The following is a 72,089-nucleotide window of genomic DNA, read 5'->3' as shown; positions in this document are numbered from 1 at the left end:
AGACTTGTGTTTCATTAGGTAGACATACCCATATCTACTTAAATCATCAGTGAGAGTGAGAACATAACGATATCCTCCGCGAGCCTCAACACTCATTGGACCGCACACATCGGTATGTATGATTTCCAATAAGTTGGTTGCTCGCTCCATTGTTCCGGAGAACGGAGTCTTGGTCATCTTACCCATGAGGCATGGTTCGCACGTGTCAAATGATTCGTAATCAAGAGACTCCAAAAGTCCATCTGCATGGAGCTTCTTCATGCGCTTGACACCAATGTGACCAAGGCGGCAGTGCCACAAGTATGTGGGACTATCGTTATCAACTTTACATCTTTTGGTATTCACACTATGAACATGTGTAACATCACGTTCGAGATTCATCAAAAATAAACCATTGACCAGCGGGGCATGACCATAAAACATATCTCTCAAATAAATAGAACAACCATTATTCTCAGATTTAAATGAGTAGCCATCTCGAATTAAACGAGATCCAGATACAATGTTCATGCTCAAAGCTGGCACTAAATAACAATTATTGAGGTTTAAAACTAATCCCGTGGGTAGATGCAGAGGTAGCGTGCCGACGGCGATCACATCGACCTTGGAACCATTCCCGACGCGCATCGTCACCTCGTCCTTCGCCAGTCTCCGTTTATTCCGTAGTTCCTGTTTTGAGTTACAAATATGAGCAACCGCACCGGTATCAAATACCCAGGAGCTACTACGAGTACTGGTAAGGTACACATCAATTACTTGTATATCACATATACCTTGGGTGTTGCCGGCCTTCTTCTTGTCCGCTAAGTATTTGGGGCAGTTCCGCTTCCAGTGACCACTTCCCTTGCAATAAAAGCACTCAGTCTCGGGCTTGGGTCCATTCTTTGACTTCTTCCCGGTAACTGGCTTACCGGGCGCGGCAACTCCCTTGCCGTCCTTCTTGAAGTTCTTCTTACCCTTGCCCTTCTTGAACTTAGTGGTTTTATTCACCATCAACACTTGATGTTCTTTTCTGATCTCTACCTCAGCTGATTTCAGCATTGAATATACCTCGGGAATGGTCTTTTCCATCCCCTGCATATTGTAGTTCATCACAAAGCTCTTGTAGCTTGGTGGAAGCGACTGGAGGATTCTGTCAATGACCGCGTCATCCGGGAGATTAACTCCCAGCTGAGACAAGCGGTTGTGCAACCCAGACATTCTGAGTATGTGCTCACTAACAGAACTGTTCTCCTCCATTTTACAGCTGAAGAACTTGTCGGAGACATCATATCTCTCGACCCGGGCATGAGCTTGAAAAACCAGTTTCAGCTCCTCGAACATCTCATATGCTCCATGTTTCTCAAAACGCTTTTGGAGACCCGGTTCTAAGCTGTAAAGCATGCCGCACTGAACGAGGGAGTAATCATCAGCACGCTGCTGCCAAGCGTTCATAACGTCTTGGTTCTCAGGGATTGGTGCTTCACCTAGCGGTGCTTCTAAGACATAATCTTTCTTGGCTGCTATGAGGATGATCCTCAGGTTCCGGACCCAGTCCGTATAGTTGCTGCCATCATCTTTCAGCTTGGTTTTCTCTAGGAACGCGTTGAAATTGAGGACAACGTGGGCCATTTGATCTACAATACATAGTGTAAAGATTTAGACTAAGTTCATGATAATTAAGTTCATATAATCAAATTATTTAATGAACTCCCACTCAGATAGACATCCCTCTAGTCATCTAAGTGAAACATGATCCGAATTCGACTAGGCCGTGTCCGATCATCACGTGAGACGGACTAGTCAAGATCGGTGAACATCTCCATGTTGATCGTATCTTCTATACGACTCATGCTCGACCTTTCGGTCCTCCGTGTTCCGAGGCCATGTCTGTACATGCTAGGCTCGTCAAGTGAACCTAAGTGTATTGCGTGTGTTCCGAGGCCATGTCTGTACATGCTAGGCTCGTCAACACCCGTTGTATTCGAACGTTAGAATCTATCACACCCGATCATCACGTGGTGCTTCGAAACAACGAACCTTCGCAACGGTGCACAGTTAGGGTGAACACTTTCTTGAAATTATTATAAGGGATCATCCTACTTGCTACCGTCGTTCTAAGCAAATAAGATGCAAAAACATGATAAACATCACATGCAATCAAATAGTGACATGATATGGCCAATATCATCATGCTCCTTTGATCTCCATCTTCGGGGCACCATGATCATCTTTGTCACCGGCATGACACCATGATCTCCATCATCATGATCTCCATCATTGTGTCTTCATGAAGTCGTCACGCCAACGATTACTTCTACTTCTATGGCTAACGCGTTTAGCAATAAAGTAAAGTAATTTACATGGCGTTTATTTAATGACACGCAGGTCATACAAAATAATAAAGACAACTCCTATGGCTCCTGCCGGTTGTCATACTCATCGACATGCAAGTCGTGATTCCTATTACAAGAATATGATCAATCTCATACATCACATATATCATTCATCACATCTTCTGGCCATATCACATCACATAGCACTTGCTGCAAAAACAAGTTAGACGTCCTCTAATTGTTGTTGCAAGTTTTTTACGTGGTTTGTAGGTTTCTAGCAAGAACGTTTCTTACCTACGTATGACCACAACGTGATTTGCCAATTTCTATTTACCCTTCATAAGGACCCTTTTCATCGAATCCGTTCCGACTAAAGTAGGAGAGACAGACACCCGCTAGCCACCTTATGCAACTAGTGCATGTCAGTCGGTGGAACCTGTCTCACGTAAGCGTACGTGTAAGGTCGGTCCGGGCCGCTTCATCCTACAATGCCGCCGAAACAAGAAACGACTAGTAGCGGCAAGAAGAATTGGCAAACTCAACGCCCACAACTGCTTTGTGTTCTACTCGTGCATAGTAACTACGCATAGGCCTGGCTCATGATGCCACTGTTGGTAATCGTAGCATAATTTTAAAATTTTCCTACGTTCACCAAGATGCATCTATGGAGTCTACTAGCAACGAGGGGAAGGGAGTGCATCTACATACCCTTGTAGATCGCGAGCGGAAGCGTTCCAATGAACGTGGATGACGGAGTCGTACTCGCCGTGATCCAAATCACCGATGACCGAGTGCCGAACGGACGGCACCTCCGCGTTCAACACACGTACGGTGCAGCGACGTCTCCTCCTTCTTGATCCAGCAAGGGGGAAGGAGAGGTTGATGGAGATCCAGCAGCACGACGGCGTGGTGGTGGATGTAGCGGGTCTCCGCAGGGCTACGCCGAGCTTCTACGAGAGAGAGAGAGGTGTTGCAGGGGAGGAGGGAGGCGCCCAAGGCTGTTGTGTGCTGCCCTCCCTCCCCCCCTTTATATAGGCCCCTGGGGGGGTGCGCCAGCCCCAAGAGATGGGATCTCAAGGGGGGCGGCGGCCACAAGGGGGGAAGGGGTTGCCTTGCCCCCCAAGGCAAGGGGGAACTCCCCCCCTAGGGTTCCCAACCCTAGGCGCATGGGGGGAGGCCCAAGGGGGGCGCCCCAGCCCACTAGGGGCTGGTTCCCTTCCACTTTCAGCCCACGGGGCCCTCCGGGACAGGTGGCCCCACCCGGTGGACCCCCGGGACCCTTCCCGTGGTCCCGGTACAATACCGGTAACCCCCGAAACTTTCCCGGTGGCCGAAACTGGACTTCCTATATATAATTCTTCACCTCCGGACCATTCCGGAACCTCTCGTGACGTCCGGGATCTCATCCGGGACTCCGAACAACTTTCGGGTTTCCGCATACATATATCTCTACAACCCTAGCGTCACCGGACCTTAAGTGTGTAGACCCTACGGGTTCGGGAGACATGCAGACATGACCGAGACGCCTCTCCGGTCAATAACCAACAGCGGGATCTGGATACCCATGTTGGCTCCCACATGTTCCACGATGATCTCATCGGATGAACCACGGTGTCGAGGATTCAATCAATCCCGTATACAATTCCCTTTGTCAATCGGTATGTTACTTGCCCGAGATTCGATCGTCGGTATCCCAATACCTTGTTCAATCTCGTTACCGGCAAGTCTCTTTACTCGTACCGCAATGCATGATCCCGTGACTAACGCCTTAGTCACATTGAGCTCATTATGATGATGCATTACCGAGTGGGCCCAGAGATACCTCTCCGTCACACGGAGTGACAAATCCCAGTCTCGATCCGTGCCAACCCAACAGACACTTTCGGAGATACCCGTAGTGCACCTTTATAGTCACCCAGTTACGTTGTGACGTTTGGCACACCCAAAGCACTCCTACGGTATCCGGGAGTTGCACGATCTCATGGTCTAAGGAAAAGATACTTGACATTGGAAAAGCTCTAGCAAACGAAACTACACGATCTTTTATGCTATGCTTAGGATTGGGTCTTGTCCATCACATCATTCTCCTAATGATGTGATCCCGTTATCAATGACATCCAATGTCCATAGTCAGGAAACCATGACTATCTGTTGATCAACGAGCTAGTCAACTAGAGGCTTACTAGGGACAGGTTGTGGTCTATGTATTCACACATGTATTACGATTTCCGGACAATACAATTATAGCATGAATAATAGACAATTACCATGAACAAAGAAATATAATAATAACCATTTATTATTGCCTCTAGGGCATATTTCCAACAGTCTCCCACTTGCACTAGAGTCAATAATCTAGTTACATTGTGATGAATCGAACACCCATTGCGTCCTGGTGTTGATCATGTTTTGCCCTAGGGAGAGGTTTAGTCAACGGATCTGCTACATTCAGGTCCGTATGTACTTTACAAATATCTATGTCTCCATTTTGAACACTTTCACGAATGGAGTTGAAGCGACGCTTGATATGCCTGGTCTTCCTGTGAAACCTGGGCTCCTTCGCAAGGGCAATAGCTCCAGTGTTGTCACAGAAGAGAGTCATTGGGCCCGACGCATTGGGAATCACCCCTAGGTCGGTAATGAACTCCTTCATCCAGACTGCTTCCTGTGCTGCCTCCGAGGCTGCCATGTACTCCGCTTCACATGTAGATCCCGCCACGACGCTTTGCTTGCAACTGCACCAGCTTACTGCTCCTCTATTCAAAATATACACGTATCCGGTCTGTGACTTCGAGTCATCCAGATCTGTGTCGAAGCTAGCGTCGACGTAACCCTTTACGACGAGCTCTTCGTCACCTCCATAAACGAGAAACATATCCTTAGTCCTCTTCAGGTACTTCAGGATATTCTTGACCGCTGTCCAGTGTTCCTTGCCGGGATTACTTTGGTACCTTCCTACCAAACTTACGGCAAGGTTTACATCAGGTCTGGTACACAGCATGGCATACATAATAGACCCTATGGCCGAGGCATAGGGGATGACACTCATCTCTTCTATATCTTCTGCCGTGGTCGGGCATTGAGCCGTGCTCAATTGCACACCTTGCAATACAGGCAAGAACCCCTTCTTGGACTGATCCATATTGAACTTCTTCAATATCTTGTCAAGGTATGTACTCTGTGAAAGACCAATGAGGCGTCTTGATCTATCTCTATAGATCTTGATGCCTAATATATAAGCAGCTTCTCCAAGGTCCTTCATTGAAAAACACTTATTCAAATAGGCCTTTATACTTTCCAAGAATTCTATATCATTTCCCATCAATAGTATGTCATCCACATATAATATGAGAAATGCTACAGAGCTCCCACTCACTTTCTTGTAAACACAGGCTTCTCCATAAGTCTGTGTAAACCCAAACGCTTTGATCATCTCATCAAAGCGAATGTTCCAACTCCGAGATGCTTGCACCAGCCCATAGATTGAGCGTTGGAGCTTGCATACTTTGTTAGCATTCTTAGGATCGACAAAACCTTCCGGCTGCATCATATACAACTCTTCCTTAAGGAAGCCGTTAAGGAATGCCGTTTTGACGTCCATCTGCCATATCTCATAATCATAGTATGCGGCAATTGCTAACATGATTCGGACGGACTTCAGCTTCGCTACGGGTGAGAAAGTCTCATCGTAGTCAACCCCTTGAACTTGTCGATAACCCTTAGCGACAAGTCGAGCTTTGTAGATGGTCACATTACCATCTGCGTCCGTCTTCTTCTTAAAGATCCATTTGTTTTCTATGGCTCGCCGCTCATCGGGCAAGTCAGTCAAAGTCCATACTTTGTTTTCATACATGGATTCTATCTCGGATTTCATGGCTTCTAGCCATTTGTCGGAATCCGGGCCCGCCATCGCTTCTTCATAGTTCGAAGGTTCACCGTTGTCTAACAACATGATTTCCAGGACAGGGTTGCCGTACCACTCTGGTGCGGAACGTGTCCTTGTGGACCTACGAAGTTCAGCAACTTGATCTGAAGCTTCATGATCATCATCATTAACTTCCTCCCCAGTCGGTGTAGGCACCACAGGAACATTTTCCCGCGCTGCGCTACTTTCCGGTTCGGAAGGGGTGACTATCACCTCATCAAGTTCCACTTTCCTCCCACTCAATTCTTTCGAGAGAAACTCCTTCTCTAGAAAGGACCCGTTCTTGGCAACGAAGATCTTGCCTTCGGATCTGAGGTAGAAGGTATACCCAATAGTTTCCTTAGGGTATCCTATGAAGACGCATTTTTCCGATTTGGGTTCGAGCTTTTCAGGTTGAAGTTTCTTGACATAAGCATCGCATCCCCAAACTTTTAGAAACGACAGCTTAGGTTTCTTCCCAAACCATAATTCATACGGTGTCGTCTCAACGGATTTAGACGGTGCCCTATTTAAAGTGAATGCGGCAGTCTCTAAAGCATAACCCCAAAATGAGAGCGGTAAATCGGTAAGAGACATCATAGATCGCACCATATCCAATAGAGTGCGATTACGACGTTCGGACACACCATTTCTCTGAGGTGTTCCAGGCGGCGTGAGTTGTGAAACTATTCCACATTTCCTTAAGTGTGTACCAAATTCGTGACTTAAATATTCTCCACCACGATCTGATCGTAAGAATTTTATTTTCCTGTCACGTTGATTCTCAACCTCACTCTGAAATTCCTTGAACTTTTCAAAGGTTTCAGACTTGTGTTTCATTAGGTAGACATACCCATATCTACTTAAATCATCAGTGAGAGTGAGAACATAACGATATCCTCCGCGAGCCTCAACACTCATTGGACCGCACACATCGGTATGTATGATTTCCAATAAGTTGGTTGCTCGCTCCATTGTTCCGGAGAACGGAGTCTTGGTCATCTTACCCATGAGGCATGGTTCGCACGTGTCAAATGATTCGTAATCAAGAGACTCCAAAAGTCCATCTGCATGGAGCTTCTTCATGCGCTTGACACCAATGTGACCAAGGCGGCAGTGCCACAAGTATGTGGGACTATCGTTATCAACTTTACATCTTTTGGTATTCACACTATGAACATGTGTAACATCACGTTCGAGATTCATCAAAAATAAACCATTGACCAGCGGGGCATGACCATAAAACATATCTCTCAAATAAATAGAACAACCATTATTCTCAGATTTAAATGAGTAGCCATCTCGAATTAAACGAGATCCAGATACAATGTTCATGCTCAAAGCTGGCACTAAATAACAATTATTGAGGTTTAAAACTAATCCCGTGGGTAGATGCAGAGGTAGCGTGCCGACGGCGATCACATCGACCTTGGAACCATTCCCGACGCGCATCGTCACCTCGTCCTTTGCCAGTCTCCGTTTATTCCGTAGTTCCTGTTTTGAGTTACAAATATGAGCAACCGCACCGGTATCAAATACCCAGGAGCTACTACGAGTACTGGTAAGGTACACATCAATTACTTGTATATCACATATACCTTGGGTGTTGCCGGCCTTCTTCTTGTCCGCTAAGTATTTGGGGCAGTTCCGCTTCCAGTGACCACTTCCCTTGCAATAAAAGCACTCAGTCTCGGGCTTGGGTCCATTCTTTGACTTCTTCCCGGTAACTGGCTTACCGGGCGCGGCAACTCCCTTGCCGTCCTTCTTGAAGTTCTTCTTACCCTTGCCCTTCTTGAACTTAGTGGTTTTATTCACCATCAACACTTGATGTTCTTTTCTGATCTCTACCTCAGCTGATTTCAGCATTGAATATACCTCGGGAATGGTCTTTTCCATCCCCTGCATATTGTAGTTCATCACAAAGCTCTTGTAGCTTGGTGGAAGCGACTGGAGGATTCTGTCAATGACCGCGTCATCCGGGAGATTAACTCCCAGCTGAGACAAGCGGTTGTGCAACCCAGACATTCTGAGTATGTGCTCACTAACAGAACTGTTCTCCTCCATTTTACAGCTGAAGAACTTGTCGGAGACATCATATCTCTCGACCCGGGCATGAGCTTGAAAAACCAGTTTCAGCTCCTCGAACATCTCATATGCTCCATGTTTCTCAAAACGCTTTTGGAGACCCGGTTCTAAGCTGTAAAGCATGCCGCACTGAACGAGGGAGTAATCATCAGCACGCTGCTGCCAAGCGTTCATAACGTCTTGGTTCTCAGGGATTGGTGCTTCACCTAGCGGTGCTTCTAAGACATAATCTTTCTTGGCTGCTATGAGGATGATCCTCAGGTTCCGGACCCAGTCCGTATAGTTGCTGCCATCATCTTTCAGCTTGGTTTTCTCTAGGAACGCGTTGAAATTGAGGACAACGTGGGCCATTTGATCTACAATACATAGTGTAAAGATTTAGACTAAGTTCATGATAATTAAGTTCATATAATCAAATTATTTAATGAACTCCCACTCAGATAGACATCCCTCTAGTCATCTAAGTGAAACATGATCCGAATTCGACTAGGCCGTGTCCGATCATCACGTGAGACGGACTAGTCAAGATCGGTGAACATCTCCATGTTGATCGTATCTTCTATACGACTCATGCTCGACCTTTCGGTCCTCCGTGTTCCGAGGCCATGTCTGTACATGCTAGGCTCGTCAAGTCAACCTAAGTGTATTGCGTGTGTTCCGAGGCCATGTCTGTACATGCTAGGCTCGTCAACACCCGTTGTATTCGAACGTTAGAATCTATCACACCCGATCATCACGTGGTGCTTCGAAACAACGAACCTTCGCAACGGTGCACAGTTAGGGTGAACACTTTCTTGAAATTATTATAAGGGATCATCCTACTTGCTACCGTCGTTCTAAGCAAATAAGATGCAAAAACATGATAAACATCACATGCAATCAAATAGTGACATGATATGGCCAATATCATCATGCTCCTTTGATCTCCATCTTCGGGGCACCATGATCATCTTTGTCACCGGCATGACACCATGATCTCCATCATTCCATTGTGTCTTCATGAAGTCGTCACGCCAACGATTACTTCTACTTCTATGGCTAACGCGTTTAGCAATAAAGTAAAGTAATTTACATGGCGTTTATTTAATGACACGCAGGTCATACAAAATAATAAAGACAACTCCTATGGCTCCTGCCGGTTGTCATACTCATCGACATGCAAGTCGTGATTCCTATTACAAGAATATGATCAATCTCATACATCACATATATCATTCATCACATCTTCTGGCCATATCACATCACATAGCACTTGCTGCAAAAACAAGTTAGACGTCCTCTAATTGTTGTTGCAAGTTTTTACGTGGTTTGTAGGTTTCTAGCAAGAACGTTTCTTACCTACGTATGACCACAACGTGATTTGCCAATTTCTATTTACCCTTCATAAGGACCCTTTTCATCGAATCCGTTCCGACTAAAGTAGGAGAGACAGACACCCGCTAGCCACCTTATGCAACTTGTGCATGTCAGTCGGTGGAACCAGTCTCACGTAAGCGTACGTGTAAGGTCGGTCCGGGCCGCTTCATCCTACAATGCCGCCGAAACAAGAAAAGACTAGTAGCGGCAAGAAGAATTGGCAAACTCAACGCCCACAACTGCTTTGTGTTCTACTCGTGCATAGTAACTACGCATAAACCTGGCTCTGATACCACTGTTGGGAATCGTAGCATAATTTAAAATTTTCCTACGCTCACCAAGATGCATCTATGGAGTCTAATAGCAACGAGGGGAAAGGAGTGCATCTACATACCCTTGTAGATCGCGAGCGGAAGCGTTCCAATGAACGTGGATGACGGAGTCGTACTCGCCGTGATCCAAATCACCGATGACCGAGTGCCGAACGGACGGCACCTCCGCGTTCAACACACGTACGGTGCAGCGACGTCTCCTCCTTCTTGATCCAACAAGGGGGAAGGAGAGGTTGATGGAGATCCAGCAGCACGACGGTGTGGTGGTGGATGTAGCGGGTCTCCGCAGGGCTACGCCGAGCTTCTACGAGAGAGAGAGAGGTGTTGCAGGGGAGGAGGGAGGCGCCCAAGGCTGTTGTATGCTGCCCTCCCTCCCCCCCTTTATATAGGCCCCTGGGGGGGTGCGCCAGCCCCAAGAGATGGGATCTCAAGGGGCGCGGCGGCCACAAGGGGGGAAGGGGTTGCCTTGCCCCCCAAGGCAAGGGGGAACTCCCCCCCCTAGGGTTCCCAACCCTAGGCGCATGGGGGGAGGCCCAAGGGGGGCGCCCCAGCCCACTAGGGGCTGGTTCCCTTCCACTTTCAGCCCACGGGGCCCTCCGGGACAGGTGGCCCCACCCGGTGGACCCCCGGGACCCTTCCGGTGGTCCCGGTACAATACCGATAACCCCCGAAACTTTCCCGGTGGCCGAAACTGGACTTCCTATATATAATTCTTCACCTCCGGACCATTTCGGAACCTCTCGTGACGTCCGGGATCTCATCCGGGACCCCGAACAACTTTCGGGTTTCCGCATACATATATCTCTACAACCCTAGCGTCACCGAACCTTAAGTGTGTAGACCCTACGGGTTCGGGAGACATGCAGACATGACCGAGACGCCTCTCCGGTCAATAACCAACAGCGGGATCTGGATACCCATGTTGGCTCCCACATGTTCCACGATGATCTCATCGGATGAACCACGGTGTCGAGGATTCAATCAATCCGTATGCAATTCCCTTTGTCAATCGGTATGTTACTTGCCCGAGATTCGATCGTCGGTATCCCAATACCTTGTTCAATCTCGTTACCGGCAAGTCTCTTTACTCGTACCGCAATGCATGATCCCGTGACTAACGCCTTAGTCACATTGAGCTCATTATGATGATGCATTACCGAGTGGGCCCAGAGATACCTCTCCGTCACACGGAGTGACAAATCCCAGTCTCGATCCGTGCCAACCCAACAGACACTTTCGGAGATACCCGTAGTGCACCTTTATAGTCACCCAGTTACGTTGTGACGTTTGGCACACCCAAAGCACTCCTACGGTATCCGGGAGTTGCACGATCTCATGGTCTAAGGAAAAGATACTTGACATTGGAAAAGCTCTAGCAAACGAAACTACACGATCTTTTATGCTATGCTTAGGATTGGGTCTTGTCCATCACATCATTCTCCTAATGATGTGATCCCGTTATGAATGACATCCAATGTCCATAGTCAGGAAACCGTGACTATCTGTTGATCAACGAGCTAGTCAACTAGAGGCTTACTAGGGACAGGTTGTGGTCTATGTATTCACACATGTATCACGATTTCCGGACAATACAATTATAGCATGAATAATAGACAATTACCATGAACAAAGAAATATAATAATAACCATTTATTATTGCCTCTAGGGCATATTTCCAACAGTCTGTACATGCTAGGCTCGTCAACACCCGTTGTATTCGAATGTTAGAATCTATCACACCCGATCATCACGTGGTGCTTCGAAACAACGAACCTTCGCAACGGTGCACAGTTAGGGGGAACACGTCTCTTGAAATTTTAGTGAGGGATCATCTTATTTATGCTACCGTCGTTCTAAGCAAATAAGATGTAAACATGACAAACATCACATGCAAATCATAAAGTGACGTGATATGGCCAATATCATCCTGCGCCTTTGATCTCCATCTTCGAGGCGCGGCATGATCACCTTCGTCACCGGCATGACACCATGATCTCCATCATCATGATCTCCATCATTGTGTCTTCATGAAGTTGTCTCGCCAACTATTACTTCTACTACTATGGCTAATGGTTAGCAATAAAGTAAAGGAATTACATGGCGTTTTCATTGACACGCAGGTCATACAATAAATTAAGACAACTCCTATGGCTCCTGCCGGTTGTCATACTCATCGACATGCAAGTCGTGATTCCTATTACAAGAACATGATCAATCTCATACATCACATATATCATTCATCACATCCTTTTGGCCATATCACATCACATAGCATACCCTGCAAAAACAAGTTAGACGTCTTCTAATTGTTGTTGCATGTTTTACGTGGCTGCTATGGGATTCTAGCAAGAACGTTTCTTACCTACGCAAAAGCGACAACGTCATATGCCAATTTCTATTTACCCTTCATAAGGACCCTTTTCATCGAATCTGATCCGACTAAAGTGGGAGAGACAGACACCCGCTAGCCACCTTATGCAACTAGTGCATGTCAGTCGGTGGGACCTGTCTCACGTAAGAGTACGTGTAAGGTCGGTCCGGGCCGCTTCATCCCACGATGCTGCCGAATCAAGATAAGACTAGTAACGGCAAGTAAATTGACAAAATCGACGCCCACAACTACTTTGTGTTCTACTCGTGCATAGAAACTACACATAGACCTAGCTCATGATGCCACTGTTGGGGAACGTAGCAGAAATTCAAAATTTTCTACGCATCACCAAGATCAATCTATGGAGTTTACTAGCAACGAGAGGGAAGGAGTGCATCTACATACCCTTGTAGATCGCGAGCGGAAGCGTTCAAGAGAACGGGGTTGATGGAGTCGTACTCGTCGTGATCCAAATCACCGATGATCCTAGCGCCGAACGGACGGCACCTCCGCGTTCAACACACGTACGGAGCAGCGACGTCTCCTCCTTATTGATCCAGCAAGGGGGGAGGAGAGGTTGATGGAGATCCAGCAGCACGACGGCGTGGTGGTGGAAGTAGCGGGATTCCAACAGGGCTTCGCCAAGCGCTGCGGGAGGAGGAGATGTGTCACGGGAGGGAGAGGGAGGCGCCAGGGCTTGGGTATTGCTGCCCTCCCTCCCCCCCACTATATATAGGGCCAAGGGAGAGGGGGGGCACAGCCTTGGCCCTTCCTCCAAGGAAGGGTGCGGCCAGGGAGGAGTCCATCCTCCCCAAGGCACCTCGGAGGTGCCTTCCCCCTTTAGGACTCTCCCTTTATCTTATCTCTTGGCGCATGGGCCTCTTGGGGCTGGTTCCCTTGGCCCATATAGGCCAAGGCGCACACCCCACAGCCCATGTGCCCCCCGGGGCATGTGGACCCCTTGGTGGACCCCCGGACCCCTTTCGGCACTCCCGGTACAATACCGATAATGCGCGAAACTTTTCCGGCGACCAAAATAAGACTTCCCATATATAAATCTTTACCTCTGGACCATTATGGAACTCCTCGTGACGTCCAGGATCTCATCCGGGACTCCGAACAACTTTCGGGTTACCGCATACTAATATCTCTACAACCCTAGCGTCACCGAACCTTAAGTGTGTAGACCCTACGGGTTCGGGAACCATGCAGACATGACCGAGACGACTCTCCGGTCAATAACCAACAACGGGATCTGGATACCCATGTTGGCTCCCGCATGCTCCTCGATGATCTCATCGGATGAACCACGATGTCGAGGATTCAATCAATCCCGTATACAATTCCCTTTGTCTATCGGTATGTTACTTGCCCGAGATTCGATCGTCGGTATCCCGATACCTTGTTCAATCTCGTTACCGGCAAGTCTCTTTACTCGTTCCATAACACATCATCCCGTGATCAACTCCTTGGTCACATTGTGCACATTATGATGATGTCCTACCGAGTGGGCCCAGAGATACCTCTCCGTTTACACGGAGTGACAAATCCCAGTCTCGATTCGTGCCAACCCAACAGACACTTTCGGAGATACGTGTAGTGCACCTTTATAGCCACCCAGTTACGTTGTGACGTTTGGTACACCCAAAGCATTCCTACGGTATCCGGGAGTTGCACAATCTCATGGTCTAAGGAAATGATACTTGACATTAGAAAAGCTCTTAGCAAACGAACTACACGATCTTGTGCTAGGCTTAGGATTGGGTCTTGTCCATCACATCATTCTCCTAATGATGTGATCCCGTTATCAACGACATCCAATGTCCATGGTCAGGAAACCGTAACCATCTATTGATCAACGAGCTAGTCAACTAGAGGCTTACTAGGGACATGGTGTTGTCTATGTATCCACACATGTATCTGAGTTTCCTATCAATACAATTCTAGCATGGATAATAAACGATTGTCATGAACAAGGAAATATAATAATAACCAATTTATTATTGCCTCTAGGGCATATTTCCAACACAGAGCTATTTTACCAACAGGATATGCCGATTTACCAGGCACCACACCATGGAACACCGTATTGGACGGTTTAAGATTTTTATCTGTTAACCCCATGCGACGGAAAGTTTCATAATAAAGGATATTGATACTACTCCCCCCATCCATGAGTACCTTAGTGAACTTATAACCTCCCACCTGAGGCGCCACCACCAGTGCCAGATGACCCGGATTGTCAACCCGGGGTGGATGATCCTCTCTACTCCACACGATCGGCTGCTCAGACCAGCGCAAGTAACGGGGCACCACCGGTTCAACGGAGTTCACTGCCCTCTTATGAAGCTTCTGATCGCGCTTGCACAAGCTAGTGGTGAAGACATGATACTGCCCACTATTCAACTGCTTTGGGTTGCTCTGATAACCCGACTGCTGCTGTTGCTGCTGATTGCCCAGATGATTATAACCACCTTGGTTGCCCTGATTGTTATGTCCACCCTGATTACCGTGGACGCCTGAACCGGAATTGCCTCCACCATAACCCGACCCATGAGATCCGGGGCCTGAACCGCCACCCGGTCCATGATCATACCGAAAGAGATCCGAATTTTTGAACTCCTGCATGATATAACAATCCTTCCAGAGGTGCGTGGACGGTGTCTCCTTCGTTCCGTGTTTCGGGCAAGGCTGGTTCAACAGATAAGACAGGCGGTCCGGGTTAGGACTTGGCCCTCCAGCACACTGGGGCGGTTTACCCTTACGTCGCTGGCCTTTGTCATGTGTGTTGGTATTAGCCACAAAATCTAAACTGTTGTTCACTTTACGTTTGCCGCCGTTTCCATGACCCGCCGGGTTATACTGCTGCCCCTTGGCGTTGCCGCTCCTCTTTCCCGTCCCTGTCTTATCATCGTCAGACTCGGGGTCCTTGGTACTATCAGAGTCGGCATACTTTACCAGAACTGCCATAAGTGTTCCCATGTCATTACAATGACGTTTGAGCCGTCCCAACTTCAACTTCAGGGGTTCAAACCGGCAGTTGCCTTCCAATGTTAAAACTGCGGTATCAGCATTGATGCGGTCCGATGAATACAAAATCTCCGAAACCCGACGCACCCAACGGTTTGTTGATTCTCCTTCCTCCTGGACACAGGCAGCTAAGTCCACAATTGACATGGGCTGCTTGCATGTATCCTTGAAATTCTGGATAAACCGGGCTCTCAACTCGGCCCATGACCTAATAGAATTAGCCGGTAAGCTCTTCAGCCAAGTGCGGGTTGTCCCCTCTAGCATCATGGTGAAGTATTTAGCACACGCCGCATCATCCACATCCAGCATCTCCATTGCCATCTCATAGCTTTCGACCCATGTCTCGGGGGATAAATCGACGGTTTAATCCGGCACTTTGCGCGGGCCTTTGAAATCCTTGGGCAGGCGCACGTTGCGCAGCGCTGGGACGAGACACGGTACTCCCAAAGAGCTGGAAGTAACTCCTGGTTCCACTGACGTGGTTGGACGAATCGGAGTAAGTTGACGGGCTTCATGCTGAGCCCGGTCCACCACATCCTGAGAATCACCAGTGCCACCCGCCGGGTTATGGCCACGGGGCGGATCACAGTTTCGTGCACTGCTTGACACAGCCGGTTCATCAATACACCTGCTGTAGCTCCGGCTTGGGCGGGGAGTAGAATGGATCCTCTCGCGACTATATGAATAAGCCTCCTGCTGAACCAAAGCTGTCTGAAGAAGCTCCCTAACCCGTCGCGTCTCGACTGCCACCGGAGACTCACCTTCGACGGGATGGCCGCCAGCCGTGAAGCGGCAGCGACAATGTTGTCCATCGGGTTAGAGTAATGACCCGGTGGTGTTGGGATATGCTGTGTCACAATGTTGTTCTGGTGAGGCGGATCCACCAAACGTGGCTGAACCGGCGCCCCCGCTCCAGGTGCCTCCGCCCGATTTACCACCGGCGGATTACTGGTCCCTGCTCCTGGGGTATTAAAGAGGTTCCTAGCTTCATAAACCGGCAGCAGGCGAGATCGGTACCTCCTCTTCAGGACATCGTTCGACGCACTCTGATCCAGCATAAGCCGGTAAGCCTGTGCATCCAATGCGGCCCGTTCCGCAGCCATCCTGGTATACTCAGCTGCCAAGTCGGCATTGGCCTGGGTGATCTGATCTTTCACCTTCGCGATTTCCGCATTATGTGCATCTTGATCCGCCGGGTTAACCTCCGCCATGAGCGTCGCCAAAGCGTCAAATAAATCAGATAGAACCTGAGCCGGCGGTCGCACATGGCCTCCTGCCCCGGCTGTTGTCCCTCCGTCTTTGAATTGAAATTCCACCTAATTCTTGACTCGGGCCATTTTTGCATTCGGTCTGGCGATTTATATAGAAGAACTCCTTGAAGAGGGGGACTGTGGGTGGTGTTTGAAGATAAACTTCGCAGAAGACTTGGAAGTGGAAAATATTGGACACTGAGTTTGGCCCTATATCTTGAGGGTGCAGATTGAAATAATGAAGGAGGTCTCGGAAGAACCTAGATCCGGGTGGAGTAAACCCTCTGGGTATGTGATCAGTAAAGATTACAATCTCATCTTCAGTGGGGGTAGGAATTACTTCTCCATTACTGACCCGCCATCCGATCTCCTGTTGACTCGCCAATAGGCCTTGGCTTACAAAATCATCAAGGATCTGCTTGGTAACCAAGGATCGTTCCCAGTTGACGATAGTCATTTTTTGGCAGTTGAAAAATTACGGCCTGGAAGTATAAAGTGGTGAGTTGGTGATATGCTGTTGATTAATGGTGAAGATGACAATTTAGACAGCTACAAATTAATTATGGATACATGACGGGTCATGGTTATGAGTACATCACAAGCCGTTTTATGTGTTGAAGGGCGGGTCAGCTACAGCTAAGAGATGCCTTGATTATAAGGTTTGATTATCAAATTATGAGCAGCACATTGATGAGTGAAATTGCATAAATGTGTTCAGAGCCCCAGGCGGACTACATATTGCAGATAAGCCAGTTCAAAGACTGGCGGGTCAGCTACAGCTAAGAGATGCCTTGATTATAAGGTTTGATTATCAAATTATGAGCAGCACATTGATGAGTGAAATTGCATAAATGTGTTCAGAGCCCCAGGCGGACTACATATTGCAGATAAGCCAGTTCAAAGACTGGCGGGTTATGAGATTATTATCTAAGATGCCTGAATAGCATTGGCCGGGCGGTTATATATGAATCTAAGATTGATGAAATTCTGTTAAGTGTGGGACAAACAAGTTTCACAATTTTTGCCCAAAATTTTGGATCTACTACAGCTTTGAAAATAAAAGAAAATGCCTAAACCTAAAGCATGGCACTGGCAGAACTAGAGACCTAATCGTTGGTTGGTTAAGAAGATGGGATCTACACAAGATATGAATAAAGGGCTAAAAGTTACCGCCGCACTAATGTTTTGGTTCTTGGGACAAATTATATGGTCTAAAGCAATGAGCTCCGAAGAACTCCAACGAACCATATGAATCAGATTAATCTAGTGTGGATCTGAGAAGGAGGAGAGAGAGTACCTGGAAGTGATGATGAAGAGCGGAAGTGCGCCGCTGTATTCTGGTCCAGTCAGGTTGATGCAGCGGCCTGGATGGTGCTGTTCACGACGGTCGACTGGGGCGGCGGAGCTTCGGCAACGGTGATCGTCGCCGGGAAGAAGAAGAAGAGAAAGAGGCGGGGGTAGAAAATGAAAAAAGGACCCCCCCGTCCCTATTTATAAGGAAACAGTAAAATGGCATGCGCGGAAATCGAGGAGGCAACATGATTATCTCAACAGTGCGGGCGCCTCGATTCTCGAAACGACCAATTAATACAAAAGATCCATTGTGATGCCACAAGTTTTTGCAGATTGGATATGCATGATGTCATGGCGGGTTACAATGATTCAGTTTGCATGACGTCATGGCGGGTTACAGTGGTTTATTCCAGGTTAAGCTTTGGTAGACAATTCGTGAACCGAAGCATTGAAGATTGACATGAACAAGTTCAAATCAATCTGGAGACTAATGTTGGGGATATAACCCCGAGGTGTGACCCGCCCAGGAGGGGCCGGGTTACACCGTTGGCAACTTATATGAAGAAGGCCCAAGAGGGCCCAAGAAGACAAAGCGGGAAGGGGGCGGCTTAAGAGGCGGGCTTGGTGATGGCCCAAGACCCAGAAGTATGATCCGCCCGATGATAACTTGCCTGATAAGACAAGGCGGCTTAGAAACCAAGTCGGTCATGTTGTGTGATCCGGCTCGAACTCTTGTAAGCCCCGGGGCCTTGACCTGTATATAAAGGTGAGACCCGGCGGCGAGTTAACTTAAGAAACAACTAGTCAATAGCTAGGTCAAGCTTAATCGCTCCCTTGTGATCGATACCCAAGCAATATGAAAGAAAAGCAGGAGTAGGCTTTTACCTCGTTGAGAGGGGCCGAACCTGGGTAAACCCGGTGTCCTTTGTCCCGTTCAACCCCTTTGAGCTAACCTACGTTGCGATGGCTCCACACCTAAGTCCTTTCATAAGGGCATCTGTCGTGTTAAGTCCACGACACTTTACATAAGGTGTATTTATTTTTTGATAAAATTCCGCAATGTAAAGTGCATTTCTTCTAAGTCTCATAATTCCCTTTTTATCCCTCCAGAAAGTGGAAAGTATCTCTCTCCTAATTTCCTGTATCTCTCTTTGTATCAAAAGAAGGAAACTATCTCTCTCTCGATTGCATGTATCTTTTACTTTCGTGTACTCTCTGATTTACTTGCCACTAACCAACAAATTTGCCAAGGGTAATTTTATCCTAACACCTCTATAATTATGTGCCTTGGTCACCGTGCCGAAAATAATACACCTAACATGAAGGAACGGAGGGAGTATATAATTACGTATCATGACATTCTTTTAAGAAACACTCACTCTTATAAACACACCTCCGAGAGATTAAGTTGGTAGATCTTAAAATTGCGAAGTTGCCACAGACATCTCGTAGTTGACGAACACGCTATACCACAAACAAAGTAGTGCTCGAAAACCTGGCATAAATTCAGGATTAGACCATCACAAGAAACCTAACATCTGACATATGCTCACTTCGACATTCTATTCTTATTTGGTTTTAAAATGCGAACTAAAGAGGCTAGTACTAGGTCAGACTCAATTTGTCAAACAGTCCAGGTGAGTTAGACTATAGTACTCTGGTGTCACGAACAGCATGTGTGTGTTCCCCGCAAAATATAAAAAGGAAGAACACCTTGTGTACGGCCGACACACACCAGTGGCTAGAAATTGTTGCAGCCATGCCGAAGCCTCTGATAGAGATGACTGGGTAAAAAAGGCGAGACGCTAAGTGAGCTGGCAAACCGCAATTGCTTTTGTTATGAACTGGCGGTCGAGGACCGATCGAGGGAGCTTTCAGGCTTTCAGCCCCGCGCTAGCGAGTAGTGAGTGGTGACCGTTGAAGTGACCTCAACTGTGGTCTGTGCACCACTTTTTCTCCCGCGGCTTGCCAGCCTAGGTGTAGAAGCTTCGTTTGACATCGTCAAAGCGAGTTTCTGTAGATGTTAGCTCAAATCCACGACTCGGATATTTCTAGAACCCTCATAATCAGCAAACGTTTGCTCGGATGCATGACAAATACAAACGGTTTTTATGGCATTTTTCTGTAATGAATATGAGAAATTCGTTCAGTTCATTCTTTTGCTAGAATTTGATGTGCTTTCAGAATAAATTTGTCATCCCACGACAACTAATTGTCATAGAAACGTTCGTTTTGCCATGCCTTTCCGGAGAACGTGAGCTCAGTAACATTCCCCTGTTTCTAACGTACAGATGCATCCGTGAGATTTGAAAAACATAGGGCTACTCAATTATTATAAATAAAAGTAAAATAAGTGTGTTATTCTCCAAAAAATGGTATAGCTTTCCCATACTACCTCGGATCCATAATAAGTGTCGCATTTTTGAACTAACCGTAGTTCAAAACTGCGACACTTATTTTGGATTGAAGGGAGTAATATTTAAACTTGATTATACTTTCTAGCTTCGTTTATGTTCTGGAATGTTCGTGGTCTCAACTGCCCGGCCAGACGCTCGGCCGTTCGCTCCGTGATCGCCTCGGTCTCTCCGAGTGTAGTCTGTATCCAGGAGTCCAAGCTTGCTGCTGTTTCCTCTTCCATGGTTGCTGAGACGTGCGGGGCTGCCTTTCAGGACTTCTTCGTCCTACCCGCTGATGGGACGCGTGGTGGCATTATTTTGGCTTGGAGACGCGATGAGATTTCGCTGTCCTCCCCTGACGTTGGCCTATACCACGTCACTGCCCTCGCCACGATGCCTGGGCAGGAGGGGCAGGAGGGACGCTGGTGGTCAACCGGTGTCTACGGGCCACATCGCCATGAGGACAAGCCGGCCTTCCTTGAGGAACTCCATGACGCCCGTTCTCTCTGCGCTGGCCTTTGGCTCATTGTCGGCGACTTCAACCTCATTGCCACGGCTTCGGACAAGAGCAACAACCGGTTGCACTGTGGGGCCATGAATAGATTCCGTCGTTTTATTGTTGATGAGGAGCTTCGGGACATCTACTTACATGGACGGCGGTACACTTGGTCGAGCGAGCGTGTCTCGCCGACCCTTGAGCGCATCGACAGGGTTATGTGCACCTCTAGCTGGGCTGCGGAGCACCCTTCCTGCTTCCTGCGCTGCCTTTCTTCCGCCACTTCCGATCATGCGCCGCTTTTGCTTGACTGCACCCCGCGCGCCCTGGGGCCTCGCAGGTTTCACTTTGAGAGGTTTTGGCCGAAGATGGAAGGCTTCCACCAGATTGTGGCCAATGCTTGGGAGACTGGCCCGGCTGACGAGGACCCTTTCTGGCGCGTTTTTGCCCGTCTCAAGTCCACCGCCAAGGCACTGCAAAGTTGGAGTGCACGCCACATCGGTCACGTGGCGCTTCAGCTGTCTGTGGCCCGAGAGCTCATTGCGCGTCTGGACATGGCGCAGGACTTCCAGCCGCTGCTCCCCGCCCAGGCCTGGCTCCGACGACATCTTAAGTCAGCCTACCTTGGGCCGGCGTCCCTCGATCGGTCCATTGCGCGTCAGCGCGTCCGCTGCTCCTGGCTTTAGGCCGGCGAGACCAACACCGCCTTCTTCCGGGTGCGAGCGGCGCACCGGAAGCAACGCTCCAGGATCCTATCGTTGCATGTGAATGGCCAGGAAATTTCGGACCATGGAGGCATGTCTGAGGCGATCTATGACCACTTCTTGGCTGCGCTGGGCACTCCTGACTCCCGCGCGTTCACCCTGGACCTCGATGGTTTGGATCCTCGCACCTTTGACCTGGTTGGATTGGATGTCCCATTCTCGGAGGACGAGATTTGGACGGCGATCAAGTCGCTGCCGTCCGGCAAGTCGCCCGGTCCTGATGGCTTCTCTGCGGAGTTTCTCTGCGCTTGCTGGGATATCATCAAGCCTGACATTTGTGCCCTGTTCGCCAAGCTCTACTCCCTCAACGGCAGGGGCTTCCAGAAGCTCAACGAGGCTTTCGTCACGCTGCTCCCCAAGTGCCCTGATGCGGCCTGTATTGCGGACTACCGCCCCATCAGCCTTATTCACATCATCGCCAAGCTTGTGGCCAAGGTCCTCTTCCCGCGCCTCGCCCCGCACCTCGGCGACATGATCTCGACGAACCAGAGTGCCTTCATTTCCGGAAGATGCATCCACGATAACTTCCTCCTCGTGCAACAAACGGCGCGCCGCCTCCATAACCTCAAGCTGTCCCGAGTCATGCTCAAGCTGGACATTGCCCGCGCGTTTGATTCAGTCTCTTGGCCCTTCCTCCTCGACATCCTGCGACATCTGGGTTTTGGCCCATGGTGGAGGGAGTGGATCTCCATCCTCCTCGACACGGCAAGCACGCGGGTCCTCCTCAACGGCTGCGCCGGGCCCCCTATTGCGCACCACAAGGGGCTCCGTCAGGGCGACCCTGTTTCCCCCATGCTGTTTGTGCTGGTCATCGACGTCCTGGATCGCCTCCTCCAGCGGGCCGTCACCGACGGCGTCCTACGCCGCCTTACCCCGCGCCACATGGCATCCAGCATTTCAATTTATGCTGATGTTGTCGTCGTCTTCTGCCACCCGGACGAGCACGACCTCGCCGTGGTCCGCGAGCTTCTTCGGGTATACGGCGTTGTCTCAGGCCTCCACACGAACTTTGCGAAGTGCTCTGCTTCCCCGATCCAGTGCTCTCCGGAGGATCGCGCCGCTATCCTTCGCGGCCTCGCCTGCCCGATCGTGGATTTCCCTACCAAATACCTTGGCCTGCCCCTTTCTATCAGGAAGATCTCCTCCGCCGCGCTCCAACCCTTCATTGACAAGCTCGAGCGCAAGCTATCGCCTTGGTGGGCTTCCTTACTCTCCAAAGGTGAGAGGCTGGCGCTTGCTCGCCACGTCCTCGGGGCCATGCCGCTGCACATCATGATGGCCATGGCTCTCACTCCACCCATCCTCAAGCAGCTGAACCGATTGGTCCGTTCCTTTCTCTGGCACGGACGCAAGGAGGCCAACGGAGGACACTGTCTCGTCAATTGGAGCACGGTCTGTCGCCCTATTTTGCTCGGAGGCCTTGGCATCCCTGACTTCCAGCGCACAGGGATTGCGCTCCGGACTCGTTGGCTATGGCTCCAAGCAACAGATCCTTCCCGGCCTTGGCACCACCTGCACATGCCGAGCTTTCTTGAGACCCAGGCCATCTTCCGTGCTTCCACGTCGTGGGCCCTCGGAGACGGCCGCTCCTGCCGCTTCTGGGTTGACCCCTGGCTCGACGGCAGGTCTATTGCGGAGCTCGCCCCGCTAATCTTTGACAAGGTGTCGCGACGTCGGCGCAAGATCCCTTCGGTCCGTGATGCCCTTGCCGATCGCTCTTGGGTGCGGGACATCTCTTGGTCATTGGGGCCGGCGGCTCTGGTTCAGTACGTCCACCTTTGGCAGCGGCTGCGTCAGGTTACTCTCTCGAACTCCCCAGACTCGCTCTCGTGGCGATGGACTACGAATGGCCCATACTCTGCGAGCTCCTGCTACAGCGCCATGTTCTTCGGCTCCATTGAGCTCCCCCACTGGCGGCTCATCTGGCGCCCTTGGGCCCCTCTTCGGGTGAAGATCTTCTTCTGGCTCGCGCTCAGGGATCGGTGCTGGACGGCGGAGCGCCTAGCCAGGCACGGCCTCCCCCATGGTTCCGTTTGCCCCCTTTGTGACCAGGCTACAGAAACCATGGCTCACCTCCTCTCGGGTTGTCCATTCTCTAGACAGGTTTGGTACGACTCCCTCGCTTGGTGTCGGTTGCCGGCGTCCACCCCCACCGCGGACACCCCCTTCATCGATTGGCTGGCCGCTTCGGCTGCCACCACACCCGCTTGCCTGCGGCGTGGCTTCACCACCCTGGCCTTGCTCATCGCATGGGAGATCTGGAAGCAACGCAACGCATGTGTCTTCGACGCCGCCCGGCCATCCATCTCTAGGACCTTGGCGACGATCAGGGAGGAAGCCCGCGACTGGGCTCATGCGGGCGCCCTAGGACTCGGCCTCATCCTGCCCGACGAGTAGTTCCTTTCTGTTTTGGGGATGCGTACACCTCTTTCTGTTGTATGCATAACCTCCTGACTCACGCCGCGTTGCGTGATCGTGCTCGTCAGAGGTTGTTCCTGTAAATGCTGTTACACTCTTTTCTACCTATCAATGCAATGATACGCAAGCCTTTTGCGTATTCGCAAAAAAAAAGCTTCGATTGATAAATGCCCATTCGGTGAAAGCGGTACCCTGAATAAAGAAAATGTCACAACTGCAAGGAAAAAAAGTATAACGAAAGAACACAAGGTATAGCTCAAAAGCGAAGAGTAGCCAATATTTTTCTTAGCTGCATGTACTACCAGCAAACTCCAAAGATACTGGAACCACGTCAAGATAGCATACACATCACCATTTTCTAAAGTCAAAACTAGAATAATATTCCATCCATGATTTAATTTTGTTAGAATTTTACAAGTCAAACATTTATATGTTTTTTCACACAAAAAACATTTCTATGTTCCGACATATATAATAAAAATATTACTAGTATCCAAAAACCAAAAACGTATGCAGGGTTGTTTTATCACGTAATTTTTTTGTAAAGGAGAGGGTGGGTTGTCAATAGAGGGCTGCTATAGGGATGACAGTATCCGGCCCATGTTTGGATCATGCTATGTATCCAACTATGTATGGGTACGAGCAGTGCTTGTATAGCCGTTGGATCAGGAGTCGAGTGAAAATCAGCCATCATATTGCCGGGCGCAGTGTAGTTTCATTGTCAATATTCGTTTGCATCACGCTCCAGAGTGTGTGTTCTTCATTCTTCCAATCAATGAGGCAGGGTGTTGTTTCTCGATAAAACTCCCATTCTTTCGTAAAAAGATTGATATTACATATACTACCTAATTGCCCATGGGTTGCAAATGGAGACCTACATATTCTAGTGGATTAACATCAATCATATCCCCCCGCAAAAAAAAAACCCCCGCAAAAAAAAACATCAATCATATCTCATATATATACCTTCACCCACCATTTGTGCCTCCCCAATTCAATCTCAATGCCTATGTCAATGATACATCGCTAGTAGAAAAACGAGCATTAGCAATGCCCCAGAAAGCGGTTGTGACACAACACAACAAAGATGCCTGTAATATCACCATCAGAGGCGGTTATTTGTCCTATACGAACCACCAAAGGCGGGTAGAATTATGAAACCCCTTTAGTATATACTAGAGATGGCTGGTAATTTCTAACTGCCTCTAGTCTCTTATTGTCGCAGGCAATCTCGCTCGGGAAACTGCCTAATTTGTTTCACTACCTCATGCGCAGCCTTTTCTTCCCCATGTCTACATTCTCAGGAACAACCCCTTCATTTTTCCCTTCTTCAATCCACGGCAGTCGAGCGATGCTCCAACGAAAGGGGGTGACTCTTTGTTGTTGATCCGTGGTGGCATACCCGCCCAACCAAGGAGGCGTGGTAGCAGATCAAGTCCGACCACGCCATCGACTAAGGTCTCCACCATGGACCATCAGTACGAGATGCGGTGGGCAGTGCTACGCCGTCAAACAACACGGATCGTATAAATTGAATGCCACCACCTCCCACCTCCCTTGATTCCTCCCCAGGCGGACTCCGGCACGGCAAGCTCCATTCCCCCTCTCCCCTACGACTTAAGTATAATCTGCATGGAGGTGAAATCCCTAATTTTGACACAAGCATCGATTTGACAGAAGTGTCGAGTTCATAGTTATAGCTAGAGTCATCACGACTTACATTGATAGAAACAAACTACCGTAATTTCTTGCGGCCACGGCGATGGCCATCACAACGGTGACACTTTGCTTCTGCGAAGGCGTGCAGACGACAAGGGGTGCGGGCACAAGGTGGAGTCAGGAGTGTCATCCCAGGACCACCATGCGTCACCTGTGGAGAGAGGGGGTTGGCGCGTGGTCCCAAATCCGCTGCTATGAAAGTGCAACTAATTCCCGGGTGGTTTTGGTAATTCATAACAACATATAGCTCATTGAACTAATATCCATTCAAGTTTAATATTTCAGAAAGTTCAATGAATGGCATGGCATGGACTAGAGATGTGGACCCCTCAAAATGCTAAGGACACAGATTGGTAAAAGCTCAAGACTCTTCATTTCTATTTTAGTGATCCAAGATCACATTGAGTTCATAGGAAAGCCAATACTATTAAAAGGGGATGAGGTGTTACTTAATGGTCTACTTGCTCAAAATGCTTAGTGATATTGCTCCAAAGCCCTCAACCACTTTCTCATTCCAAATATGTCCAAAACTCAAAGTCAAACTCGGCCCCGCCGAATCATCCTATCCGGCGCCACCGAGTTCATAAGACATAGCCACTGCCAGAAACTCTAGACAGTTCAGTCACATCGATACGGATCTTGCTCTTACCGAGATGGCCTTGCAAATGCTCTGTGACTTTTTGCATTATTTCGGTCTAACCGAATCATGCAATAGGTCCCACCGAGTTTGCTTGACATTCTCTTTTTTACCTTATTGCTTCACTTCGGTCTAACCGAGTTGATGCAATCGGTGCCACCGAGTTGATGTTTGCCCTAAGCCCTAGCACATCGGTCCCACCGATTTGATCCAGTCGGTCCCACCGAGATTCCTAACATTCACATTTTGAATTAAATCGGTCTCACCGAGTTCATCTATTCGGTGTGACCGAGTTGGGTCAAATGCGTGTAATGGTTGGATTTTGTGTGGAGGCTATATATATACCACTCCACCCCGTCTCCATATATGAGAGAGCCATCAGAACATGCCTACACTTCCAGCATACATTTTCTGAGAGAGAACCACCTACTCATGTGTTGAGATCAAGATATTCCAATCCTACCACAAGATTCTTGATTTCTAGCCTTCCCCAAGTTGCTTTCCACTCAAATCATCTTTCCACCAAATCCAAATCTGTGAGAGAAAGTTGAGTGTTGGGGAGACTATCATTTGAAGCACAAGAGCAAGGAGTTCATCATCAACACATCATCTATTACCTTTTGGAGAGTGGTGTCTCCTAGATTGGTTAGGTGTCGCATGGGAGCCTCCGACAAGATTGTGGAGTTGAACCAAGAAGTTTGTAAGGGCAAGGAGATCGCCTACTTCGTGAAGATCTACCCGAGTGAGGCAAGTTCTTCGTGGACGATGGCCATGGTGGGATAGACAAGGTTGCTTCTTCGTGGACCCTTCGCGGGTGGAGCCCTCCGTGGACTCTCGCAACCGTTACCCTTCGTGGGTTGAAGTCTCCATCAATGTGGACGTACGGTAGCACCACCTGTCGGAACCACGCCAAAATTCTCCATGTCATCATTGCGTTTGCACTCTCCAAACCCTTCCCTTTACCTTCATATGCAATGTTTTACTTTCCGCTGCTACACTCTTAGAATTGCGTGTGCAGGTTGATTGCTTGACTTGTGCTAAGTTGCTAAAATCTGCCCACAACTAAAATTGGGAAAATGTTAGATTTTTATTTGGTCAAGTAGTCTAATCACCCCCCTAGACCTACTTTCATCCTACATGCTCCCTTTCTGCCTTGTGTCGTGTGAGCTCGTTTGTTGTTTCGTCCCTAATTTTCCAAAAGGCCTTGTTGGGATCCATTGGCTTCTCCATCTTCTCGTCAACTCCAAACCTAAAGATGAGCGGGCACTTGTTCCACATCGCTATTGGAGACGAAAAGGGGACTGGAAGGCTTCGGTGACATAATGGATAGGGGATAGGGGTTTGCCAACAATCTTCTATAGCCCGACATTGGCACCATTAATAGGGTAGTTGAGTAGGCAGGAGGTGGCAACCAGCGGGCAGCCATCAAGGGGCTTGCTTCTCGATGGTGCAGGGAAGTCAAGGTTGCACGGGAAGCAAAGGAAATTTCCATCACACATTGGAATTCCCGTCTTTTTTATTAGTATTAAACGGTTATGTGTAGGTGATTATAGAAGAAAAAAAATAAAACAGAGCAGTAAGGCCTATCCAGTGCTAGTTTTCTCTAACATGGTAAGTGAAGAAAATATGCCCTAGAGGCAATAAAAAAATTATTGTTTGTTTTTGTGTTTGTAATTAATGTTGTTTTCTGAGCCACAATTGCAATGGTTCTCGAGTCTGCAATAACCACGAGGCTCGGAGGAAATCTATGTACATGTGTGGAATAATAAATTGTAATACATTGCTAGTCTCACCTCTAAGACTAGCTCAAGTTGCATCATGGTTATGTGTATACTTAAAGTAATGACCATGCCGACAACTTTAAGGACACGATGTTGGAAAAACACTATTGCTGAACAGACCCAATCGACTGATATACTACGAGATCACGTCGCCATATAGTTATTAGTATAATCATAGAGATGTTAACGTATATATAATTTGCTAGACCATGAGAGTGTCGAGTACCTTCATACCAGATGATGTACTTTGAGGTTTGTCAACCGTCAACCGTAATGGGGTGATCATAATGACAACTTTCGGGTGCATAAAAAAAGTATGACAAGGTACTTGATAACTCGAGACTGGGATTTTTCCATTCAACAATGGAGAGATATTCTTAGGGCCCTCTCGGTGTGATGGTATCCATCATCATCTGGCCAGACACAGAGTAACTTATCATGGGGATGCCAGAATACGGGAACGAGAAAATAGAACAAAACCAGTAATAAGGATAACAAGCATAGTGACCAAGTGTTGATTCATGGGGATGCTGATATATCTTACCTCAAGTTTTTTAAAGTGTCATGAAGCAAAAGGAATAGCACACGAGAACAAAAAATTCACTTGATATTTATTCGTGTGGGTGCAGGGGTCAATATGGATGTCCACAGTCCGCTATTGATCATTGAACCAGAAGGAGTTTCGAGTTCATGTTTACACATTACCAAACTTGTGGGATCACATTCTTAAGGTTCACTTATCTGTTGAGTACTAGATGACTTAGGAGTTTGTGGGAATTCGTCGAAAAAGTTACGGGAATATCAATAATGTTTCGGAAAGAGAACCAAAAGTGTTTCGGAGAAAACCAGAGAAGTTTTGGGAAATCGGGGAAGTCCCGAAAGACTGGAAAAATCTCTGAATGATCATGGATTCTACGGAACCTCTTGGAATAGTTTATAGGGTGTTGTGGGCTGCTCTTTTGGCTAAGTCCAAGAGGGGAGCAGCCACACGGTCACGGAAATATGCCCTAGCGGCAATAATAAAGTCGTCATTTATATTTCCTTATATCATGATAAATGTTTATTATTCATGCTAGAATTATATTAACTGGAAACTTAGTACATGTGTGAATACATAGACAAACAGAGTGTCCCTAGTATGCCTCTACTTGACTAGCTCGTTAATCAAAGATGGTTAATTTTCCTGACCATAGACATGTGTTGTCATTTGATGAACGGGATCACATCATTAGAGAATGATGTGATGGACAAGACCCATCCGTTAGCCTAGCATTAATGATCGTTTAGTTTTATTGCTATTGCTTTCATCTTGACTTATATATGTTCCTCTGACTATGAGATTATGCAACTCCCGAATACCGGAGGAACACCTTGTGTGCTATCAAACGTCACAACGTAACTGGGTGATTATAAAGATGCTCTGCAGGTGTCTCCTATGGTGTTTGTTGAGTTGGCATAGATCGAGATTAGGATTTGTCACTCCGTGTATCAGAGAGGTATCTCTGGCCTCTCTCGGTAATGCACATCACTATGAGCCTTGCAAGAAATGTGACTAATGAATTAGTCACGGGATGATGCATTACGGAATGAGTAAAGAGAGTTGCCGGTAACGAGATTGAACTAGGTATGATGATACCGACGATCGAATCTCAGGCAAGTAGCATACCGATGACAAAGGGAACAACGTATGTTGTTATGCGGTTTGACCGATAAAGATCTTCGTAGAATATGTAGGAGCCAATATGAGCATCCAGATTCCGCTATTGGTTATTGACCGAAGATGTGTCTCGGTCATGTCTACATAGTCTCGAACCCGTAGGTCCGCACGCTTAACGTTCGATGACGATTTGTATTATGAGTTATGTGATTTGATGTCCGAAGTTTGTTCGGAGTCCCGGATGAGATCACAGACATGACGAGGAGTCTCGAAATGGTCGAGACGTAAATATTGATATATTGGAAGGTTACATTCGGACACCGGAATGGTTCGGGTCGTTTCGGATAAGTTTCGGAGTACCGGGGGTTACCGGAACCCCCCGGGAAGTTCATGGGCCTTAGTGGAGAGGAGAGGAGGGCCACAAGGGAGCCCATGGCCAGTTCGAATTGGACTAGGGAGGGGGATGGCGCCCCCTCTTTCCTTCTCCCCTCTTCCTCCTTCCCTCTCTCTCCCTCTCTTGGAAGGAAGGGGACTCCAACTAGGATTGGGAAACGTAGTTGGACTCCCCATGGCGCGCGCCCCCCTGGGCCGGCCTCCTCCTCCCCTCCTTTATATACGTGGGAGGGGGGCACCCCAAAGGCACACCAAGTCTTCTCTTATCCGTGTGCGCTGCCCCCCTCCACAGTTACACACCTCGGTCATATCGTCGTAGTGCTTAGGCGAAGCCCTACGCCGATAACTTCATCATCACCGTCGCCACGCCGTCGTGCTGACGGAAGTCTCCCTCGGCCTCAACTGGATAAAGAGTTCGAGGGACGTCATCGAGCTGAACGTGTGCTAAACGTGGAGGTGCCGTACGTTCGGTGCTTGGATCGGTTGGATCACGAAGACGTTCGACTACATCAACCGCGTTATTAAACGCTTCCGCTTTCGGTCTACGAGGGTACGTGGACACACTCTCCCCACTCGTTGCTATGCATCTCCTAGATAGATCTTGCGTGATCATAGGTAAATTTTTTGAAATACTGCGTTCCCCAACAGTGGCATCCGAGCCAGGTCTATGCGTAGATGTTATATGCACGAGTAGAACACAATGTGTTGTGGGCGATAATTGTCATACTGCCTACCAGCAACGTCTTACTTTGATTCAGCGGTATTGTTGGATGAAGCGGCCCGGACTGACATTACATGACCATGTTCATGAGACTGGTTCTACCGACGTGCTTCGCACACAGGTGGCTAGCGGGTGTCTGTTTCTCCAACTTCAGTTGAATTGAGTTTGACTACGCCCGGTCCTTGTCGAAGGTTAAAACAGCACACTTGGCGAAAAATCGTTGTGGTTTTTGATGCGTAGGTAAGAACGGTTCTTGCTAGAAGCCCATAGCAGCCACGTAAAACTTGCAACAACAAAGTAGAGGACGCCTAACTTGTTTTTGCAGGGCTTGTTGTGATGTGATATGGTCAAGACGTGATGATATATAAATTGTTGTATGAGATGATCATGTTTTGTAACAGTTATTGGCAACTAGCAGGAGCCATATGGTTGTCGCTTTATTGTATGAAATGCAATCGCCATGTAATTGCTTTACTTTATCACTAAGCGGTAGCGATAGTCGTAGAAGCAATAGTTGGTGAGACGACAATGATGCTACGATGGAGATCAAGGTGTCAAGCCGGTGACGATGGTGATCATGACGGTGCTTTGGAGATGGAGATCAAAAGCACAAGATGATGATGGCCATATCATATCACTTATTTTGATTGCATGTGATGTTTATCCTTTATGCATCTTATTTAGCTTAGTACGGCGGTAGCATTATAAGATGACCCCTCACTAAATTTCAAGGTAGAAGTGTTCTCCCCGAGTATGCACCGTTGCTATAGTTCGTCGTGCCGAGACACCACGTGATGATCGGGTGTGATAAGCTCTACGTTCACATACAACGGGTGCAAGCCAGTTTTGCACACACAGAATACTCGGGTTAAACTTGACGAGCCTAGCATATGCAGGTATTGCCTCGGAACACTGAGATCGAAAGGTCGAACGTGAATTATATAGTAGATATGATCAACATAGTGATGTTCACCATTGAAAGCTACTCCATCTCACGTGATGATCGGACATGGTTTAGTTGATATGGATCACGTGGTCATTTAGATGACTAAAGGGATGTCTATCTAAGTGGGAGTTCTTAAGTAATATGATTAATTGAACTTTAATTTATCATGAACTTAGTACCTGATAGTATTTTGCATGTCTATGTTGTTGTAGATAAATGGCCCGTGCTACTGTTCCACTACTGCAGGATGCTGCTAACACAACACTACGATCAGAGACCCTTCGACAAAACTGTGTGCGATGCAATAATCGCAAACGGTGGTGTAAAAAAACGTCAAAAAAGGTGCAAAACGTTTGCGATGACGGATGCATCAAACACGGTTCAGATTTTAGTTGCGTGTGCGATTCAGGGCATACGGTTCAGTTCAATTAACCGTTTTCGATGAGGAGGAACAAAAGAAATGGGCAGCCAGATGAAGGTGTGTGCGATGTAGAGCATACGGTTCACTCGGATGAACTGTTTGTGATTAGGCAACACAAAAGAAACGGTTAGCTAGATCAAGGTGTGTGCGATGTACAACATACAGTTCACTCGGATGAACTGTTTGTGATTAGGCAACACAAAAGAAACGGTAAGCCAGATCAAGGTGTGTGCGATGTACGACATGCGGTTCACCCGGATGAACTGTTTGCGTTGAAACAAGAGAACATAAATGGTTCAATATAACAAATACCATAAATATTGCAAGGTTCAAATTGAAAGATTACAGCGCCCAAATTCAAACATTGCAAGCTGCGTCATTTCTGAAAAGGGATCAACCGCTGACAAGTCATGTATGGGTTTGACACAATAACTTCCAATTGCTTTGCCATATGCTCTTCCAATACGAAGTTTGGCATTTTTGGAGGCACTTCCATTCTGCAGTACCTGCCGGCTCTGATAATCATACCATTGATCTTTCCTAATTAAATGTGTGTTCAACCTCAGTACCCTCAGCACCTTTGCTCTGGCGAGAAAGAACCTGGCGAGTGTAATCTCTGGTAAGGTCCATCGGTAGGAGTTCAAAGTAACATTTGAGAGATGCACATCCAGGCATTCAATGTGATTGTCGTTATAAACATTATCCACCTCCGGGCCTATTATTATTTGCAAAAGAAGAGAACGTGTTAGTGCCTACATGCAGTTTTGAACACTGCTACACGCCCATTTGGTTTGCAGGATTTGTAAAATGCACCAACGTGCCATCTTCGATCTGGCATGATTAACATGGGCATTTGATTACAATCTAGAAACATGTAGCCTTCTTCACAAGAGGTTGGATTGGATGAAAAATCCGTAAGAAAACTAGAACAGATGAATCCAAAGGAGAAATGCTTATGGATGGTTGTAACCATATGAATAAAGCAACCAATATGGGGTGGGGTGTATGTCCTAAAATCCTCCAAAATTCCTTCAGAAATCGTAGTACATTGTCACTGTAAACTTGGGAAAAGGTGCAAAAAAAATTAACTCCCTTATGGTTAACATTTAACAGGAAAGGAACATCACTTCAATATACAGCTTCTTCAGGCACGGAAAGCATCTCAGGAAACTGACAACTTGGTCCGGGTTGGGGCCGACAGATTCTAGTGCCATGACCTTCACTGTGCCCAGAGTCTGGGTGACGCTTCGCTGGATGACAGACGAACATACATCTTCAAAACTAGAAATAACGTTGAGATTAAGAAGGAGAGGTATATAAGGCGACTATTGTACCTGAAAGTTGTAGTATTTGACAGACGAGTAGCCCACCACTTTCAATTTCGGCGCAGAAATGACATTGATTCTTGTTGGACCTTGTTGATCAACTACAAGTAATCTCTCAAGTGAAGGTGCGTCCTGGATGACCATATTGTGGTCCACCTTTTGTGATCTCTTGTTGCAGCACCAACAACACACATAAATAGTCCGGAGAGTCCTGGAGGTGATGTGCAAGGTACTCAACCAATTCATCGCCTGAAGACGAAGGAACTCGAGTGCAGTACAGCTGCGGAGCAGGCGCTCCATGTCATCCTTTGGGATGCGGACGACGACGAGCTCGAGGTGCTTCAGTCGTGGTAGAAAAAGAGCGGGCGCGTCATTAGGGGGGGATGGTAGTTCATGAACTTGGCGAGGCGCAGCGTGGGCGCGAAGCGGAGCGCGAACGTTGGCAGCAAGCGCATATGCCCATCATTGTAACTTAGCTTCTCGAGTTGATCTATGGCGGGGGATCGGAACCACTCGTAATGCTTGGCTCGGTCCTTGCCATTGGAATGGAACTTGCCTGTGATAAGGCCTTTGATTGGGCCATCATGACTGCCGAGGATCTGGGAGAACGCATCCAAGCTTTGGCGATAGCCATGGCAGAGCTTGTGGGCATCGATGAGGTCGACAGGGGTGCGGAGCCATAGGGGGCGCCACCGCTGGGAAAGGGCGACTGTCCTTGCCCGATATTTGATTGGGAGGAGGGATATGATGACTATCAACATATCATCGGGGAGGTTGTTGATGAAGTCTAGGCCTGCTGGAGTTGCTTGCAGTTCTTTCTCGACCCGCCTCCGCTTGTTGGCAGCCTTGTTCCCCACCTCGTCGGCAGCGACAGAAACCTCTGTCTCCATATTCACACCGTGCCTCGGTGCTTCAGCAGCCCCGGCGTCGCCACTCCCTCCAATGGGGCGCTTCGGCGGCATCCTCGTACACTGACGGCTTTGAGGACTCAGAGCAGCGTCGAGGATGCGGGCGGAGAGAGAGGAATTGTGTGTGTGGCGAGGATGGGGGGTGCGGTCGCTCGACGGCGCAATTAATATAGACTAGTGGGAGCGAGGCAGGCGGCGGTCCAAGGCTGTCTCGCTTCCCGGTGAGAACGACTACTTAATCTCTAGTATGAATGAAATCTATGCTTAATTACTGAATTTTAGTTGCAAAAAATAGATAGTGCTATTGTTTTTTAGCTGCATATTTTGACAAATAGCAGTGTCTCTTGGCTTAGCGCCGAAGTCTGGCTTTAATTTGCATACCATAATCTGAACCATTTGCGTTGAAGAGATGCACAGATCCTGCGTTGAACAGCTTGTACGCCATTAAAACCAAGACACGTGGCGTCACGTGAATAGTTAACAGAACGCACACGGTTTGAATTATACAAACGTTTGAGATATTAAAGTGGCAGCTATTTTTCCAAAATGCCTTTGTTGGCAGTCATTATTTGGGTGCGCCTTCTCTCAAAATGGACACAAAAAATACAACAGCATGTCGGGTGCCCTTCCATGATAGCATGCCAAGTTTCATGAATTTCAGACGAGTTTTCGATTTACTAGAATTTAAAAAACATAGTATCTCAACGTTTTGTCGGCAATCAACGGTGCCTTGGTGTTTGAAATTCATTCCCATTTCTTCCATGCACCCAAAGACACAGATTTGATTTTTCAACCAATTTATATGCACTGCAGCATGTGCATGTAGTTCAAATTAGAATTATGCACATAGATGCATTGAAAACTCAGTTAGTGCATAAAAATGTCCAAACGAACCCAGAAAAATCACAAAAATTGACACAACACTCCTGTTGTTCTATGTTGACACGAGAAAAAAATTTGAAAGCAATAAGAGGCAATGGATATTGTTTCGTCCCCAAAGGTGGGATGTTCCCTATCGAAACCATCATGCTTGTTGTGAGAAGCTCTGGTTTGTGAGAAGCATATACCCAAACCTGCCCCCAAATGGGAAAAATTTACCACGGCATGTTGACCGCTCCATGATAGCATGCCAAGTTTCATGAATTTCAGACGAGTTTTGGATTTACTAGAATTTAAAAACAAGGTATCTCAATGTTTGCGGACGAGTGACAGTGGCAGGGTGTTTGAAATTCGTTCCCATTTCTTGCATGGGACCTAAGCATGCACCCAAGGACACATATTTGATTTTTCAACCAATTTATATGCACTGGAGCATGTGCATGTAGTTCAAATTTGAATTATGCACATAAATGCATTGAAAACTCAGTTAATGCATAAAAATGTCCAAACGAACCCCGAAAAATCACAAAAGATAACACAACACTCTTGTTGTTCTATGTTGACACGAGAATTTTTTTGAAAGCAATAAGAGGCAATGGATATCGTTTCGTCCCCAAAGGTGGGGGCGTTCCCTACCAAAACCATCATGCTTGTTGTGAGAAGCTCTGGTTTGTGAGAAGCATATACCAAAACCTGCCCCAAATGGGACAAAAAAATTACTACGACATGTTGATGCCGCTCCATGATAGCATGCCAAGTTTCATGAATTTCAGACGAGTTTTGGATTTACTAGAATTTAAAAACTAGGTATCTCAATGTTTGCGGCCGAGTGACGGTGGCAGGGTGTTTGACATTCATTCCCGTTTCTTGCATGGGACCTAAGCATGCACTCCAGGACAAAATATTTGATTTTTCAACCAATTTATATGCACTGGAGCATGTGCATGTAGTTCAAATTTGAATTATGCACATAAATGCATCAAAAACTCACTTAATGCATAAAAATGTCCAAACGAACCCTGAAAAATCACAAAAAATAACACAACACTCCTGTTCTTCTATGTTGACACGAGAAGAATTTTGAAAGAAATAGGAGGCAATGGATATCGTTTCGTCCCCAAAAGTGGGGCGTTCCCTACCTAAACCATCATGCTTGTTGTGAGAAGCTCTCGTTTGTGAGAAGGATATACCCAAACCTGCCCCAAATGGGACAAAAAATTTACCACGACATGTTGATGCCGCTCCATGATAGCATGCCAAGTTTCATGAATTTCAGAAGAGTTTTGGATTTACTAGAATTTAAAAACTAGGTATCTCAATGTTTGCGGCCGAGTGACGGTGGCAGGGTGTTTGACATTCATTCCCATTTCCTGCATGGGACCTAAGCATGCACCCAAGGACAAAAGATTTGATTTTTCAACCAATTTATATGCACTGGAGCATGTGCATGTAGTTCAAATTTGAATTATGCACATAAATGCATTGAAAACTCAGTTAATGCATAAAAATGTCCAAACGAACCTCGAAAAATCACAAAAAATAACACAACACTCCTGTTGTTCTATGTTGACACGAGAAATTTTTTGAAAGCAATAAGAGGCAATGGATATCGTTTCGTCCCCAAAGGTGGGGCGTTCCCTACCGAAACCATCATGCTTGTTGTGAGAAGCTCTAGTTTGGAGAAGCATATACTCAAACCTGCCCCAAATGGGACAAAAAAATTACCATGACATGTTGATGCCGCTCCATGATATCATGCTAAGTTTCATTAATTTTAGAAGAGTTTTGGATTTACTAGAATTGAAAAACCAGGTATCTCAATGTTTGCGGCCGAGTGACGGTGGCAGGGTGTTTGACATTCATTCCCATTTCTTGCATGGGACCTAAGCATGCACCCAAGGACAAAATATTTGATTTTCAACCAATTTATATGCACTGGAGCATGTGCATGTAGTTCAAATTTGAATTATGCACATAAATGCATTGAAAACTCACTTAATGCATAAAAATGTCCAAACGAACCCCAAAAAATCACAAAAAATAACACAACACTCCAGTTGTTCTATGTTGACATGAGAAATTTTTTGAAAGCAATAAGAGGAAATGGATATCATTTTGTCCCCAAAGGTGGGGCATTCCCTACCAAAACCATCATGCTTGTTGTGAGAAGCTCTGGTTTGTGAGAAGCATATACCCAAACCTGCCCCAAATGGGACACAAAATTTACCATGACATGTTGATGCCGCTTGATGGTAGCTGCACCTACGTCGGTATTTCCCCGGAGAGGGAGGGATGATGTAGCATAGCGACGGTAGGTATTTCCCTCAGTTATGAAACCAAGGTATCGAACCAGTAGGAGAACCAAGCAACACAACGTAAACAACAACTGCACACAAACAACAACACCTCGCAACCCGACGAGTTAAAGGGGTTGTCAATCCCTTCCGGGGTACGGCGCCTCAAGATAGTTAAGCAGACGTGAGGTAAATTACAGTGGATTGATAAAACACAGCAAGGTATTTTTGTATTTTTTGGTTTAATAGATCTGAATAAAAATGCAAAGGAAAAGTAGATCGCAAGGCAAATATATGAGAAAGAAGACCCCGGGGCCGTAGGTTTCACTAGTGGCTTCTCTCGAGAAAATAGCAAACGGTGGGTAAACAAATTACTGTTGGGCAATTGATAGAACTTCAAATAATTATGATGATATCCAGGCAATGATCATTACATAGGCACCACGTCCAAGATTAGTAGACCGACTCCTGCCTGCATCTACTACTATTACTCCACACATCGACCGCTATCCAGCATGCATCTAGTGTATTAAGTTCATGGAAAAATGGAGTAATGCAATAAGAACGATGACATGATGTAGACAAGATCCGTTTATCTATATGGCGGAAGATATAGATCTCGTCTTTTTATCCTTAGTAGCAACGATACATACGTGTCGTTTCCGTTTCTGTCACTGGGATCGAGCACCATAAGATCGAACCCACTACCGGGCACCTCTTCCCATTGCAAGATAAATAGATCAAGTTGGCCAAACAAAACCCAAATATCGGAGAAAAAATACGAGGCTATAAGAGATCATGCATATAAGAGATCAAAGATACTCAAATAACTTTCGTGGATATAAAAAGATATAACTGATCATAAACTCGAAGTTCATCAGATCCCAACAAACACACCGCAAAAGAGTTACATCATATGGATCTCCAAGAGACCATTGTATTGAGAATTCAGCGAGAGAGGGAGAAAGCCATCTAGCTACTAACTACAGACCCGAAGGTCTACAAAGAACTACTCACGCATCATCGGAGAGGCACCAATGGAAGTGGTGAACCCCTCCGTGATGGTGTCTAGATTGGATCTGATGGTTCTGGACTCTGTGGCGGCTGGATGAATATTTCGTCGACTCCCCTAGGGTTATGGGATTTTTGGGGTATTTATAGAGCAAAGAGGAGGTCCGGGGGGCACCCGAGGTGGGCACAACCCACCAGGGCGTGCCAGGGCCTCCTGGCGCGCCCTGGTGGGTTGTCCCCTCCTCGGGACTCCCCCAGGTGCCACCAGGGCCCATCTGCTTCCTTTTGGCCCATAAAAAATCATCATGAAGTTTCGTGGCATTTGGACTCCGTTTGATATTGATTTCTTGTGATGTAAAAAACATGGAAAAAACTGCAACTGGCACTTCGCACTATGTCAATAGGTTAGTACAAAAAAATGATATAAAATGACTATAAAATTATTATAAAACATCCAAGATTGATAATAAAACAGCATGGAACAATCAAAAATTATAGATACGTTGGAGACGTATCAGCATCCCCAAGCTTAACTCCTACTCGTCCTCGAGTAGGTAAGTGATAAAAACAGAATTTTTGATGTGGAGTGCCGTTCATCAAGTCATATCATATTCTTTTCTTTATAGCATGGACATTTGGACTTTTATGTGATTCAAAGCAATAGTCTAGTTTTGACATAATAATTTAGATACTCAAGCATATCAACAAGCAACCATGTCTTTCAAAATATCAATGCTAAAACAAGTTATCCCTAGCCCATCATGCTCAAACATTGATCCATTCATGAAACACACTCGAATATTAAGTACACCCAATACTTAAGCACGATCATATTGCCTCCTAGTTGGTGCTTTTTATGAAAGAAGATGGAGACTCAAATTTCAAAATAAAAATTGCACAAAGTAAAAGAAAGGCCCTTCGTAGAGGGAAGTAGGGATTTGTAGTGGTGCCAGAGCTCAAAGAAAAAAATTAGAGATAAAAACATTTTGGGAGGTGTATCCATCCCACCAACGAAAACGACTTAAGAGTTCCCAACACTTTCCATGCTAGATATGCCATAGGCGGTTCCCAAATAGAAAATAAAGTTTATTCCTTTTTCCACCATTCTTTCACTTTCCATGGCTAACCGTATCCACGGGTGCCCTCCATACCAACACTTTCCAAGGAATTTATTATTTGACAACATAAAGTAATTTTTTTGCATTTCGGGACTGGGCATCCCTAAGACCTTTGCCTTATTCTCATGCAATGACAAGTGAATAAACACTCACCTTGAGAATAACACATCCAACTTGGAAAATATTAGCCACCCGTTACCGTTCCGCGAGCGAAACAAACACACAAAAGAGAAGTTTATTTTGAAAATTAGAGATGGCACATGCAAATTTGCTTAGAACGGCAAAAGAATACCGCATACAGGTAGATATAGTGGACTGTGTGGCAAAACTGGTTTAAAGGATTTTGGATGCACAAGTAGAGGTCATACTTAGTGCAAAATGAAGGCTAGCAAAAGATTGGGAAGCGACCAACCAAGAAACGAATAATCTCATAAGCAAGCATTAAGCATAATTAACACCGAATAATGCACCACAAGTAGGATATAATTTTCATTGCATGATTATTGAGTTTCGTTCATGCATAGGGAATCACAAACCTTAACACGAATATTCTTACTAGAGCACAATTACTCATCAACATGACTCACATATCACATCATCATATCTCAAAACTATTACTAAGAATCAAGTTTATTTTGTCCAATGATCTTCATGACATTTTATTTTTCTTACTTTATCCTTCTTGGTTATCTATCACTTTGGGACTAATTTTCAGGTGTTGCTTTTCATAAGCTCAAATAAATATAAGTGAAGATCATGCGCATAAATTTTTTCCTTTCTCTCAAAATAATTTAAGTGAAGCAAGAGAGAATTTCTTCAGAATTTTACTAACTCTCAAATAAATCTAAGTGAAGCAAGAGATCATTTCTTCAAAAATAACAAAGCACACCGTGCTCAAAAAGATATAAGTGAAGCACTAGAGCAACTCCTAGCTCATAAAAGAAAAGTGAAGCATAGAGAGCAACTCTAACAAGTCATGATATAATTTTAGCTCTCTCAAATAGGTGTGTCCAACAAGGATTGATGACTTAAAACACAAAATAAAACAAGAAAATACACATATCATACAAGACGCTCCAAGCAAAACACATATCATGTGACGAAGAAAAATATAGCCTCGAGTAAAATACCGATAGTTGTTGGAAGAAAGCGGGGATGCCACTCGGGGGCATCCCCAAGCTTAGTTGGTTGCTCATTCTTAGATAATAGCTTGGGATGCCGGGGCATCCCCAAGCTTAGGCTCTTACATCCTTCCTTCATCGATCGTAAGATAACCCAAAACTTGAAAACTTCAATCACACAAAACTCAACAAAACCCTCGTGATATCCGTTAGTGTGAGAAAAATAAACCACTACTATAAGTGCTGTATCAAACCAATTATTATTATTTTTTGTATTATATCTACTGTATTCCAACTTTTCTATGGCAAAAACTCATCAAAGAAAACCATAGAGCCATCAAAATAAGCACACAACACAAAGAAAACAGAATCTGTCAAAACAGAACAGTCTGTAGCAATCTGATTTGTTCAGATACTTATGGAACCCCAAAAATTCTGAAAAACTAGAAAAACCTAGATAATTTGTATATTGATCTTCTGCAAAAATAATTAGCATTTTATCACGTTCTGGTGAATTTTGACAATTATTTTTGTGAGTACAAAGTTTATGTCTTTTTCAGCAAGATGAAACAACTATCACCCAAGAAGATCCTATTGGTTCTACTTGGGACAAACACTAACTAAACACAAAAACACAATCATAACAGTAGCATAATTGTGTTAACACACAAGAATAGAAAGCAAAAAGCAAAAATAAATTTTATTCATTGGGTTGCCTCCCAACAAGCGCTATAATTTTACGCCCTTAGCTAGGCATAAAGCAAGGATCTAAGTTTTGTCATCCTCCGAAGTTTTGGCAACTTTTGTAAGGGTTTTCTCAAATCCGGGGGGCTCTTTATGCTTCCCTAAATTCTCCGGAAAATAAACCATCTTAAGATCCAAAATATCCAATCGCTTGTTGCAAAGAGTAATCAGAGTATTCATGCGATTGATACTACCATTGAGGTGTTTGAGGGGTTCATTATATTTCTGTATTTCAACCATATGTTCATGAAAATCACCAAGTGTGTCCAACATTTGAGCTCCCTCGGGGGTAAAATGAAACCCCTTCTTTTGAGGTGGAATTCCCAAAATTCCCTATAAGATTTCATAGGCAGCATTGGCATCAAGCTCAATAAAATTTCCTTTAGCGGAAAAATCAAGAAGTTGTCTATGATGCAAAGCTAATCCTATGTAAAAATTATGAAGCAAAACCTTAGCATCCCCCTTTAGATTGGAAACACGATACGATTCCATAAGCCTATACCAGGCATCTTTCAAATTTTCTCGTTGTCTTTGCTTGAAGTAAAGGACTTCAAAATCTGGTGACAAAGGAGGAGTAGGGACACTAGCCATCGGGACTAGAAACAAGAGATCGGTGAAAAAGAGAGGCGAATGAAACAACAAATTTTTGTGAAGTGGGGGAGAGGAAAACGAGAGGAAAATGGCGAATGATGTAAATTGCAAGGAGATGAGATTTGTGATTAGGAACCTGGTTATGTTGAAGATCCTCCCCGGCAACGGCGCCAGAAATTGGCGCGGAGCCGGGAGACTATCTTGACTTGATCCTCCCCAACAATGGCGCCGGAAATTATCCTTGATGGTAGCTACAACTACGTCGGTATTTCCCCGGAGAGGGAGGGATGATGTAGCACAGCGACGATAGGTAATTCCCTCAGTTATGAAACCAAGATATCGAACCAGTAGGAGAACCAAGCAACATAACGTAAACAACACCTGCACACAAACAACAACACCTCGCAACCCGACGAGTTAAAGGGGTTGTCAATCCCTTATGGGGTACGACGCCTCAAGATAGGCAAGCGGGCGTGAGGTAAATTGTAGTAGATTGATAGATCGAACACCAAATAAAATAAATAAAGATAAAACCCAACAAGGTATTTTTGTATTTTTTGGTTTAATAGATCTGAATAAAAATGCAAAGGAAAAGTAGATCGCAAGGCAAATATAAGAGAAAGAAGACCCGGGGGCCGTAGGTTTCACTAGTGGCTTCTCTCGAGAAAAATAGCAAATGGTGGGTAAACAAATTACTATTGGGAAATTGATAGAGCTTCAAATAATTATGAAGATATCCAGGCAATGATCATTACATAGGCAACACGTCCAAGATTACTAGACCGACTCCTGCTTGCATCTACTACTATTACTCCACACATCAACCGCTATCCAGCATGCATCTAGTGTATTAAGTTCATGGAAAAACAGAGTAATGCAATAAGAACGATGACATGATGTAGACAAGATCCATTTGTCTATATGGCGGTAGATATAGATCTTGTCTTTTTATCCTTAGTAGCAACGATACATACATGTCATTTCCCTTTCTGTCACTGGGATCGAGCACCGTAAGATCGAACCCACTACCGAGCACCTCTTGCCATTGCAAGATAAATAGATCAAGTTGGCCAAACAAAACCCAAATATCGGAGAAGAAATACGAGGCTATAAGATATCATGCATATAAGAGATTAAAGAAACTCAAATAACTTTCATGGATATAAAAAGATATAACTGATCATAAACTCGAAGTTCATCAGATCCCAACAAACACACCGGAAAAGAGTTACATCATATGGATCTCCAAGAGACCATTGTATTGAGAATTCAGCGAGAGAGAGAGAAAGCCATCTAGCTACTAACTACGGACCCGAAGGTCTACGAAGAACTACTCACGCATCATCGGAGAGGCACCAATGGAAGTGGTGAACCCCTCCGTGATGGTGTCTAGATTGGATCTGGTGGTTCTGGACTCTGCGGCGGTTGGATGAATATTTCGTCGACTGCCCTGGGGTTCTGGGATTTTTAGGGTATTTATAGAGCAAAGAGGTGGTCCGGGGGGCACCCGAGGTGGGCACACGCCCTGGTGGGTTGTCCCCTCCTCGAGACTCCCCCTAGGTGCAACGAGGGCCCATCTGCTTCCTTTTGGCCCATAAAAAATCATCGTGAAGTTTCGTGGCATTTGGACTCCGTTTGATATTGATTACCTGCGATGTAAAAAAAATGGAAAAAAACATCAACTGGCACTTGGCACTATGTCAATAGGTTAGTACCAAAAATTTGATATAAAATGATTACAAAACATCCAAGATTGATAATAAAACAGCATGGAACAATAAAAATTATAGATACGTTGGAGACGTATCACCGCTCCATGATAGCATGCCAAGTTTCATGAATTTCAGACGAGTTTTGGATTTACTAGAATTTAAAAACCAGGTATCTCAATGTTTGCGGCCGAGTGACGGTGGTAGGGTGTTTGACATTCGTTCCATTTCTTGCATGGGACCTAAGCATGCACCCAAGGACAAAGATTTGATTTTTCAACCAATTTATATGCACTGGAGCATGTGCATGTAGTTCAAATTTGAATTATGCACATAAATGCATTGAAAACATAGTTAATGCATAAATATGTCCAAACGAACCATGAATAATTCCAATTGTTTAATGACACACATATAGTTGCATGTTCACTGCAGATAAAAGGTCTAGCAATTCAAACACCGTCCATGGCCGCTGTGACCGAATTATGTAATTCAAATCAAGACGAAAAATCAAGTAGATCCCACACAGTTTATTATAACCAACCGTGTGAGATGCAGCACAAAATATCTTGGAGCACCGTGGGAGTATAGTACGCATACGGCTTACGCAAGAAGGTGCAACGGCTACAGTCCACAGCCCGCTATGAATAAGGGACCATGTTTGATGACACTTTGCGCGCCAGTTTTTTGGCTGAAGCAATTCCAAATTTTCGGCTACCGCAGAAATATCTACCTCCCCGCTGCTCCCCCTTACCAAAAGCCACATTTCCCCTGTTTCCGCCTTCCTTTCCAAGTTGAAACCTTCACTCCTTGCTTGCAGCGCCGCCTCCTCGCCGGCGACCGTCTTTCATGCTGCTCGGCCTCGCCTATCCAGGCAGGTAATCCACACCCGACTGTTGGAAATATGCCCTAGAGGCAATAATAAATTGGTTATTATTATATTTCCTTGTTCATGATAATCCTTTATTATCCATGCTAGAATTGTATTGATAGGAAACTCAGATACATGTGTGGATACATAGACAACACCATTTCCCTAGTAAGCCTCTAGTTGACTAGCTCGTTGATCAATAGATGGTTATGGTTTCCTGACCATGGACATTGGATGTCGTTGATAATGGGATCACATCATTAGGAGAATGATGTGATGGACAAGACCCAATCCTAAGCATAGCATAAAAGATCGTGTAGTTTGTTTGCTAGAGCTTTTCCAATGTCAAGTATCATTTCCTTAGACCATGAGATCGTGCAACTCCCGGATACCGTAGGAGTGCTTTGGGTGTACCAAACGTCACAACGTAACTGGGTGACTATAAAGGTACACTACGGGTATCTCCGAAAGTGTCTGTTGGGTTGGCACGGATCGAGACTGGGATTTGTCACTCCGTATGACGGAGAGGTATCTCTGGGCCCACTCAGTAATGCATCATCATAATGAGCTCAATGTGACTAAGGAGTTAGCCACGGGATCATGCATTACGGTACGAGTAAAGTGACTTGCCGGTAACGAGATTGAACAAGGTATTGGGATACCGATGATCGAATCTCGGGCAAGTAACATACCGATTGACAAAGGGAATTGTATACGGGATTGATTGAATCCTCCACATCGTGGTTCATCCGATGAGATCATCGTGGAACATGTGGGAGCCAACATGGGTATCCAGATCCCGCTGTTGGTTATTGACCGGAGACGCGTCTCGGTCATGTCGGCATGTCTCCCGAACCCGTAGGGTCTACACACTTAAGGTTCGGTGACGCTAGGGTTGTAGATATATCAGTATGCGGAAACCCGGAAGTTGTTCGGAGTCCCGGATGAGATCCCGGACGTCATGAGGAGTTCCGGAATGGTCCGGAGGTGAAGAATTATATATAGGAAGTCAAGTTTCGGCCACCGGGAAAGTTTCGGGGGTCACTCGTATTGTACCGGGACCACCGGAAGGGTCCCGGGGGTCCACCGGGTGGGGCCACCTATCCCGGAGGGCCCCATGGGCTGAAGTGGGAAGGGAACCAGCCCTTAGTGGGCTGGGGCGCCCCCCCATGGGCCTCCCCCCTGCGCCTAGGGTTGGAAACCCTAGGGTGGGGGGCGCCCCACTTGCCTTGGGGGCTAAGTTTCCCCCTGGCCGCCGCCCCCCTTGCAGATGGGATCCAGGCCGCCGCCCCCTTGCAGATGGGATCCAGGCCGCCCCCCCTCCCAGGGGGCCTATATATAGTGGGGGGGGGGGAGGGCAGCAGCATGAAAGCCCCTGGCGCCTCCCTCTCGCCCTACAACACCTCTCCCTCTCGCAGAAGCTTGGCGAAGCCCTACCGAGACCCCGCTACTTCCACCACCACGCCGTCGTGCTGCTGGATCTCCATCAACCTCTCCTTCCCCCTTGCTGGATCAAGAAGGAGGAGACGTCGCTGCTCCGTACGTGTGTTGAACGCGGAGGTGCCGTCCGTTCGGCACTCGGTCATCGGTGATTCGGATCACGGCGAGTACGACTCCATCAACCCCGTTCATTGGAACGCTTCCGCTCGCGATCTACAAGGGTATGTAGATGCACTCCTTTCCCCTCGTTGCTAGTATACTCCATAAATGGATCTTGGTGATGCGTAGAAAATTTTAAATTCTGTTACGATCCCCAACAGTGGCATCATGAGCCAGGCCTATGCGTAGTTACTATGCATGAGTAGAACACGAAGCAGTTGTGGGCGTTGATGTTGCCAATTCTTCTTGCCGTTACTAGTCTTATCTTGATTCGGCGGCATCGTGGGATGAAGCGGCCCGGACCGACCTTACACGTACTCTTACGTGAGACAGGTTCCACCGACTCACATGCACTAGTTGCATAAGGTGGCTAACGGGTGTCTGTCTCTCCCACTTTAGTCGGATCGGATTCGATGATAAGGGTCCTTATGAAGGGTAAATAGAAATTGGCATATCACGTTGTGGCTTTTGCGTAGGTAAGAAATGTTCTTGCTAGAAACCCATAGCAGCCACGTAAAACATGCAACAACAATTAGAGGACGTCTAACTTGTTTTTGCAGGGTATGCTATGTGATGTGATATGGCCAAAAGGATGTGATGAATGATATATGTGATGTATGAGATTGATCATGTTCTTGTAATAGGAATCACGACTTGCATGTCGATGAGTATGACAACCGGCAGGAGCCATAGGAGTTGTCTTAATTTATTGTATGACCTGCGTGTCAATGAAAACGCCATGTAATTACTTTACTTTATTGCTAACCGTTAGCCATAGTAGTAGAAGTAATAGTTGGCGAGACAACTTCATGAAGACACAATGATGGAGATCATGATGATGGAGATCATGGTGTCATGCCGGTGACGAAGGTGATCATGCCGCGCCTCGAAGATGGAGATCAAAGGCGCAGGATGATATTGGCCATATCACGTCACTTTATGATTTGCATGTGATGTTTATCATGTTTACATCTTATTTGCTTAGAACGACGGTAGCATAAATAAGATGATCCCTCACTAAAATTTCAAGAGACGTGTTCCCCCTAACTGTGCACCGTTGCGAAGGTTCGTTGTTTCGAAGCACCACGTGATGATCGGGTGTGATAGATTCTAACGTTCGCATACAACGGGTGTTGACGAGCCTAGCATGTACAGACATGGCCTCGGAACACATGCGATACACTTAGGTTGACTTGACGAGCCTAGCATGTACAGACATGGCCTCGGAACACAAGAGATCGAAAGGTCGAACATGAGTCGTATAGTAGATGCGATCAACATGGAGATGTTCACCGATGATGACTAGTCTGTCTCACGTGATGATCGGACACGGCCTGGTTTGACTCGGATCATGTATCACTTAGATGACTAGAGGGATGTCTATCTGAGTGGGAGTTCATTAATCAGATGAACTTAATTATCATGAACATAGTCAAAAGGTCTTTGCAAATTATGTCATAGCTTGCGCTTTAGTTCTACTGTTTAAGATATGTTCCTAGAGAAAATTTAGTTGATAGTAGCAATTATGCGGACTGGGTCCGTAAACTGAGGATTGTCCTCATTGCTGCACAGAAGGCTTATGTCCTTAATGCACCGCTCGGTGTGCTGAACCTCAGCGTTGTCTGTAGATGTTGCGAAACATCTGACATACACGTTTTGATGACTACGTGATAGTTCAGTGCGTAATGCTAACGGTTTAGAATTGTGGACCAAAGACGGTTTTTGAAACGTCGCAGAACATATGAGATGTTCCGAAGACTGAAATTGGGATTTCGGACTAGTGCCCACGTCAAGAGGTATGAGACCTTAGACAAGTTTCTTAAGCCTGCAAACGGAGGGAGAAAAGCTCAATCGTTGAGCACGTGCTCAGATTGTCTGAGTACCACAATCGCTTGAATTGAGTGGGAGTTAATCTTCCAGATGAGATAGTGATGGTTCTCCATAGTCACTACCACCAAGCTATTAGAGCTTCGTGATGAACTATAACATATCAGGGATAGATATGATGATCCTTGAGCAACTCGCGATGTTTGACACCGCGAAAGTAGAAATCAAGAAGGAGCATCAATTGTTGATGGTTAGTAAAACCACTAGTTTCTAGAAGGGCAAGGGCAAGAAGGGATACTTCATGAAACAGCAAATCATTTGCTGCTCTAGCGAAGAATCCCAAAGTTAAACCCAAACCCGAGACTAAGTGCTCCTGTAATGAGGGGAACGGTCACTGAAGCAGAACTACCCTAGATACTTGGTAGATGAGAAGGCAGGCAAGGTCGACAGAAGTATATTGGATATACATTATATGAATGTGTACTTTACTAGTACTCCTAGCAGCACCAGGGTATTAGATACCGGTTCGGTTGCTAAGTGTTAGTAACTCGAAATAAAAGCTGCAGAATAAACGGAGACTAGCTAAAGGTGAGATGACGATATGTGTTGGAAGTGTTTCCAAGGTTGATGTGATCAAGCGTCGCATGCTCCCTCTACCATCGAGATTGGTGTTAAACCTAAATAATTGTTATTTGGCATTTGGCGTTTGCATAAACATGATTAGATTATGTTTATCGCAATACGGTTATTCATTTAAGGAGAATAATGGTTACTCTGTTTATTTGAATAAAACCTTCAATGGTCTTGCACCTAAAATGAATCTCGATCGTAGTGATACACATGTTCATGCCAAAAGATATAAAATAGTAATGATAGTACCACATACTTGTGGCACTGCCATTTGAGTCATATTGGTATAGAACGCATGAAGAAGCCCCATGTAGATGGATTTTTGGACTCACTCGTTTTTGAAAAGATTGAGACATGCGAACCATGTCTATTGGTATATATGCATGAAGAAACTCCATGCAGATGGATCGTTTGGACTCACTTGATTTTGAATCACTTGAGACATGCAAATCATACCACATGGGCAAGATGACTGAAAGGCCTCGTTTTTAGTAAGATGGAACAAGAGAGCAACTTGTTGGAAGTAATACATTTGATGTGTGCAGTCCAATGAGCGTTGAGGCATGCAGTGGATATCGTTATGTTCTTACTTCACAGATGATTTGAGTAGATGCTGAGTGTATTTACTTGATGAAACACAAGTCTGAATTATTGAAAGGTTCAAGTAATTTCAGAGTGAAGTTGAAGATCGTCGTGACAAGAGGATAAAATGTCTGTGATATGATCATAGAGATGAGTATCTGAGTTACGAGTTTGGCAGACAATTAAGACATTGTGGAAAGTGTTACACAATTAATACCGCCTGGAACACCACAGTGTGATGGTGTGTCCGAACATCATAACTGCACCCTATTGGTGCATACCATGATGTCTCTTATCGATTACCACTATTGTTTATGGGTTAGGCATTAGAGACAACCGCATTCACTTTAAAAGGGGCACCACGCAATTCCGTTGAGATGACACCGTTTAGAGAAACCTAAGTTGTCGTTTCTTAAAAGTTTGGGGCTGCGATGCTTATGTGAAAGAGTTTCAAGCTGATAAGCTCGAACCCAAAGCGGATAAATGCATCTTCATAGAAAACCCAAAACCCTTCCAAAGGGGGAAGGGCCTTTACTTTCCCCCTGAGGGCAGTTGGGTATACCTCCTATTTCAGATCTGGAAGCGAAAGTAATTGCTTCTAGAAACGAGTCCTTTCTCGAGGAAAAGTTTCTCTCGAAAGAATTGAGTGGGAGGATGGTGGAGACTTGATGAGGTTATTGAACCATAACTTCAACTAATGTGTAGCAGGGCACAGGAAGTTGTTCCTGTGGCACCTACACCAATTGAAGTGGAAGCTTATGATAGTGATCATGAAACTTCGGATCAAGTCACTACCAAACCTCGTAGGTCGACGAGGATATGTACTACTCCTGAGTGGTACGATAATCCTGTCTTAGATATGATGTTGTTAGACAACAATGAACCTACGAGCTATGGAGAAGCGATGGTGGGCCCATATTCCGACAAATGGTTAGAAACCATGAAATCCGAGATAGAATCCATGTATCAGAACAAAGCATGGACTTTGGTGAACTTGCCCGATGATCGGCAAGCCATTGAGATAAATGGATCTTTAAGAAGAAGACGGACGTGGACGGTAATGTTACCGTCTATGAAGCTCGACTTGTGGCAAAGAGTATTTTCACAAGTTCAAGGAGTTGACTACGATGAGATTTTCTCATCCGTAGCGATGCTTAAGTCCGTCGGAATCATGTTAGCATTAGCTGCATTTATGAAATCTGGCAGATGGATGTCAAAACAAGTTTCCTTACCAGTTTTCGTAAGGAAAGGTTGTATGTGATACAATCAGAAAGGTTTTGTCGATCCTAAGGATGCTAAAAGGTATGCTACCTCCAGCGATCCTTCCATGGACTAGAGCAAGCATCTCGGAGTCAGAATATACGCTTTGATGGAGTGATCAAAGTTTTTGGGTTTATACAAAGTTTGTCAGAAACTTGTATTTACAATAAAGTGAGTGGGAGCGCTACAACATTTCTGATAAGTATATGTGAATGACATATTGTTGATCCGAAATGATGTAAAATTTCTGGAAAGCATAAAGGGTTGTTTGAAAGGAGTTTTTCAAAGGAAGACCTGGATAAAGCTGCTTACATATTGGGCGTCAAGATCTATAGAGATAGATCAAGACGCCTGATGATACTTTCAAAGAACGCACACCTTGACATGATTTTGAAAGAGTTCAAAATAGATCAGCAAAGAAGGAGTTATTGGCTGTGTTACAAGGTGTGAGTATTGAGTAAGACATAAGACCTGACCACAGCAGAAGAGAGAGAAAGGACGAAGGTCGTCCCCTATGCTTTAGACGTAGGCTCTACAGTATGCTATGCTGTGTACCGCACATGAAGTGTGCCTTGCCATGAGTTGGTCAAGGGATACAATAGTGATCCGGGAATGGATCACATGACAACGGTCGAACTTATCCTTAGTATCTAGTAGACTAAGGAATTTTCCCGATTATGGAGGTGAAAAGGAGTTCGTCGTAAAGGGTTACGTCGATGCGAACTTTGACACTAATCCGGATGACTCTGAGTAGTAAACCGGATTCGTATAGTAGAGCAGTTATTTGAAATGGCTCCAAGTAGCGCGTGGTAGCATCCACAAGATGACATAGATATTCGTAAAGCACACACGGATCTGAAAGGTTCAGACCCGTTGACTAATAACCTCTCTCACAAGCATGACATGATCAAACCAGAACTCATTGAGTGTTAATCACATAATGATGTGAACTAGATTGTTGACTCTAGTGAACTCTTTGGATGCTGGTCACATGGTGATGTGACCTGTGAGTGTTAATCACATGGTGATGTGAACTAGATTATTGACTCTAGTGCAAGTGGGAGACTGTTGGAAATATGCCCTAGAGGCAATAATAAATTGGTTATTATTATATTTCCTTGTTCATGATAACCGTTTATTATCCATGCTAGAATTGTATTGATAGGAAACTCAGATACATGTGTGGATACATAGACAACACCATTTCCCTAGTAAGCCTCTAGTTGACTAGCTCGTTGATCAATAGATGGTTATGGTTTCCAGACCATGGACATTGGATGTCGTTGATAACGGGATCACATCATTAGGAGAATGATGTGATGGACAAGACCCAATCCTAAGCATAGCATAAAAGATCGTGTAGTTCGTTTGCTAGAGCTTTTCCAATGTCAAGTATCATTTCCTTAGACCATGAGATCGTGCAACTCCCGGATACCGTAGGAGTGCTTTGGGTGTACCAAACGTCACAACGTAACTGGGTGACTATAAAGGTACACTACGGGTATCTCCGAAAGTGCCTGTTGGGTTGGCACGGATCGAGACTGGGATTTGTCACTCCGTATGATGGAGAGGTATCTCTGGGCCCACTCAGTAATGCATCATCATAATGAGCTCAATGTGACTAAGGAGTTAGCCACGGGATCATGCATTACGGTACGAGTAAAGTGACTTGCCGGTAACGAGATTGAACAAGGTATTGGGATACCGATGATCGAATCTCGGGCAAGTAACATACCGATTGACAAAGGGAATTGTATACGGGATTGATTGAATCCTCGACATCGTGGTTCATCCGATGAGATCATCGTGGAACATGTGGGAGCCAACATGGGTATCCAGATCCCGCTGTTGGTTATTGAGCGGAGAGGCGTCTCGGTCATGTCTGCATGTCTCCCGAACCCGTAGGGTCTACACACTTAAGGTTTGGTGACGCTAGGGTTGTAGATATATTAGTATGCGGAAACCCAAAAGTTGTTCGGAGTCCCGGATGAGATCCCGGACGTCACGAGGAGTTCCGGAATGGTCCGGAGGTGAAGAATTATATATAGGAAGTCAAGTTTCGGCAACCGGGAAAGTTTCGGGGGTCACCGGTATTGTACCGGGACCACCGGAAGGGTCCCTGGGGTCCACCGGGTGGGGCCACCTATCTCGGAGGGCCCCATGGGCTGAAGTGGGAAGGGAACCAGCCCTTAGTGGGCTGGGGGGCCCCCCATGGGCCTCCCCCTGCGCCTAGGGTCGGAAACCCTAGGGTGGGGGGGCGCCCCACTTGCCTTGGGGGGTAAGTTTCCCCCTGGCCGCCCCCCCTTGCAGATGGGATCCAGGCCGGCGCCCCCCTCCGAGGGGGCCTATATATAGTGGGGGGAAGGGAGGGCAGCAGCATGACAGCCCCTGGCGCCTCCCTCTCCCCCTGCAACACCTCTCCCTCTCGCAGAAGCTTGGCGAAGCCCTGCCGAGACCCCGCTACTTCCACCACCACGCCGTCGTGCTGCTGGATCTCCATCAACCTCTCCTTCCCCCTTGCTGGATCAAGAAGGAGGAGACGTTGTTGCTCCGTACGTGTGTTGAACGCGGAGGTGCCGTCCGTTCGGCACTCGGTCATCGGTGATTTGGATCACGGCGAGTACGACTCCATCAACCCCGTTCATTGGAACGCTTCCGCTCGCGATCTACAAGGGTATGTAGATGCACTCCTTTCCCCTCGTTGCTAGTATACTCCATAAATGGATCTTGGTGATGCGTAGAAAATTTTAAATTCTGCTACGATCCCCAACACCGACCCCCATCCTCCTCCTACTTCCACATCCCACATGCCCCGACCTCCGGCGCGAGCGCGACACCTTCCACCCAAATCACCGACCCCTCCACCAAATAAGCGCCGGCCTAAGACATGGTGCACGTAGTATAGCCAGGATCTCAAGGAGTATTTGGCAGCGGAGAAGCAAACCGCGGCCGCACGCGCGGATGAGGTCGCGATGGCTGCCATTCGTGCCGACTCCCAGTTCTTGGAGGAGCACCTCGCCGTCGAGGCCACCGTTAACGCCTCGCGCGCCGATCTGCAACGCGGTTGGCTGCTTTAAATGATAGTTCGTGGCGTTTTCTCGAGGCCACCGTCGGTGCCTTCGACGAAGACTATGAGGTGTTTTATCAGCGTGCACGTGCTTACCTCATCTCAAGAGCCAGCAGGTTGGTGCCCGGAGCGGCTCAGGCAACTCACCACTACAACGAGGGCACCCACAATGCGGAGGCCTCGCCCTCTTCCATGTCCAAGGAGCCAATCGTCATTGATATCTCCGATAATGAGGAGTAGCTTGCCTTATTAGCTCACTATAAGGACCCATGTTCAGTTTGCTAGCTACTGCCTTTCCTTAACAAATTCTAGTGAATTATGCTATCTACTTTTACCATGCAATCTTCTGCTATAGTGTGTATGTTCATTTGTTGTGGTATTTAGTTAATTGCTTGGTTCAATTCTGCAATGCGATGTTCAATTGTTGTGGCTGTATTCTGTTATTGTATACCATGTGAGGAATAAATCGAATTTGACTGTACTAAATACATGAGAAGCAAATACAATTGCTATATTTCCAAGTTATTAAGCTTGCTTGGTTTGGTTAACTGTCTGATCTTCTATTAGGAGTATGTTATATTGTGCAATGTGGTGCTCAGTTAACGTTTGGCTCATTTGTTGTGGTGTTTAGTTAACTCCTTGGTTCAATTCTGCAATGCGATGTTCAATTGTTGTGGCTGCATTCTGTTATTGTATACCATGTGAGGAATAAATCGAATTTGGCTGTACTAAATACATGAGAAACAAATACAATTGCTATATTTCCAAGTTGTTAAGCATGCTTTGTTTGGTTAATTGTCTGATCTTCTATTAGGATTATGTTATATTGTGCAATGTGGTGCTCAGTTAACGTTTGGTTCATTTTTTGTGGTGTTTAGTTAACTGCTTGGTTCAATTCTGCAATGCGATGTTCAATTGTTGTGGCTGCATTCTCTTATTGTATACCATGTGAGGAATAAATCGAATCTGGTTGCACTTAATACATGAGAAACATATACAAGTGCTATATTTCCTAGTTCTTAATCATGCTTGGTTTGGATAAATGGGTTTTCCATGTGGCTTGAATTAATCTAATGAATCTGCAATGTGCTTATTTTTCATCAACATATTTTACTGATAGCATGCGAACCCTTACTTAACCTGATGACTAACTACCTTATATGTGTTGCAGGGAAACAATGGGAAGCACTGAGGTTTACAAGATGGTACTAACTATTATACCTTGCCTTTTTTATTCCTTTGCCCCATTTCCAATATAGAGAAGATATTTATGCACATCCTTGTTTTCAGGCTTCATTGATGATTACCTCTCAAACCACCTCTGTGGTCAGGAGGCGAGGAAAGTTTTCATACAACACCCACGGTTCAATATTGAAGTGTTCCTGAAGAGGTCGAAGGATGGACGGTCAATCATCCACAGGCACTAGCCTAAAGTTGCAAAGACCTTCAATATGAATGAAGGCTCAATATTCGCCTTCCGCTTCAGCAGTTTTCCAGATGAGATGCATCTCTCTATGTATAGTCTATGATGCTAATTTCAAAAGGTTCTAGATGTTGCATGTGAAACTTGCTGCTGGTGCAGTTGTGTAATGGCGTAGCTGAGTGCTGAAGCTATATCATGTTGTACTCCGATGTATTTCAATTATGAAATCCTGCTTCCTTAATATGGAAATGGAATATATTATGTGCTTAATATGAATGTCAATTAGATTAGTAAATGGATTATTAAAAATAGGGCAATTAGCCCGCTGATTGGCCAATTAGCTTGCTAATTGGGTTTTCCTATTGCAAACGGTTAATGAGAAAACACCGTGGGAGATGACCTCAGGCAACGCACATAGTTTCTAGGAATAAACCGTGTTGGATCAATGAACAATCACACACGATATTCTCTTGAAAACTGTTTGCGTTACGCCACCTTGCGCAAACGTTTTCCTTGGAGTGACTGTGTGGGATGTATATACGAACGGAAACGTTTAGCGGTGACTGACTGTGTGGGATGTACTTACGACCGGAAATGATTTCGCCTGTATAATTGTATTTTTTTAGCACTACTGTACTATTTCTGTATTTGAGTGCTCGCTGGTCGCACACGACCTCATTTTGCCGAGCGTGTGTGTCAGGAGGGCATATCCCCAATGGTTTCTGGGTCGTGTGGGAAGGACCCCCTATCGCCCACACTCACTTGGCGACGGTTCCAAATGCTGTCGCGTAAAGGGGTTAAAAACCATTTGTTTAGCACCGACGCGTACCAGTGTTCCTTTGAATTTTAATGCGTTCCTAGAGAAAGCTAAGTTGAAAGATGATGGTAGCAACTACACAGACTAGGTACGTAACTTGAGGATTATCCTCATTGCTGCACAGAAGAATTACGTCCTGGAAGCACCGCTAGGTGCAAGACCCGCTACAGGAGCAACTCCAGATGTTATGAACGTCTGGCAGAGCAAAGCTGATGACTACTCGATAGTTCAGTGTGCCATGCTTTACGGCTTAGAATCGGGACTTCAACGACGTTTTGAACGTCATGGAGCATATGAGATGTTCCAGGAGTTGAAGTTAATATTTCAAGCAAATGCCCGGATTGAGAGATATGAAGTCTCCAATAAGTTCTATAGCTGCAAGATGGAGGAGAATAGTTCTATCAGTGAACATATACTCAGAATGTCTGGGTACCACCGAGGGAGTCCTGGATTAAGGGGTCCTCGGACGTCCAGGCTATGTGACGTGGGCCGGACTGATGGGCCATGAAGATACAAGATAGAAGACTTCATCCCGTGTCCGGATGGGACTCTCCTTTGCGTGGAAGGCAAGCTTGGCGTTCGGATATGAAGATTCCTTCCTCTGTAAACCGACTCTGTACAACCCTAGGCCCCTCCGGTGTCTATATAAACCGGAGGGTTTAGTCCGTAGAGGCAATCACAATCATACAGGCTAGACATCTAGGGTTTAGCCATTACGATCTCGCGGTAGATCAACTCTTGTAATCCTCATATTCATTAAGATCAATCAAGCAGGAAGTAAGGTATTACCTCCATCAAGAGGGCCCGAACCTGGGTAAACATTGTGTTCCCCGTCTCCTGTTACCATCGACCTTAGATGCACAGTTCGGGACCCCGTACCCGAGATCCGCTGGTTTTGACACCGACATTGGTGCTTTCATTGAGAGAGATCCGCTGTGTCGTCGCCAGAGGGTTCGATGGCTCCATCCATCATCTACAACAATACTGCCCTGAGGGAGGTCTTTCTCCCCAGCCAGATATTTGTGTTCAGCGGCTTCGCACTACGGGCCAACTCGCTTGGCCGTCTAGAGCAGATCGATAGCTACGCCCCAGATCACAAGATTAGTTTTGTAAGCCTGGATTATGTCGCTGATATCAGAGGAGACTTGATCTTCCAAGGGTTCGCGAACCCAACCCCCGCTCTGGCCTTTGATCCGGAGCACATCACCAGGTCCGAAGACGGGATTCTCGAGCCTGCCGGACTCTCTGCGGCCATTGAGCCTAGCATGGGAAAGCCAGAGGAAGTAGTATCAATGGCAATCATCATGAAGCCACACTCTTATCCGAACACTGGCCCCGAACCCTCGGAGTCCGCATTATGTGAGCCCGACCAAGGGATTTTCTTCCCGCCATACTCCACAGACTCTCTTTCCCCTAGCCGAACCTCGCCTTTAAGCGAGGCTCTGGACCTAATGCGATCACTCATTATTACAAAGGAGCAACGTCCGAATTATGCCCAGCCCGGACGAGGGGCTGAGGGCGGGAAATTTTACGTCCCACCCACCACCCACTTCATAGCCACTGTCGAGGACATTACCGACATGCTTGACCGTAACTCCGAAGACATCTACTGTATGGACATTGATGCCGGAGACGAACAACGCCAAAACCCGCCGCATACCACACGCTGGGCGGCCACCTCCACATTCGACGTATGCATGGTAGATACGCCAAGAGAGGATGCAGGTGAGGGCAGTAAGGATCCAATCAAGGACAACAACACTGATAAACCACCAAAGAAGTGGCATCAGCAACGCCGTTCAAAATCACGCAGTGGCAAGGAAAGCAATACCGGCAATGGAGACAATAACACTCCAGAGAACGCCGAAGACCCAGATGCCCCCCTTGAACCAACACCCAAACATGATGATAGGGAGGAGGGGGAGGGTAAACCTGACGAGCCAATCGGAAGCGAGGACTCGGAGGACAGCAATTACACGCTTTAGGCAACAGCTCATCGCAACCGCGAGGAGCCTGAAAAGGAAGCAGCAACGGCTTCAAGACGAACGGGATACGCTCAACGACAGATGGACTAATGTCCTAGCAGCCGAGGAATATGGCCTTGCACGACCAACCAAAAGCTACCCGAAGCGTAAGCTGCTACCTCAATTCGACGACGAGGCACTAAAGCCTGTACCATCAGCGCGTAACGCGGCTGACCGACCACCACGTGTCGGGACAAAATGGCAACTGAAGCCGAACACCAGCCCATACTACTTCATTGTAAAGATAGAGACACAACAGCTCGGGGATATACATATGACCTGCGGCAGTACCTGGAAAATAGAGCAGGTCAGACCAGATCGATCTACGGATCGCGGGGGCGTGCCCCGGCATGCGATGATGGCTATCTAGCCGGACGTGACAAGCATAGCCACGTCCGAGCAGAAAACCGCAGATGGACTCCATCCGAGCTACGTCGCGACTTGGACCGATATAGAGGCACCGCACACCCCCTCTGCTTCACTGATGAAGTAATGGAGGACGAATTCCCAGAGGGGTTTAAACCCATGAATATTGAATCATATGATGGAACAACTGACCCCGCAGTATGGATTGAGGATTTGCTTCTCCATATCCACATGGCCTGCGGTGATGATCTCCACGCCATTAAATACCTCCCACTAAAATTAAAAGGACCAGCCCGGCACTGGCTAAACAGCCTCCCAGAGAACTCCATTGGCAGCTGGGAAGACTTGGAAGACGCCTTTCGCGACAATTTCCAAGGTACATATGTCCGGCCTCCGGACGCCGATGACCTCAGTCACATCATCCAACAGCCCAGAGAATCAGCCAGGAAACTCTGGACTAGGTTCCTAATTAAAAAGAACCAAATTGTAGACTGTTCAAATGACGAAGCACTCGCGGCCTTTAAACACAGTGTCCACGACGAGTGGCTCGCCCGCCACCTCGGCCAAGAAAAGCCAATGTCCATGGCAGCTCTTACCGCAGTAATGACCCACTTTTGCGCGGGAAAAGATAGCTGGCTCACTCGTAGAAGCAATAGCGCGAGTGATCCTGGCACCTCCGAAGTCAGGGACGCCAATGGCAAGCCACGACGCAATAAAGACAAGCGTCGCAACAATAATGCAGGAACCCAAGACACAATGGTCAACGCCGGATTTAGTGGCTCCAAAACCGGTCAACGGAAGAAGCCATTTAAGTCAAACAGAGATGGTCCATCCAGTCTAGACAAGATACTGGATCGGCCCTGTCAGATCCATGGCAGCCCCGACAAACCCGCCAACCATACCAACCGAATTTGTTGGGTTTTCAAACAAGCCGGCAAGCTCAATGCCGAACACAAAGGGAGGGGGGCGCCCAGTGAAAGTGACGAAGAGGAGGCTCGCCTACTGAGCACCGGGGGACAGAAGCAATCCCCCCCCCCCCAAAGTAAAAACAGTAAACATGATATATGTGATGCATACCTCTGAAAGGGAGCGCAAGCACGAACTGCGAGACGACCACGCCATAAAGCCAGAAGCCTCAAAATTCAACCCATGGGCGGCCTTCTCGATCACTTTTGATCACAAGGACCACCCATCTAGTATCCGTCACGGAGGTTTGGCAGCTCTGGTCCTCGATCCAATTATCGGCGAATTCCATCTCACGCGAGTCCTCATGGACGGCGGCAGTAGCCTTAATTTACTCTATCAAGACACTATCCGCAAAATGGGCATTGACCCTTCAAGGATCAAGCCCACCACAACTACCTTCAAGGGAGTAATACCCAACATAGAAGCTCATGGCACAGGCTCAATCTCACTGGAAGTCGTCTTCGGTTCACCGGAAAACTTCCGACGCGAAGACTTGATCTTCGATATTGTCCCATTCTGAATTGGCTACCACGCACTGCTCGGGCGGACCGCTTTTGCTCGTTTCAATGCAGTCCCAAACTACGCCTATCTAAAGCTTAAGATGTCCGGTCCACGTGGCACCATAACGGTCAACGGAAACACGGAACGCTCCCTCCGCACTGAGGGGCATACTGTGGCAATCACAGGCGAAGTACAAAGCGGCCTCCTCAAGCCGCATATCTCATCGGTCATTAAACCGCCGACCTCTATTGCACAGGACCGGTCAATTTTAGAGCTGGATTAGCAGCTCCACCTCCGTCGTTCGCCTCTTATACCCGCGGAGTTTGCACCATGCACACATAATTATGTACTCAGAATACCTTGGTCATCAGCGGAGGCACAATACGGACAGGCCTACAAAGCAGTTCGTCCGGACTTTAACCTTTTCTCTTTTTCCTAACTACTTTCTTATCTTTTTGCCACAGGTGAATCAATACCTATCCATCTGATGGACTTGAAAGGACTCTTTATGAGCCCGGCTTTCCTACAAATAACCGGGGATTGCTCCCTTTAAGGAAGCCTTTTCGCGGAAGCACATGCAACGCAAACGTGCGACAGGAGGTCCAAAAGATTTTTTGTAGACCAAAAACTCTATTTGAAACCTGTACAGAGCCTTTTTTTTCCTCAGCCCTCGACCCCTAGCATGTAAAATGGCCTGGGTGGTGGTCTCATAATCTGGAAGATTACGTTCGATGTATCAATCATATTTTAGTGAACATAATCCGTCTTCAGTATTTGCTTTTCCGCATACAATCGTACCTTGCTTTTTCGGTTGTTTCACGCAGACATCTCGGCAAAAATCGCCAGGGGCTTGATACGGCAACATATGGGTTGCCGAAAATGTCCGAGCAGATCTATAGCATACTTCGGCGTCACGAGTTTGGCATTATATGCATCAGCTCCGAGTCATGTCTTTGGTCAATAGTTGGGTTGCCCGGCTCCTGTGCTTGCTACCCTACGTTCCATCTTATCGGCTAGGGTAGTAAAGGGAGAACTACTGCGATTGTGTTTCCAGTTCACCTGGTCAAACACCTCAGTAGAGAAAGCCAAAAACTGACTGTCATGATGCGGTGAGAGCTGGTCAACCACTCGTGTGACTTATCAGAATCTTTTGCGATTTCTTCCGCATTACACGAAGGACCGTCTTTCTGGTCACCTATGTAATGCAATCGTATTCGGATAACTGCGTACATACCAGGGGCTACATCGTAGACCCACCATAAAAATCCTATGGCTAAGTGCAGGTGTTAAAGCCCTATAGTCTGATTGCCTAGTTCGCCGCACTGACACATCCGTTCCGGACCAAGACGTTGGGTCAAGAGTGATCAGGTGCTATTCCGAACACCCTCGTATTATATGCGAGGGGGCCGAAGCCGACAACTGGAAAACTTTCAGGTTATATCAAACGGCCGCACAGGAGGAAATAATGGCAAAGGTATATAACACAGCTTTAACGTATCATAATATTGTTTTCATAATTCCGGTACATTTATTCAAATATAATATCCTTCGAGCACTGACCCTCTATCAAGCGGGCGCCCTCTAGGACGTCTCCAAATAATGCTACGGCGTGCGATGGTCCTTGCCTCCAGGCGGACCCTTGGTTGCAACATCGATGGCCTTCATTTTTGCCCAGTACATCTTGACGCGGGCGAAGGCCATCCGGGCACCTTCTATGCACACCGACCGCTTGACGGCGTCAATACGCGGCACTGCATCGACAAGCCGTGGCACCAAACTGAAATAGCTGCTCGGAATGGGTTCGGCTGGCCATAGACGAACCATGACGTCCTCCATGGCAGCTCCGGACATCTTGTGTAGCTCGGCCCACTGGGTCATCTGTTCGTTCAGCAGCGCCGGACGCCTTGCCACGTTGAATTGCGACCAGAAAAGCCTCTCCGCAGCACGTCCTTCCTGTGCTTGGAAGAACTGCACCGCGTCGGAAACACTCTTCGGCAGATCCAAGAACACGTCTGGAGAACTCCACATTTGGTTAAGCAGAGCATACTTTGGGTCGCCGAACTTAGTATGTAAAAGAAAGGGCTTACCAGCCGCTATCTCCCCAGCTTGTCGGATCTCCTCCCGAGCCGCTCTAGATTCGTATCGCGCTTCTCTCGCCTCTAGTAAGGCCTTGTCGAGTTTGGTTGCCTTGGCTTTGTTATCCTCCTCGAGAGATTTGCACCTGCTAGTGGCATCCTTCAGCTCCCGCTCCATGGTAGATATTCTCTCCTGGCACTGGCGCTAAGCGGCCTGCTCGGCCTTTAAATCCGCAGCCGCCTTCTTGGCAGCCGCGTCGCTCACTCTGGCCTGCTCCTTGGCCCGGGCAAGTTCGGTCCGAAGGGTCTCAACCGTGGCAGCACCATCTACAGTTATGGATGTCATAGTATATGATTTTCAGCCTCGTGCTCATACTAGTATACATGCATAAACAATCTGTCCCACCACATACCTTGTGCCTCGTCGAGCTGCCTATTAATAAGAGTGATGTCCTCATCCGCTAACTCAAGTTTCTGCTTTAGACCTGCAACTTCCGTAGCTTGGGCGGTCGCCATGGACGTAACAGCATGTGTTCGAATTAATTAGGTTACTGCCTGAGCATATCTTTTTGATCCTCTGATAGCCTCCCTGTGGAAGCCGACCAGAGCCTTAGGGGCTACTATCTGTACACGGGCGCATTGTGCATGTAAAAATAGTTAAGCTATTACATTGCATACCTCGAAGCCTCTCGACAGGCCCATGAAAGCTTCATTCAATCCGCTTCTCACGGACAGAACCCTTTCAACTACCGTACCCATTAAGGTACGATGTTCCTCTGAGATGGACACACTTTGTAATATGCTCATCAGAGTATCCGGCAACTCCGGATTCCTGGAGGCTGCTGTGGGAGTATGCTTTCCCTTCAAAGGGGTACATAGGATCGACCCTAGAGTCGTCTTCGGCCGTAAGCCGGATAGTTCGGGGCCTTCATTGCTGGCCCTGATAACCCACAAGTATAGGGGATCACAACAGTTTTTGAGGGTAGAGTATTCAACCCAAATTTATTGATTCGACACAAGGGGAGCCAAAGAATATTCTCAAGTATTAGCAGCTGAGTTGTCAATTCAACCACACCTGGATAACTTAATATCTGCTGCAAAGTATTTAGTAGCAAAGTAGTATGGAAGTAACGGTAACGGTGGCAAAAGTAATAGTAGCAGTTTTGTAGTAATTGTAACAGTGGCAACGGTAAAGTAACTAAGCAAAGATCAATATGTGAAAAGCTCGTAGGCATTGGATCAGTGATGGATAATTATGTCGGATGCGATTCCTCATGCAACAGTTATAACATAGGGTGACACAGAACTAGCTCCAGTTCATCAATGTAACGTAGGCATGTATTCCGAATATAGTCATATGTGCTTATGGAAAAGAACTTGCATCACATCTTTTGTCCTACCCTTCCATGGAAGCGGGGTCCTATTGGAAACTAAGTGATATTAAGGCCTCCTTTTAATAGAGTACCGGACCAAAGCATTAACACTTAGTGAATACACGAACTCCTCAAACTACGGTCATCACCGGGAGTGGTCCCGATTATTGTCACTTCGGGGTTACCGGATCATAACACATAGTAGGTGACTAATGACTTGCAAGATAGGATCAAGAACTCACATATATTCATGAAAACATAATAGGTTCAGATCTGAATTCATGGCACTCGGGCCCTAGTGACAAGCATTAAGCATAGCAAAGTCATAGCAACATCAATCTCAGAACATAGTGGATACTAGGGATCAAACCCTAACAAAACTAACTCGATTACATGGTAAATCTCATCCAACCCATCACCGTCCCGCAAGCCTACGATGGAATTACTCACGCACGGCGGTGATCATCATGAAATTGGTGATGGAGGAAGGTTGATGATGACGTTAGCGACGGATTCCCCTCTCCGGAGCCCCGAACGGACTCTAGATCAGCCCTCCCGGGAGAGTTTAGGGCTTGGCGGCGGCTCCGTATCGTAAAACGCGATGAATCCTTCTCTCTGATTTTTTTCTCCCCGAACATGAATATATGGAGTTGGAGTTTAGGTCGGTGGAGCACCAGGGGGCCCACGAGACAGGGGGCGCACCCAGGGGGGTAGGCGCGCCCCCACCCTCGTGGACAGGGTGTGGGCCCCCTGGTCTTGATTCTTTCGCCAGTATTTTTTATATATTCCAAAAATATTCTCCGTGAAGTTTCTGGTCATTCCGAGAACTTTTATTTCTGCACAAAAATAACACCATGGCAATTCTGCTGAAAACAGCGTCAGTCCGGGTTAGTTCCATTCAAATCATGCAATTTAGAATCCAAAACAAGTGCAAAAGTGTTTGGAAAAATAGATACGATGGAGACATATCAACTCCCCCAAGCTTAAACCTTTGCTTGTCCTCAAGCAATTCAGTTGATAAACTGAAAGTGATAAAGAAAAACTTTTACAAACTCTGTTTGCTCTTGTTGTTGTAAATATGTAAAGCCATCATTCAAGTTTTCAGCAAAGATTATGAACTAACCATATTCACAGTAACATTTAGGTCTCATGTTTACTCATATCAATGGCATAATCAACTAGCGAGCAATAATAATAAATCTCGGATGACAACACTTTCTCAAAACAATCTTAATATGATATAACAAGATGGTATCTCGCTATCCCTTTATGAGACCGCAAAACATAAATGCAGAGCACCTCTGAAGATCAAGGACTAACTAAACATTGTAATTCATGGTAAAAGAGATCCAGTCATACTCAAAATAAATTAATAGTAATGGATGCAAATGACATCGGTGCTCTCCAACTGGTGCTTTTTAATAAGAGGAGGATGACTCAACATGAAAGTAAATAGATAGGCCCTTCGCAGAGGGAAGCGGGGATTTGTAGAGGTGCCAAAGCTCGGTTTTGAAATAGAGATAAATAATATTTTGAGTGGCATACTTTCATTGTCAACATAACAACCGAGAGATCTCGATATCTTCCATGCTACACACATTATAGGCGGTTCCCAAGCAGAATGGTAAAGTTTATACTCCCCCACCACCAACAAGCATCAATCCATGGCTTGCCCGAAACAACGGGTGCCTCCAACATATAACAGTCCTGGGGGAGTTTTGTTTGCAATTATTTTGATTTGGTTTGATCATGGGACTGGGCATCCCGGTGACCAGCCATTTTCTCGTGAGTGAGGAGCGGAGTCCACTCCTCTTGAGAATAACCCGCCTAGCATGGAAGATACAGACAACCCTAGTTGATACATGAGCTATTCGAGCATACAAAACAGAATTTCATTTGAAGGTTTAGAGTTTGGCACATACAAATTTACTTGGAACGGCAGGTAGATACCGCATATAGGAAGGTATGGTGGACTCATATGGAATAACTTTGGGGTTTATGGAAGTGGATGCACAAGCAGTATTCCCGCTTAGTACAAGTGAAGGCTAGAAAAATACTGGGAAGCGACCAACTAGAGAGCGACAACAGTCATGAACATGCATTAAAATTAATCAACACTGAGTGCAAGCATGAGTAGGATATAATTCACCATGAACATAAATATCATGGAGGCTATGTTGATTTTGTTTCAACTACATGTGTGAACATGTGCCAAGTCAAGCCACTCGAATCGTTCAAAGGAGGATACCACCCTATCATACCACATCACAACCATTTTAATAGCATGTTGGCACGCAAGGTAAACCATTATAAACTCTTAGCTAATTAAGCATGGCATAAGCAACCATAATCTCTAATTGTCATTGCAAACATGTTTCATTCATAATAGGCTGAATCAGGAACGATGAACTAATCATATTTACAAAAAGCAAGAGAGGTCGAGTTCATACCAGCTTCTCTCATCTCAATCAGTCCATCATATATCGTCATTATTGCCTTTCACTTGCACGACCGAACGGTGTGGGTAATAATAATAGTGCACGTGCATTGGACTAAGCTGGAATCTGCAAGCATTTAATTCAAGGGAGAAGACAAGGTAATATGGGTACCTGGTTAAATGATCAATAATGCATATAAGAGCCACTCCAACATTTTCATTATGGTCTTCTCCTCTCGACCCCTAAAGAAAAGAAATAAAACTACTTACACGGGAAAGCTCCCAACAAGCAAAATAAGAACAAGAAATCTTTTTGGGTTTTATTTTAATTACTACTACTACTACAGGCATGCAAAGTAAACTAGCATGGATAGTACAATGAAAAGTATGAGCACCGACAACTGGCATGAGTGTGTGAACATGAATGCAATGTCGGTGAGAAATACGTACCCCCCCCAAGCTTAGGCTTTTGGCCTAAGTTGGTCTATGCCCATGGATGGCCTGGCGGATATCTGAAGTTGTAACTGGGGTCGTACTAAGATACAACAACTACTGCCTCAAGAGCTGCAGCTTGAAGGCGAGATGCCTCCGTCCTCCTCTCGTACTCATTCGCCTCCTCCCTGGTTATAACATATCTCCTTTTTGCCTGAAAGTCAAAGAAAGTAGGAGCAGGGAGAGTAATATGGACAGCACGACGTCTGTCAAACATTAGTCGGTACTGGAGGGGCTGTTCATTCCTCTCAATAAACTGATGACGAATCATAGCATTAAAATCTAGATAAGCAGGAGGCAACTCCATATCATTTTCATGTTTGGGTACCTCAAGAAAATTAGCAAAACGGGTTGCATAAATTCCACCAAACAAATCTCCGCTAATACTGTTATGATGCAACCTTCGTGCAACAATAGCTCCCAAGTTATATTGTTTATCTCCTAATACAGCACTCTTGAGAACACTAAGATCGGGAACGCACATGTGACATGCCTCGTCCTTACCGTTAATGGATCTACCTATAAAGAGAGCGAAATAATGTATGGCAGGAAAATGAATGCTCCCTAGCTTGCGTGATTTCTCTGGATTCCCCCACAGTTATACTAGCAAGAAAGTCTTTAAATTCAGATTTGTGCGGTTCACTTGCATTTCCCCACTGCGGAAGTTTACAAGCAGTGCTAAAATCTTCTAAGTCCATGGTATAGGATTTATCATAAAGATCAAATAGGACAGTGTGAGAATTGTGTGATGATGTAAATTTAAACCTTCTCACAAAGGAATCAGTTAGGTAGTGATATTGAGGGCACTTATCTGACACGAAGCCCTCAAGTTCAACATTACACACAACGCGTCAAATTCATCCTTAATTCCTGCTTGGACCATGAAATTTTCTGACGGCCATTGACAAGGCCGCACTTGAGCTTCTCTTGGTAGTTCATAGTCCGACTCACGTATTGCGGGCCTGGATCCTTGCTTCCTTGAAGAACCACCTTGGTACATTTTCCTAAACATATTTCTTCCTCTGAAAAATTTCTGAAAGTTTTAGTAACTCAAAATAAAAGTGAACCAAACTCAACAAAATTGATAACAACTACTCCCACAAGAGCCTAGAGACTATATCATGCATTAGAACTACTTGGGACCAAATAAATTTGACATGCAAGCTCAAGAACAGGGTCACCTAAGCAGCAAAAATTTGCAATAAATAAAACACTAGAACAAAAACTAATTGGACCATTGGAGGAGTCACATACCGAAGAACAATCCCCCAAAGCAGTTTTGTGAATGGAGCTTTGAGAAAGGAGATCGAAAATCGCAGCAAAACGAGCTAGAACACAAGTTTGAGCTGTAAGGTGATTTTTTCTGGAGAAAGACGAAGTGTGTGGGTGCAGGAATAAGTGGAGGGGGGCCACGTGGGGCCCACGAGGCAGGGGGCGCGCCCAGGGGGTGGGCGCGCCTTGGACCCTTGTGGCCAGGTGGTGGCTCCCCCTGGTGTGTTCTCAGTGCCAATAATTCTTAATTATTCTAGAAAAAAATCATATTTCATTTTTGGGGCATTTGGAGAACTTTTATTTTCGGGGTATTTTTTATTGCAAGGATAATTCAGAAAACAGACAGAAAATACTATTTTTGCTTTATTTAATCTAAATAACAGAAAGTAAAAGGAGGGTACAGAGAGTTGTGCTTTCTAACTTCATCCATCTCATGCTCATCAAAAGGAATCCACTAACAAGGTTGATCAAGTCTTGTTAACAAACTCATTCCGAATCGCATGAAACCGAAGAATTTTCGAATAGCACTAGGTTACCTCAATGGGGATATGCACGTCCCCACTAATAAGAATATCATATTTTTTCTTGACAGTAGGAAGAGGAAATTCAAAACCTCCAATAGTATGGAATTAATACTATGGACTTGAGGTTGTTTCCTCGGAAAGTGTACCGTATGCTCATTACCATTAACATGAAAAGTGACCTTGCCTTTGTTGCAATCAATAACAGCCCCTGCAGTATTCAAAAAGGGTCTACCAAGGATAATCGACATACTATCGTCCTCGGGAATATCAAGAATAACAAAGTACGTTAAAATAGTAACGTTTGCAACCACAACAGGCACATCCTCACAAATACCGACAGGTATAGCAGTTGATTTATCAGCCATTTGCAAAGATATTTTAGTGGGTGTCAACTTATTCAAATTAAGTCTACGATATAAAGAGAGAGGCATAACACTAATACCGGCTCCAAGATCACATAAAGCAGTTTTAACATAGTTTCTTTTAATGGAGCATGGTATAGTTGGTACTCCTGGATCTCCAAGTTTCTTTGGTATTCCACCCTTAAAAGTATAATTAGCAAGCATGTGGAAATTTAAGCTTCCGGTATCTTTCTTTTATTTGTAACAATTTCCTTCATATACTTAGCATAAGGATTCATTTTAAGCATATCAGTCAAATGCATATGCAAAAAGATAGGTCTAATCATTTCAGCAAAGCGTTCAAAATCCTCATCATCCTTTTTCTTGGATGGTTTAGGAGGAAATGGCATGGGTTTCTGAACCCATGGTTCTCTTTCTTTACCGTGCTTCCTAGCAATGAAGTCTCTCTTATCATAACGTTGATTCTTTGATTGTGGGTTATCAAGATCAACAGCAGGTTCAATTTCTACATCATTGTTATTGCTAGGCTGAGCATCATCATGAACATCATCATTAATATTATCACTAGGTTCATGTTCATTACCAGATTGTGTTTCAGCATCAGAAATAGAAATATCATTGGGATTCTCAGGTGTGTCAACAACAGGTTCACTAGAAGCATGCAAAGTCCTATCATTTTTCTTTTTCTTCCTCTTAGAAGGACTAGGTGCATCAACATTAATTCTCTGAGAATCTTGCTCAATTCTCTTAGGGTGGCCCTCAGGATACAAAGGTTCCTGAGTCATTTTACCCCCTCTAGTCATAACTCTAACAACATTATCATTTTTCTTGTTATTTAATTCATTGAGCAAATCATTTTGAGCTTTAAGCACTTGCTCTACTTGAGTGGTAACCATAGAAGCATGTTTACTAATAAGTTTAAGTTCACCTTTAACTCTAGACATATAATCACTCAAGTGTTCAATCATATAAGCATTACGTTTCAATTGTCTACCAACATAAGCATTGAAGTTTTCTTGTTTAACAATAAAATTATCAAACTCATCTAAGCATTGGCTAGCACACTTATAACAAGGAATATCACCTTCATCAAATCTATAGAGAGAATTTACCTTTCTACCTGTGTCGGGTTATCAAGACCATGTATTTCTTCAATAGGTGGTAAATTCTTAACATCTTCAGCTTTAATACCCTTTTCTTTCATAGATTTCTTTGCCTCTTGCATATCTTCAGGACTGAGAAATATAATACCCCTTTTCTTCGGAGTTGGCTTAGGAGTTGGTTCAGGAAGTGTCCAATTATTTTCATTAGTTAACATATTATTCAATAGCAATTCAACTTGATCAATTGTTCTTTCCCTGAAAACACAACCAGCACAACTATCCAGGTGGTCTCTGGAAGCATCGGTTAGTCCATTATAAAAGATATCAAGTATTCATTTTTCTTGAGAGGATGATCAGGCAAAGCATTAAGTAATTGGAGAAGCCTCCCCCAAGCTTGTGGGAGACTCTCTTCTTCAATTTGCACAAAATTATATATTTCCCTTAAAGCAGCTTGTTTCTTATGAGCGGGGAAATATTTAGCAGAGAAGTAATAAATCATATCCTGGGGACTACGCACATAACCAGGATCAAGAGAATTAAACCAAGTTTTAGCATCACCCTTTAATGAGAACGGAAATAGCTTATGGATATAGTAGTAACAAATTTTATCCTCATGAGTGAATAGGGTGGCTATATCATTTAATTTAGTAAGATGTGCCACAACAGTTTCAGATTCATAGCCATGAAAAGGATCAGATTCAACCAAAGTAATTATCTCAGGATCTACAGAGAAATCATAATCCTTATCGGAAATACAGATAGGTGAAGTAGCAAAAGCAGGGTCATATTTCATTCTAGCATTCAAAGATTTTTCTTTCAGCTTAGCTAATAATTTCTTAAGATCATATCTATCATTGAAAGCAAGAAAATCTCTAGCAGTTTCTTCATCCATAACATAACCCTCAGGCACAACAGGCAATTCATATCTAGGGGGAGAATCTTCATCATCACTTTCATCAATATTATCAGTTTCAATAATTTCATTCTCTCTAGCTCTAGCAAGTTGTTCATCAAGAAATTCACCTAGTGGCACATTATTATCAAGCATAGAAGTAGTTTCATCATAAGTATCATGCGACATATCAGAATTAATAGCAGAAGGAGGTTTAGGTGTTGCAAGTTTACTCAAAACAGAAGGAGAATCAAGTGCAGAGCTAGATGGCAGTTCCTTACCTCCCCTCGTAGTTGAGGGATAAATTTTGGTTTTTTCGTCTTTCAAGTTCCTCATAGTGATCAGCAGATATAAATCCCAAGTGACTCAAAGAATAGAGCTATGCTCCCCGGCAACGGCGCCAGAAAATAGTCTTGATAACTCACAAGTATAGAGGATCGCAACAGTTTTCGAGGGTAGAGTATTCAACCCAAATTTATTGATTCGACGCAAGGGGAGCCAAAGAATATTCTCAAGTATTAGCAGCTGAGTTGTCAATTCAACCACACCTAGATAACTTAATATCTGCAGCAAAGTAGCATGGAGGTAACGGTAACGGTGGCAAAAGTAACAGTAGCAGTTTTGTAGTAATTGTAACAGTGGCAACGGTAAAGTAACTAAGCAAAGATCAATATGTGAAAAGCTTGTAGGCATTGGATCAGTGATGGATAATTATGTCGGATGCGATTCCTCATGCAATAGTTATAACATAGGGTGACACAGAACTAGCTCCAGTTCATCAATGTAACGTAGGCATGTATTCCGAATATAGTCATACGTGCTTATGGAAAAGAACTTGCATGACATCTTTTGTCCTACCCTCCCGTGGCAGCGGGGTCCTATTGGAAACTAAGGGATGTTAAGGCCTCCTTTTAATAGAGTACCGGACCAAAGCATTAACACTTAGTGAATACACGAACTCCTCAAACTACGGTCATCACCAGGAGTGGTCCCGCTTATTGTCACTTCGGGGTTACCGGATCATAACACATAGTAGGTGACTAATGACTTGCAAGATAGGATCAAGAACTCACATATATTCATGAAAACATAATAGGTTCAGATCTGAATTCATGGCACTCGGGCCCTAGTGACAAGCATTAAGCATAGCAAAGTCATAGCAACATCAATCTCAGAACATAGTGGATACTAGGGATCAAACCCTAACAAAACTAACTCGATTACATGGTAAATCTCATCCAACCCATCACCGTCCAGCAAGCCTATGATGGAATTACTGACGCACGGCGGTGAGCATCATGAAATTGGTGAAGGGGGAAGGTTGATGATGACGACGGTGATGGATTCCCCTCTCTGGAGCCCCGAACGGACTCCAGATCAGCCCTCCCGAGAGAGTTTAGGGCTTGGCGGCGGTTCGTATCATAAAACGCGAGGAATCCTTCTCTCTGATTTTTTTCTCCCCGAACGTGGATATATGGAGTTGGAGTTGAGGTCGGTGGAGCACCAGGGGGCCCACGAGACAGGGGGCGCACCCAGTGGGGTAGGCGCGCCCCCACCCTCGTGGACAGGGTGTGGGCCCCCTGGTCTTGATTCTTTCGCCAGTAATTTTTATATATTCCAAAAATATTCTCCGTGAAGTTT

The sequence above is a fragment of the Triticum aestivum genome, chromosome 6D, assembly GCF_018294505.1.
Source record: "Triticum aestivum cultivar Chinese Spring chromosome 6D, IWGSC CS RefSeq v2.1, whole genome shotgun sequence".
Classification (NCBI taxonomy): domain Eukaryota; kingdom Viridiplantae; phylum Streptophyta; class Magnoliopsida; order Poales; family Poaceae; genus Triticum; species Triticum aestivum.
This window is presented reverse-complemented; position numbering follows the sequence as displayed.